Source organism: Dendrobates tinctorius, unplaced genomic scaffold (assembly GCF_039654945.1).
Source record: "Dendrobates tinctorius isolate UK_male_01 unplaced genomic scaffold, ASM3965494v1 ptg000301l, whole genome shotgun sequence".
NCBI classification, from domain to species: domain Eukaryota; kingdom Metazoa; phylum Chordata; class Amphibia; order Anura; family Dendrobatidae; genus Dendrobates; species Dendrobates tinctorius.
The window spans coordinates 72613-126292 of record NW_027361968.1 but is presented as its reverse complement, the minus strand read 5'-3'; the positions used below and the strand labels follow the sequence as shown (position 1 = coordinate 126292).

Sequence of the window (53680 nt, the reverse complement as noted above, 5' to 3'; positions counted from 1 at the left end):
ACCTGAACCTATCAACACAACTAGCAGTAGCCGTGGGGGGTTCCTACGATGCCCTAGACCCTCGATCACAGCCGGAGAATTAAATAGGCCTAAAGAAAGAAAGGGGAAATCTGAACTGCCCCAGAGCAGACCCCAAAGCCATAGGCAGCCCCCAACATATAATGACGGTTAAGCAAGATGAAAATACTAACACAGACAGAAAGATAGACTGAGCAAAGACGGGGCCCAAGCTAACTAGATAGAAAAGGACAGGAAGGCTGCTGTCTGCAATCCGTGAAAAACCCTATGAAAATAAGAGCCAACAGACTGACAGTGAAAAAGGCCCTGAAGACGCTAGGCTTCAAAAAAGCTATGTCAGTACTCAGGAATATTCTGAAGACAGAGCTACAGGCAAAAGGAGATTCAGCTCACCCCAGCAGGGAATGGCAGAATACAGAAAAGCAAGGAAAACAAAAAAACAAAACAAAAATGCAAACAGGCAAAACAGAAAACTTAGCTTTAGAGGAGCAGGAATCAGACTGGTGTCCTAGAAGTCCACAGAGAAATCACCCGCAGGGCAGAAGGGCATCGGCAGCCTTATATCCAGTCCGTGACTCCACTCAGCCAGTCATCCTCAATAGGCTCAGGTGCCTGATAATCAGGCTCATTACCTTCCTTTACCAGAATAGGGAGTTCACCAGACCTCAGTGACGAAGGGGAAAATGAACTCACAACAGTACCTCCCCCTTGAGGAGGGGTCACCGAACCCTCAACCACGCCACCCGGGCGATCAGGGTGAGCCCGATGAAATGCACGCACCAATCTTTTGGCATGAATATCAGAGGCAGAGACCCAGGAATTATCCTCCTGACCATAACCCTTCCACTTAACCAAATACTGGAGTTTCCGTCTAGCCAGACGGGAATCCAGTATTTTCTCTACCTCATATTCCATGTTACCTTCAACCAATACAGGGTCTGGAGGTGCCACCCCAGGAACAACTGGTTCAACAAACCTCTTCAACAAGGACTTATGGAACACATTATGGATTTTAAATGTGACAGGAAGAGCCAAACGAAAAGAGACCAGATTAATAATCTCCAAAATCTTGTAAGGTCCAATAAATCTAGGCTTAAATTTAGGAGAAGCCACCTTCATAGCAATATTTTTTGATGATAACCACACCATATCACCAATCTTAAACTGGGGACCAATGGTCCTATGTCGATTGGAAAACCGCTGGGCCTTTTCCTGGGAGAGAGATAACTTATCCACCACTTGGTCCCACATCTGGTGCATTCTCTCCACCACAGTGTCAACACCTGGGCAGGCAGAAGGCTCCACCTGCCCTGAAGAAAATCGAGGATGAAACCCAAAGTTACAAAAAAAGGTGACATCAAAGTGGCAGAACTAGCTCTATTATTTAAAGCAAATTCGGTCAAGGGCAAAAATGAAACCCAATCATCCTGATTAGTGGAAATAAAACATCTCAAATACGACTCCAAGGTCTGGTTTGTTCTCTCTGTCTGCCCATTGGTCTGAGGGTGAAAAGCAGAGGAGAAGGACAACTGAATTCCCAGCTTGGAACAGAAAGTCCTCCAAAATCTAGACACAAACTGAACTCCTCTGTCAGATACAATGTTCTCAGGAATCCCGTGTAAGCGAACCACCTGTTGCAAAAACAGGGGCACCAACTCAGAGGAAGATTGCAACTTAGGGAGTGGTACAAGATGAACCATCTTAGAGAACCTATCACAAATCACATAAATAACAGTCATTCTTTGAGAGACCGGCATATCAGAGATGAAATCCATTGAAATATGGGTCCATGGCCTCCTGGGGACCGGCAAAGGCATCAACAACCCATTAGAGCGAGAACAAGATTTAGACCGGGAGCAAGTCCCACAGGACTGCACAAAATTCCTGACATCATGAGACAAGGTGGGCCACCAAAAAGAGCGACTCACCAGATCTCTAGTACCAAAAATACCTGGATGACCAACCAATGCAGAGCAATGAACTTCAGACATCACTCTCTTCTTCCATTGGTCAGGAACATACAACTTTCCACTGTGACAATGCTCAGGTTTGTCCTCCTGGAACTCTTGCAGAGCAAGTCTCAAATCGGGCGAGATGGCAGAAAGAACTACCCCTTCGCCTAAGATGGTAGCAGGCTTGGTCACCACAGGAGAATCAGCAAAGAAACTCCTAGAGAGGGCGTCTGCCTTGACATTCTTAGTTCCAGGAAGAAAAGAGACCACAAAATCAAAACGTGTAAAAAACAAGGCCCACCTAGCCTGTCTAGGGTTCAAGCGTTTAGCCGACTCTAGGTAAATCAAATTCTTGTGGTCAGTGAGGACCACAACTTGATGTTTAGCTCCCTCCAACCAATGTCTCCACTCCTCAAATGCCCATTTCATGGCCAACAGTTCCCGATTCCCCACATCATAGTTACGTTCAGATGGAGAGAACTTTTGGGAAAAGAAAGCACAGGGATTCATTTTAGATGTTACAGGATCCTTTTGGGACAAAACAGCTCCTGCACCAATCTCAGAAGCATCCACCTCTACCTGGAACGGGAGTGAGACATCAGGTTGCCGCAAAACCGGGGCGGAGGTAAATCTTCGCTTCAGCTCCTGAAAGGAAGCAACAGCCTCAGGAGACCAATTCAACACATCAGCACCCTTCTTAGTCAGATCAGTCAATGGCTTGGCAATACTAGAAAATTTTGCTATAAATTTCCGATAAAAATTAGCAAAACCCAAAAACTTCTGGAGGGCCTTCAAAGAAGTGGGCTGAACCCAATCATAAATGGCCTGTACCTTGGCCGGGTCCATTTCAATAGTTGACGGAGACAAAACAAATCCCAAAAATGAAATCCTCTGTACTCCAAAAAGGCATTTCGATCCTTTGACATACAGGGAATTCTCCCTCAAGATCTGGAACACAGTCCGAATATGTTCCACATGAGAATCCCAATCCTTGGAGAAGATCAAAATATCATCCAGATAGATAATCAAAAATTTATCGACAAAGTCTCGGAAAATATCGTTCATGAAGCACTGGAAGACAGAAGGGGCATTAGTGAGCCCAAAAGGCATCACCAGGTACTCAAAATGTCCCTCCGGAGTATTAAACGCCGTCTTCCATTCATCCCCCTGCTTAATGCGGATAAGATTATACGCCCCCCTGAGGTCAAGCTTGGTAAACCAGCAAGCACCTCTAACTCTAGAGAATAGATCCGAAATCAGGGGTAACGGATACTGATATTTAATAGTAATTTTATTGAGGGCACGATAATCAATACAAGGCCTTAAAGAACCATCCTTTTTGGCCAAAAAAAAAAAAAAACGGCACCTAAGGGTGAAGAGGATGGTCTAATATGACCCTTCTCCAACGCCTCCTTAATATAGGACCGCATAGCCTCGTGCTCGGGTACAGATAAATTGAAGAGCCGACCCTTGGGAAATTTACACCCCGGGCTTAGTTCAATTGCACAGTCATAACTCCTATGAGGAGGCAAGGACGCAGACTCATTCTCACTAAATACATCATAAAAGTCCGCCAAATAGTCAGGAACATCATGCGACTGAGGAGAGGTGGAAAAAACCGGAGCCTCACTAAAGGCACACCGACAACCCCAACTCACCACAGACACAGATTTCCAATCCAAAACTGGATTATGAATTTGCAACCAGGGAAACCCCAGAACAACGGCATCATGCAGACCATGCAATACCAAAAATCTGCAATTTTCTTGATGGTCTGGGGCGACCCGCATGACCACCTGGGTCCAAAACTGAGGTTTATTTTTCGCCAAAGGAGTAGCATCAATCCCCCTCAAAGGGATAGGCGTCTGCAGAGGTGTCATCGGAAATCCACAACGTTTAGCAAAATCCAAGTCCATTAGGTTTAGCGCTGCTCCCGAATCCACAAAAGCCTTGGCGGAAAATGTGGACAGGGAGCAGATCAGAGTAATTGCCAGAAGAAACTTAGGTTGAACACCACCAACAGAAAACGTGTGTGCAAAGCGTTTCTCTCGTTTAGGACAAACAGAAATAATATGCGAGGCATCTCCACAGAAAAAACACAGCTTATTACGCCTTCTGAACTCCTGACATTGCGCCTTAGACAAAACTCTATCACATTGCATAGGTTCAGACGTCTGTTCAACCGGTGGCAACACCTCTCGTGCAATCCTGCGTTCACGTAAACGCCGATCAACCTGAATGGCTAATGACATAGAATCGTCCAGACCAGAGGGAACAGGAAATCCCACCATAGTATCTTTTACGGCTTCTGACAAACCCTTCCGAAAGAGAGCAGCCAAGGCATTATCATTCCAGGTAGTAAGGACCGCCCACTTTCGGAACTTTTGACAGTACAACTCTTCAGAATCTCGACCCTGGTTCAATGCCAACAGGGTCTTTTCAGCCTGATCAATAGCATTAGGTTCGTCATACAACAACCCCAAAGCTTGAAAGAATGCGTTCACATTAGTCAGAATAGGATCATCTGGTTTCAAAGAAAACGCCCAATCCTGGGGATCGCCACGCAGCAAAGAGATGACAATTTTAACCTGCTGCGCGGAGCTCCCTGACGAGTTAGGCTTCAAGGCAAAAAATAATTTACAATTATTTTTGAAACTCAAAAATTTAGATCGATCCCCAAAAAATACATCAGGTGTAGGGATCTTTGGTTCAACCGCATGCGAACGAGCAAGGTAGGCGGAAATTCCCCGCACTTCCGCAGTGAGCTGCTCCACACGATCAGACAATTGCTTTATCTCCATTGAGAGAGAAAAAAAATTCCCCCTACGGCCTCAGAGATATAGAGGAAAGAATATACACACACCTTTTTTTTTTTTTTTTTTTAAACACAATTCTTTCCTGCTATTGAGTACCCTAGGATCTGCGGTATGGCGGGTGATTCTGTTAAGATTGAGTCACCGTAGGAGGCAAAAACAGAAATGCTAGCTAAGTCCAGAAAACCAGAGAAGTTGGCAGCTATCGGATTCCAGACACCTGAACCTATCAACACAACTAGCAGTAGCCGTGGGGGGTTCCTACGATGCCCTAGACCCCTCGATCACAGCCGGAGAATTAAATAGGCCTAAAGAAAGAAAGGGGAAATCTGAACTGCCCCAGAGCAGACCCCAAAGCAATAGGCAGCCCCCAACATATAATGACGGTGAAGCAAAATGAAAATACTAACACAGACAGAAAGATAGACTGAGCAAAGACGGGGCCCAAGCTAACTAGATAGAAAAGGACAGGAAGGCTGCTGTCTGCAATCCGTGAAAAACCCTATGAAAATAAGAGCCAACAGACTGACAGTGAAAAAAGCCCTGAAGACGCTAGGCTTCAAAAAAGCTATGTCAGTACTCAGGAATATTCTGAAGACAGAGCTACAGGCAAAAGGAGATTCAGCTCACCCCAGCAGGGAATGGCAGAATATAGAAAAGCAAGGAAAACAAAAAACAAAACAAAAATGCAAACAGGCAAAACAGAAAACTTAGCTTTAGAGGAGCAGGAATCAGACTGGTGTCCTAGAAGTCCAGAGAGAAATCACCTGCAGGGCAGAAGGGCGTCGGCAGCCTTATATCCAGTTCGTGACTCCACTCAGCCAGTCATTCTCAATAGGCTCAGGTGCCTGATAATCAGGCTCATTACCTTCCTTTACCAGAATAGGGAGTTCACCAGACCTCAGTGACGAAGGGGAAAATGAACTCACAACAGGAGTCCCAGAGATAGGCTACAGCTGTCTGCCGTGCAAGTGAGGTTCTTGAGAACATTTGACAGGAGGAACTTCAAAGTACTTAGTACTGGAGTACTTCACACTGAAGGCGCTAGGAAAGAAGACTGCACAGCCCATCTGCTGAGAGAGAATCCTGTTATGAATGAGTCACCGAGGAGGAAAAACAAAAAGCAAGCTAAGCCCAGAAAACCGGAGAGGTTGGTAACTAGCGCATTGCAGACCCCTGATCTTATCCACAACAACTAGCAGTAGCCGTGGAGCGTGCCTACGGTGGTCCTAGACACATCATCACGGCCGGAGAACTAAATAAGCCTAAAGAAAGAAAAGGGAAAATCTAAACTGCCCCAGAGCAGACCCCAAAGCAATAGACAACCCCCAACATGTATTGTCGGTGAAACAAGATGAAAACACAAACACAGATAGAAAGATAGGCTGAGCAAACGGTGGGGCCCACACTAACTAGAAAGGATAGGAAAGGAAAGCTGCTGTCACCAATCACCAGCAAGAAAATAGGGAGTCGGCTGCCTTAAATCCAATCAAAGACTCCTGATGTCCAATCGCAGTCCTCTTCCTCAGGTGGCCGGTCTCTGCCATTTAGATCAGCTTCATTACCTCCTTTCACCAACAGAGGGAGTCCAGATAGAGAACTCACTACTCCTCTGTCAACACAGCTCCATCACCCTCACCAGAAGCCAGAGGTGAACCAGAAAATGCATTCACAACAGAATCCCTGAGTGGCTTCCAGGCTAGCCTGCTCCATTACCATCTGTAATCAGGACCCTGGACTGCAGTTGTCAAGTAAAGGTACAGAAATTGCACCCGCTGTGTCTTGCCTGCTTCCTACCCTTCCGGCACTGCTACATCCCCGTGCCAACCACATCTATACTGCCCTGGGACCACAGCTCCGCCTGTGGGGAGCTTCACCATCTTAGCTGCACCACATCACCAGTCCCAGCGGATCTGCATGCAGCGTCGGCCTAACATCTATCTTGCCGAACACCACAGGTGGCTTCACGAACTATTAATATACTATCTACACCAACCCGCCATTTTACATGGGCACCCAGGGCCACAGTCCGGGTCACCGCTGCTGTGACACATCCCACTGATACCGGCCCGGCACCGAGTACCCCACAGCCCTGGAAGGGCGACCCAATCACCTCTTGTGAGGGAGGCTATGCCACTGTGGCAACCGGACTCCTGGGGTGCCACATTTTCTGTACATCACATTAGGCCTCTTTCACACTTCAGCTTTTTTTCCATCAGTTGCAATCCGTCATTTTTTAACAAAAACGGATCCTGAGACTCATGCCGCTGGATCCGACCTTTTCTCATGGACTTGTATTAGCGACGGTTTGCGACAGATGGCCTCACGTTTTGTCCGTCGTTCACTGGATCCGTCGGAAATTTTATCTCCATCGGCCGGAGACGACGGACAAAGTAACGTTTTTTGTCTACGTAGAAAAGTCGGACAGCGACAGATCCAGCGCCATCCGTCGTTGGCTATAAAGGAAGTCTATGGGCTCCAGATCCGTCGCTGTCCGTCAAATGCCAGAATCCAGTGACGGATTCCGTTTTTTTAAACTGAGCATGCTCCAAATATTAATACCAGGTAGGGCAGTTGGATACAGCGAAAAAACGGATCCGTCACATCAGTTTTTCACAAACTGCGACGGATCTGTCAATCCGTCGAGACGACGGATTTTGACTGATGGAAAAAAACCTGTAGTGTGAAAGAGACCTTACATGTGTTGGTTTCTGTGTTGCAGATTGTGTTGTGCTGGTTTATGAATGTTGCTTTTTATTCTGCTGATTTATGTGCATTGTGTTTGTTGCTTTGTGCTTTATGTGCATTGTGTTACATTGTGTTTGTTGCTTTATGTGCATTGTGTTACATTTGTGACTTTGTTTTACATTTTGTCCAATTTCTGATGTCAATCATTGATCAATATATAAAGTTAGAATATTTTCTTTTGATTCTTTTTTATTCTTTGTAGAATAACTAATAACCAGATCCAGATCTTGTCCATCAGGATATGAAGTCGCTGAATCTACACTTTACCCGTCCTTTGTGTTGGGTTAAAGAGAGGAACACATTGACGCCATCTTCTCATCGTGACTTTGATCGCCTTGATCGTCGGTGTTCTTTTCCTTAATTTCAGGCTGATCTTTATGTGAATTGCTTGTGCCTGTAGAACAGAAAACATGAGTCAGGAGTGTGACGCCGATGACGAGCCTCCTCTGACAGATACTGACCCCCAGATGTAGGGAAGAGTCTGCAGGGATGTAGACGTGGTGGGTCGTGGATGTACGGCGGCCTCTATCAGGAATCTGCCTCATTATTTATACTGCAGTATAAAAGGGGACAAGTTTGGGGACTGAACCCCGGCCAGGTGCCCCCTGCTCCAGCATGATGGTCGGTGTCCATGATAGAGGGTCACAGTTATGACCTGGACGTCATCCGTAGGACAACTGTTCTTACATTGGTTGTAGGTTAATAATAATAATAATAATAATAATTTTATTTCTATAGCGCCGACATATTCCGCAGCACTTTACATTTCAGAGGGGACTTGTACAGACAATAGACATTACAGCATAACAATAATCACATACAGTAGATTATAACAAATACCAAGAGGAGTGAGGGCCCTGCTCGCAAGCTTACAGTCTATGAGGAAAGAGGAGACACGAGAGGTGGGTGGTAACAGTTGCCCTGATTGTGTGGACCAGCCATAGTGTAAGAATCAGGTGTCCATGTAATGCCGCATGAACCAGTTATAAGCCTAAGTTTGTAACTGTAATAAACGTGCAGGTGCTGGTATGTCACCACGGAACCGAGACAGATCAAAGGGTTTTATTTACAGGGATATGATACTCCTTGCAGGGAGAAAGCAGTGAGGGTTAAACTGGTTTTAAAGCAGAATATCAAACAGTCAAAAAGAATAACAGTAGAAACGGGTGTTCTTGGAACTTATCAGTCTGCTGAGTACTTGCTTGTAGGGTCGTCTTCTCCCACGTCGGCGCCGTCAGCAGCGGCACTTGTCGTCTCTCTTGTCGCTGTAGGCTCTACAGTCTCTAAGGACCCACAACAGGGGTCTCGGGGGTTAATGTAGAAAGGCAGGGGGAACACAAGGCATTCCGGGTCCCCCTGCTCTGAGTCTATGCTTCAAAACTAGCAGTCGCTCTGGAGGTATGGTGCTCTGTGTCTCTATAAGCCTCTCAACAGGAGTCAGGGGCTCTGCACCAAGACCCCATGTACTGGGGCTATGCACGGGGGTCACTGTCTCTGCACGGGGGTCAGCGTGCGCCTCTCCAGTCACTGCAGGCTCTGGTCTCACGTACTCACAAGATGCCATCTCTCCGCACAGTCCCCCTCGATTTGTCCTCTGAACGGGAGTTCTCTCTTCTCCCCTGCGTGCAGCTGTGACCTGCCCTGTCCCCTGCACATGCTACTCTGAGCTTCCCGCGCTCTCAGGCTGCCCTCCTTCCTGTTCCTCTCTCCTCCCAGCAGTCACATGACCCAGCACGTCCAGGGCAGAAAGTCTTACCCCTAGCAAGCTTGCTGTCTGGCCAAGTGGTTCCAGATCCGGAGCGGAGAAGGTAACCCCCTCTGAGTCTTCTTGTGCTTCACCCCCTGACATAACAGCAGAGACACAGAGGGCTATAAAATGCATAAAGCATGTGAGAACATGATGCGAGGAACCTGGTTATGGCAAAAAATTTTAATGTTCAACACAGATAGTTAGGTTAATGCCTTGAGGCGGTAGGCCAGTCTGAACAAATACGTTTTTAGGGCACGCTTGAAACTGTGGGTATTGGGGATTAATCGAATTAACCTGGGTAGTGCATTCCAAAAAATTGGTGCAGCACGTGAAAAGTCTTGGAAACGGGAGTGGGAGGTTCTTATTATTGAGGATCTTAACCTCAGGTCATCAGCAGAATAGAAGGCACGAGTAGGGTGGTAGGCTGAGACAAGGGAGGAGATGTAGGGTGGTGCTGAGCCATGGAGAGCTTTGTGGGTGAGGGTAATAAGTTTATACTGAATTCTGGAGTGGATGGGTAGCCAGTGTAATGACTGGCACAAGGTAGAGGCATCGGTGTAACGATTGGTGAGGAATATGACCCTGGCTGCAGCATTCAGGACAGAGTGGAGAATTTGGTAAGAAGGAGGCCGATTAGTAGAGAATTACAATAGTCCAGATGAGAATGAATAAGAGAAACAGTAAGAGGTTTTGCAGCATCGAAAGTAAGAAAAGGTTGAATTCTAGAAATGTTTTTTAGGTGCAGATAACAAGAGCGAGCCAGTGATCGAATGTGGGGGGCAAAGGAAAGCTCGGAGTCAAGTATGACCCCAAGACAGCGGGCATGTTGCTGGGGAGTAATAGTGGAACCACACAATGAAATGGCAGTGTCGGGCATAGGTAGGTTAGCAGAGGGAGGAAACACAAGGAGTTCAGTTTTGACAGGTTCAGTTTCAGATAGAGGGAGGCATGATGTTAGAGACAGTGGTAAGACAATCACTGGTGTTTTCGAAAAAGGCAGGCACGCTGACCCTTTGAAAACAGGGGAGCATGCACTCGCACTAGGTGCAACGCGGGGAAGTCTTGTGGCATGCACAGGACCAGGAAGCAGAAGGTGGGAAGCTCACTGCACAGCTTGTCGGTGAGTATGTTGGCATCCCTGCATGGAGGAGAAAGGAGAACCATACAGGGGCGCCGGCATTCGTGTTAGTCAATACTTATGCCATAGCTTCACACTTATACATATAACTTACACCTACATTATAGCGTAACTACTATTACTATAAAGAATCCTTCCCTGGCTGATGGAGCAGTCTCCACACATACATAATACCACATGGCAATTTCTACAGTTGCAGGTCTTGTCAATTATTTTTGGGTTTCCAGGATTTCTTGCACCTTAGCATTGCTTTTGCTTTTGCAGTCGCTGCTTGGCATTGAGTGCAGTAGGTAACATGTGCAGGATATATAATGTGCAATAAACATACTTTTTTCTGGTTCTTGTGGATGTCTGACATAGAAACAAGCTTCACATGGATCTTCTGTTTTCCCTTTAAAGTTATCTCCTTCTGGTAATCTGGAAATTAGAGAAAGTGAGAGAGGAACGTCGGCCATGTATAAGATGGGACATGAACAGCGTCAAATAACGGTCAATGAGAAGAAAGAAAAGTGAGAAATATAGGATATCATCATTCCCAGGTCTGAGCTTCATGGCTAGGACTCCCCACTGCAGTTACCATCACATCACAATGGGAAAAGGAAGCCAACAACAGGGCCTCTCCATTTCTCCCCATACAGTGATGTCCTTCACTCACCTCTAAGTACAATTTCCCTGATGTCTCGTATCTTCTTCTACGTCTCCTGCAGCCGGGGGTCTTGGAGAATCCACTGCTGCTCTGTCTTTGTGAACAAGTGCAGTTCCCACTGAGGACAGCGTCCACCATCTCACTCTGATCTCACCTCATTCTCTGATGTCCGGATGTCGCCCATCACCACAATTGCTTTCTCATATCCTAGACAAGATGAACGGCAGAAAGAGAGAAAAGATGCACAGAATTATCGATCAATCTATATCTTTCACTTCCTTCTGTCCTAGTAACAACCTTTCCAGTGATCCATGTACTCTCCCATCTTCTCTTTGAATCTTTCATAAGAGGATGAAGTGGTGTAGACTATGTGTAAGGTACACCTGGGGTGGACCCGCTAGACCGTGGCAACGAACCTCCCGGGGGCGAGCTGACCAGGTGGACCACCCCCTATACAGGGAGCGTTTGGGGCAAGCCCGCGGGTAACTATTACCACGGCAGCTGGTACCCTGGAGAGTAACGACAGACAGACTACTAGAGCCGGGTTGGGGGTACAGGACTGACGGTACCGGCTTGGAGACACAGGACAGGCGGCACGGCTGGGAGACACAGGACAGGCGGGCACGGCTGGGAGACACAGGACAGGCGGGCACGGCTGGGAGACACAGGACAGGCGGGCACGGCTGGGAGACACAGGACAGGCGGGCACGGCTGGGAGACACAGGACAGGCGGGCACGGCTGGGAGACACAGGACAGGCGGGCACGGCTGGGAGACACAGGACCTAGGAAAGAGGAAAAAGGAGAGGTGAACGAGCCACGGATGGACAGGACGCGATAGCGAGCATAGAGGGCGGCCAAAATCACTAGGGAAAAGCAGTGATACTCAGGCACCGCTGGCAGGAAGAGGCGGCCAGATATAGGGGCTAGTAGGAGGACTTCCGGGTCGTGACCTAAGGAGGAGCAGGCGCGCGTCCTCAGGAGGAGGAGGAGGAGCGCGCGTGCCCAGGCACAGTATGTGCGCGCGCCCGCCGAGCAGGAGGGGCGGGAGCGCGCACCCGGCGCGGTCCGGAAGACCGGACGAAGGGGACCGCCGGACAGAGAAGAGGAGCCGGGGAGGACCGAGGACGGCGGCGCAGAGGGAAGCAGGATGCCGGAGGAAGGGTAAGCTGCGGCCGGGAGGAGGCAGAGAGAGGAGCGCGCGGCAGCCGCCGCGTGACAGTACCCCCCTCCTTACGCGCCCCCCTCCGCAGTCCGGAAAAGAATTTGGCCAAGATTCGAGGGGCCTGGATGTTCTCTTGGGGCTCCCAGGACCTCTCCTCGGGACCAAAGCCCTTCCAATCAACCAAGAAAAAGGTTCTCCCCTTTTGCTTTCTCATGGCCAAAATATCTTTAACCTCAAATACATCGTCTGCGGAGACAGGCGGAGGTGAGTGAGGGGCTTTAGAAAGGAAACGATTGAAGACGACTGGTTTTAGCAAGGACACATGAAAGGCATTAGGGATACGGAGAGAGGCAGGAAGCCGTAGTTTATAGGAGACATCGTTAATACGGGACAAGATCTCAAAAGGTCCAATATAACGGGGACCCAGTTTATGGGAAGGGACCTTGAGGCGAATAAACTTGGAGGCCAGCCAAACTTTATCACCAGGGTGATATGGCGGAGCATCCAGGCGTCTTTTGTCGGCGTGTCTCTTAACTCTGTTACGTACCAACTCGAGAGCGGCCTTGGTCTCCTGCCAGATCCTGGAGAATTCCCCGGTCAGAAGGTCAGCCGCCGGTACACCCGAGACAGGAGGGACCGGTAGAGGTACACCAGGATGTTGCCCATAGACGATAAAGAAAGGGGACTTGCCTGAAGACTCGCTGGCGTGGTTATTATAGGCGAACTCAGCCCACGGGAGAAGTTCAGCCCAGTCGTTCTGGTGGACATTGGAAAAATGCCGGAGGTAGTTCACCAAGCACTGATTTGTCCGTTCAGCCTGACCGTTGGACTGGGGGTGGTAAGATGAGGAGAAGTCGAGAGTGACATCCATTGATCTGCATAGGGCTCTCCAGAAGCGAGAGGTAAATTGGACTCCTCTGTCAGAAACAATATGTTGGGGCAGTCCATGAAGACGGAAGATGTCGTTCACGAATTCTTGAAAAACTGCGGGAGCGTTGCACAACCCGAAGGGCATGACGAGGTACTCGTAGTGTCCATCCCTGGTGTTGAAGGCGGTCTTCCATTCATCTCCGGAGCGAATACGGACGAGATTATAGGCTCCTCGGAGATCCAATTTAGAGAAGATTCGCGCACCTCGCAGCCGGTCGAACAGCTCGGGGATGAGAGGCAGAGGATATCTGTTCTTGATGGTAATCTGGTTAAGACCTCGATAGTCAATACAGGGGCGGAGAGACCCGTCCTTTTTCTTAACAAAAAAGAAGCCAGCCCCAGCGGGAGAAGAAGACTTTCGGATGAAGCCTTTGGCCAAATTCTCTTGTACATATTCAGACATGGCCTGGGACTCGAGTGGACTCAAGGGATAGATTCGCCCCCGGGGCGGAGTCGAGCCGGGAACAAGCTCGATGGGGCAATCATATTGCCGATGCGGTGGAAGAGCCTCTGCCTCTTTCTTATCAAAGACATCTGAAAAAGCCCAATAGACCGAGGGCAAATCCGCAGGACCCGAGACAGGAGACGAGCATTTGAGGGGTTGTACTGGACGAAGACATCTAGTCTGGCAAACGCAGCCCCAGCGAAGGATGTCTCCGGTCCGCCAATCTAGGACAGGTTCATGCATCCTCAACCACGGAAGGCCCAGGAGCAAGGTGTGGGATAGAGATGGCAGCACGAAGAAGGTTATTCTCTCACGGTGCAGGACCCCGATCTGTAATTCCAGCTCTTCAGTGACCAACGTTACGGTCTCGCGCAAGGGAATCCCGTCGACTGAGGCTAACTGCCGGGGAACCTCCAAGGACCTAACAGGTATCCCCAATCTCTTCACCGCCTCGAGTTGGATGAAATTACCAGCAGCCCCTGAGTCAATATAGGCTAGCTCCGAGAAACGTTTGGATCCCTGGATAAACAAAACAGGAAGGGTCAAAGGTAGAGAGGTGTCGCAGGCACCTAGGGAGGCCTCTCTTACCTGTCCTAGGCGGAGGAGTTTCCCGGCCTCACAGGGCAGGAACGTAGAAGGTGGGAGGCACTGCCACAATAGAGACAGAGACCATGAGTGAGTCTCTCCTGGCGGCGTAGCTCTGCGGGCCTGAGTCGGTCAACCTGCATGGGTTCAGGGGCTGACGCCGAGGTGGAAGGCCGGGCGCGGGGAGGACTGCGCATCGGGGGAGAGAACCGAGTGGGTCTTCTCTCCCTGACGGCCTCGCGGGAACGCAAGTCAATTCGCGTTGCCAGCGAGATGAGATCTTCCAAAGAAGTAGGTGTATCCCTGCCTGCCAACTCATCCTTGATTCGGGGCGACAAGCCACGCCAAAAAGCCCCTACTAAAGCCTCATTGTTCCATCCTAGTTCAGAAGACAACGTACGGAACTGGATGGCGTACTGTCCCACAGAGAGAGCACCCTGGCGAAGGCAGAATAAGGACTCGGTAGCGGAGACCAGACGCCCGGGCTCATCAAAGACCTTGCGGAATGTCTCCAAGAAGGTTGCGAGCTGGGAGACTATCGGGTCATCTCGCTCCCACAAAGGATTCACCCAAGCCAATGCCTCACCCTCTAAGTGGGAAATCATAAAGGCCACCTTGGCCCGGTCGGAGGGATACTGCAGGGGTGCCAGCTCGAAGTGCAACTGACACTGGTTAATGAACCCCCGACAGAGCTTGGGATCCCCACTATAGCGTGGGGGTTTAGCCAAGCGGGGCGAGGACTGGGAAGCTGCCGCAGGCACAGGGACAGCGGCCGCCGTCTGTAGAGCTAGAAGGCGGTTATCTACAGAAGCTATGTAGTTTAAAATATGGGCCTGGGTGTCGCGCTGCTGAGCAAGCTCCTGCTGTAAGCCGGAGATCTGGGAGGCAATCCCCGGATCGGAGGTTTGCAGAGATGAAAGTCTGGACTCCATCGACTTGAGGAACGACATGATCCTCGCCTGATTCTCACGAAGGAACAAAAGTTCCTTTTGGGTCGGGGTCGGGGTACCAGCGGAATCCATGGCCTGAGTATTCTGTAAGGTACACCTGGGGTGGACCCGCTAGACCGTGGCAACGAACCTCCCGGGGGCGAGCTGACCAGGTGGACCACCCCCTATACAGGGTGCGTTTGGGGCAAGCCCGCGGGTAACTATTACCACGGCAGCTGGTACCCTGGAGAGTAACGACAGACAGACTACTAGAGCCGGGTTGGGGGTACAGGACTGACGGTACCGGCTTGGAGACACAGGACAGGCGGCACGGCTGGGAGACACAGGACAGGCGGGCACGGCTGGGAGACACAGGACAGGCGGGCACGGCTGGGAGACACAGGACAGGCGGGCACGGCTGGGAGACACAGGACAGGCGGGCACGGCTGGGAGACACAGGACAGGCGGGCACGGCTGGGAGACACAGGACCTAGGAAAGAGGAAAAAGGAGAGGTGAACGAGCCACGGATGGACAGGACGCGATAGCGAGCATAGAGGGCGGCCAAAATCACTAGGGAAAAGCAGTGATACTCAGGCACCGCTGGCAGGAAGAGGCGGCCAGATATAGGGGCTAGTAGGAGGACTTCCGGGTCGTGACCTAAGGAGGAGCAGGCGCGCGTCCTCAGGAGGAGGAGGAGGAGCGCGCGTGCCCAGGCACAGTATGTGCGCGCGCCCGCCGAGCAGGAGGGGCGGGAGCGCGCACCCGGCGCGGTCCGGAAGACCGGACGAAGGGGACCGCCGGACAGAGAAGAGGAGCCGGGGAGGACCGAGGACGGCGGCGCAGAGGGAAGCAGGATGCCGGAGGAAGGGTAAGCTGCGGCCGGGAGGAGGCAGAGAGAGGAGCGCGCGGCAGCCGCCGCGTGACACTATGACTATGGCGGAGTCCTCCACCACCGATTTCCAGTCTTCGATGGCAGTTGGATTGATGAGTTGGCAGTCAGGGATGATGTTTCGCATCCAGTTCACCAGACTCTTCATATCATCGTCCTCCTCCACTGAGAACATCACCGCTCTAAGAGTGAAGCCATCATGGAGAAATTAGATCCTGTGAGCAGCGCCATCACTCTCACACTTATAAAAGGGTTGAAAGTGGTTCCCCACCCTCTAACCAAGATAAAGGACTGATGCCACCTAAACCCTAGGACTGAGATACCTACTGGTTAGGATGTGTACTATGGGTCAGCTTTGAATTACGGTAGTCACTGGTGTTGCCTTATTGGCATGCCACTGTTATACTGTGCCATTACATACTATGAGACCCACTACGTTGCGTTCTTCTGGGAATGTTTTGCTCAATGAAGGTGGCAACAAATGTTCCACAGATCTAGTAAAGCACCACTGGAGTGATATCAGTGATTGGTGGTTTATGGTCCCGTGCATCACATAGGACAAACACCTGAGGTCTAATAATGTCTAGGCAGTATGTCACTGTCCGTTAATGCAGAATCGAGACGTCTGGATCCGCTATACTGGGACAATTTACTTCTGTGTGTTTAGAATTGAAGCAGGGAATTTGTGCCTTCTTGAGCCCCTGGTCATATGTGAAACAACCTCATTTATTTATTAGTTTTTGTGTCCCCATAGATTTTGATAACCCCTCAATACAATGCCACCACCAGTCAGAGGTCCTCTCGGGATGGGAAGGTCCTTAGATGCCAATTACTTCCTAATCTAAAAATAATGGCTGCAGCCACTCCCGGCACAAGCTATCACATTAGACGTCTGTTTCTGGGGGTAACTACTCCTTCCAAATACCCCGGTGCATTAAGCAATTAATTAATATTGAGGGGGGTCAACTTTGAGGAGATAAAACAATGGCGGCCGACGCTAAGCTCCAGCAATGATAAGCTCCAGCAGGTGTCTGTCAGATACCTCCATTACTAACGCTGCAATAAAGGGTTACAAAAACTAAAATACTTCATTAAAAAATAAAACAGCTCTGGCCCGCACCGTCCTCTTTCACCATTTTATTAACCTTTTCGCACCACAGCCTGTTTTCACCTAAGTGTCCGGGCCAATTTTTACCATTCTAACCACTGTCCCTTTATAAGGTCATAACTCTGGAACACTTCAACGGATCCCAGTGATTCTGAGAATGTTTTTTTCGGGACAAATTGTGCTTCATGATTGTGGTAACACTTGTTTGCTATGACTCAGCTGTGCGCTAAGTCTAACAGGCCACCATACCTGGCAGACACGGAGGTCAACATGACAACCATCGGCTATGGAGCGCCCCGCGGGGCCTGGGGGTACTCGGTATCGGGCCCATCGACTTCAATGGGGGACGGTGTCACGGCGGCGGTGACCCGGTCCGTTGCCCAGAGGCGTCCAGTAATAAAATAGGGGAAAGTTGTGTGGTATTTATGTGGTAAAAATGAAGATAAAGTTTATAGATGGTTAAATACGTGACGCCACCTGTGGTATTCTGGTCAGAGGTGACCAGCGCTGCGGGGTTGTTCCCCTGAGACTGTTGGTGTGTCGCAGCTGAGGTGAAAATAGCTCTCCGCAGGTAGAGCAATAGTCCCAGGGCAAAGATGTTAAATTAATAGTTAAAATGGCTGTGAACGTTGGGGTGCAGAGAAATGAGAGGAGGACGCAGAGAGGTGCAGTTTCTTTACCTTTTACTGGTAATAGGTTGTAGTCCGGAGCACCACATACAGGTGATGGGATGAGTCCGGCTCGCCTGGAGGCATTCAGGGGATCCACCTCGCCAGGTGGGGGTTTAGGACCTTCCTTTCTGCGCTTTGTGTGTGGGTCTCTGCTGTATATAACTATGCTGCGACCCTCTATTCGTGATGGTCACTAACCTGTACGGCTGTCAGCGTGAGCCTATTCCACGGGTACCGTTCTCTTCACCGTCGGCCCCGGGCTCCTTATCTGCTGCCGCGCCCTCAGGTGTTCAATGTCGCACAGGAATTTACAATCCCCTGAACTTTCAGATTCGGCGGCAAGACATACAGCTCCTGTCCGCCAAGGACTGCCACGTCCCTTTTCTCCCTATTAGCGCTTCGCTCTGGGGTCTGCTATGTGCAGTATTTTAGCTTCCCCAGAGCCTCTCCGTTCCCAACTACTCTCAGATCAGCTCCCTCCTGAACTGACAGGACCTTCCAGAAAGATCTTTTTTACCTCACGTTTTAACTGCCTTGTAATTTCTCCTCACAGCTGCTCTTGTTTCCATGACAACTCCCTCAGCTCCCTCTAGCTGACTCACCAACCCCATCTGCTGGCCAGAATTTATAAGGCAGCTCCCTTTTCTCACCTGCAGCAGGAATTTGTGATTTAATCTATTACCTAGCATGGGGGTCCCTTTTCTGCCTCCAAGCATGACTTCACCTCTTAGAGGGAGGCGACGTCACTGTGACAACCGGACTCTGGGGTGTCACAGCTACCCCATGATCACATCACAGGTGGCACCGGAGAGGTAAGTGAAGGAGCTCGCTCTCTCATTATCTTCATAATGTCGCGATCACTATTGATCTCGGCATCTGGAAGATAGCAAAGGGTTGACATCATTAGGACCTGATCTGATGTCACCTGTCATTTCTATGGCTCAGCGCTTGCAGGACTATGAGGGCCTTGAGCGCTGTAAGACCGCTGTCCATAGGCAAACATCAGCACTGAATAGAGCCCTGCAAGTGCTGACGTCTGTCTACAGTGGGCGGCCGGGAAGAGTTTACCCAACAACGTCTCTTGTTGTTCCAACGTCGTCCATGAAATCTAATGCAGTCCATATAGTGATAAGAAAAAGGAAATAAATCTCTGATATTTAGTATCACATGCTTCATCGTAATGTGCTCAGCGCTGCCCTCCTCCTTATCCTCCTCCTTCTGCTCCTCCTCCTCGTCTTCCTCTTTTTCCTCCTGCTCCTCCTCGCAGACTTTGTCATGTCTTATTTCTATATTACTGGTCACCAAATATGATGTTCTCCGCTGGACCCTGTGCTCCTCAGTCCGACACCCTACATACCATATCTGGCTAATACCAACTGTAACACTTAAGAGCGATCATTGGTGACGGGAGGATGAGGCACAAAGACTGAGGAGGTTACAGCCCCGGCGGCTCTAGAGCTGACACCGGACTGGGCAGATGATGACCGAGGACTGGAAGTAACAACTAAAACATCTGCTACACCGGGAACTTCTATGGCCCCATGACCGGACGGCAGCTCTCTGTGGCTCTATCATTACCACCACCTTGTAATGTCCGCTACACGTGGATGTGACCGTATACACAGGGCTGCCACTAGGAATTTCGAGGCCCCATACTGGCAAAATTTTCGGGGCCCCTTGAAACTCCGCCCAGGCTCCACCCAGCCCCGTCTCCACCCCTCGAACCTTCCAAAGTCCCACCACTCTCTTGGAACAACTCCACTTCTGCACCATGTCCTCACAAATCACACATTAACAGTTCCCATCACCACATACATAGTCAGCAGCTTTTGTTTTAGCCAAAAGATTTTTTAATCCACCGCCACGACAAAGTAGACTCTTTTGGCCGGGCCCTACTCTACTGTAACTTACTAAACATTTGCTAAAATATCCAATACAATTTATGTATATTTTTATTCATTTTTCCATTTTTAAAATTACCAATAATGCCACATACAAGGGACAAATACCACCGGACCATGACCAGCCACCATATTACCACCACATGGTGAACTAAAATCCCATATACAAGGAACAAATACCATCACGCCATGACCAGACCACATTTTACCACCACATAGTGACCGGGGCCCCACTCCGGTCATTGGACCCTATCCAGTAAGGGCAGTAATGCCCTGATAGTGCCCCTGCTTAGGTCAGTGGGTTTGGGAAGGATACTTATATTATAAAGTTTTTGGTAATATTAGGAATTATTAAGGTATATAAAATAATTGTCCAGCTGAAAAAAGTGTATGGCCGGGGTCACACGAGTGATGATTCTCTCATGTGAGAGAATCAGCTTAATTATGCTACTGACACTCAGCTCAAACTCTCATCCAAGTGTCATCGGATTCTCTTGCATGAAATAATCGGAGCACATTGAGAAGACAGGGACCTTAATTTCTCCATCTTCTCCATTGTCTGAGGTCGTGGATTCAGACTGCACTCAGCTGACAGCTGCACGGCGTGCTGCAGATTATTTTTCCACAGACGAATTCGGTCTGTAGAAAAAATCTCAGATCTGCGATGCCCCATAGTATAACACTGTGCTGAGTGTTATGCAGTAAAACATCGCATAGCGCTCAGCCGTGTTATACGCTTGTGTGAGCGAGGACTGAGAGCCTTCATTCCCCCTGCAGATCTTCTCATCAGCCTCTCATGCTGGAGTCCGGCCTCAGTTACTGTTCTGTTAGGCTGGTTTCACATTTGCGTTAAAACAACGCTGCGCCCTGCGTCGTTAAGCCCCGCCCCGAGCCGGCTCCCTGCCCGCCCCATCCGGGATCACCGCCTACTTTCGCTTTTGCACGCATGCGATCGGCGCACCCTATCTTTAGCATAGGGTGCGCAGATCATGCGCTCCCAGTGTGAAAGTAGCGTGCTGCGCACTTTTAAATGCAGCATGTTGCCGAAAGTAGGCGGTGATCCCGGATGGGGCGGGCAGGGAGCCGGCTCGGGGCGGGGCTTAACGACGCAGGGCGCAGCGTTGGTTTAACGCAAATGTGAAACCAGCCTAATACTGTGGAATTTTTGCAGACTTTTAGGGTGTGTGCACACGTTGCGGATTCTGCTGCGGATTTTTCCACACAAATTTCACTGAATCCGCCAGTAAAATGACCTGCGTTTTACCTGAGAATTTTCTGCAGATTTTGTGCAGATTTCCACAGCGTTTTTACACTTGTGGATTCTTATAATAAAAGAGGTGTAAAAATGCTGTGGATCCGCACAAATAATTGACATGCTGCAGATTTAAAGCCGCAACATGTGCACAACAGTTTTGGTTTTAGATAGACTTTTGGGCTATGCGCACACGTAGTGAAACGTGCTGCGGATTTTTCTGTGTGGATTTGGAAAAATCCACAGGTCAAAAGACTTGCGGTTTACCTGCGGATTAGCCCTGCGGTTTCACACCTCACAATGGAGAAGGTGTGAAACCGCTGCGGATTCCGCACAAAGAGTTGACATGCTGCGGATTGTAATCCACGGAAAAATCCACAGTATGTGCACTGCGTTTTTCATTTTCCATTGAAAACAATGGTACTGTACACCGCAGCTCAGCTGCTGTTCCACAGAGCCAAAACCGCTGCGGATCCGCAGCAGAATCCGCAACCTGTGCACATGGCCTAAGGGTACAACGCAGCAGAATCTGCAATGTGTGCATATGCCCTAACTTATACTGTGTTTGTGATTATATATATATACACTCACTGGCCACTTTATTAGGTACACCTGTCCAACTGTGTGTTAAGACTTAATTTCTAATCAGCCAATCACATGGCGGCAACTCAGTGCATTTAGGCATGTAGACATGGTCATGACAATCTCCTGCAGTTCAAACCGAGCATCAGTATGGGGAAGAAAGGTGATTTGAGTGCCTTTGAACGTGGCATGATTGTTGGTGCCAGAAGGGCTGGTCTGAGAATTTCAGAAACTGCTGATCTACTGGGATTTTCACGCACAACCATCTCTAGGGTTTACAGAGAATGGTCCGAAAAAGAAAAAAAATCCAGTGAGCGGCAGTTCTGTGGCCGGAAATGCCTTGTTGATGCCAGAGGTCAGAGGAGAATGGGCAGACTGGTTCGAGCTGATAGAAAGGCAACAGTGACTCAAATTGCCACCCGTTACAACCAAGGTAGGCAGAAGAGCATCTCTGAACGCACAGTGCGTCGAACTTTGAGGCAGATGGGCTACAGCAGCAGAAGACCACACTGGGTACCACTCCTCTCAGCTAAGAACAGGAAACTGAGGCTACAATTTGCACAAGCTCATCAAAATTGGACAGTAGAAGATTGGAAAAACGTTGCCTGGTCTGATGAGTCTCGATTTCTGCTGCGACATTCGGATGGTAGGGTCAGAATTTGGCGTAAACAACATGAAAGCATGGATCCATCCTGCCTTGTATCAACGGTTCAGGCTGGTGGTGGTGGTGTCATGGTGTGGGGAATTTTTTCTGGGCACTCTTTGGGCCCCTTGGTACCAATTGAGCATCGTTGCAACGCCACAGCCTACCTGAGTATTGTTGCTGACCATGTCCATCCCTTTATGACCACAATGTACCCAACATCTGATGGCTACTTTCAGCAGGATAATGCGCCATGTCATAAAGCTCGAATCATCTCAGATTGGTTTCTTGAACATGACAATGAGTTCACTGTACTCAAATGGCCTCCTCAGTCACCAGATCTCAATCCAATAGAGCATCTTTGGGATGTGGTGGAACGGGAGATTCACATCAGGGATGTGCAGCCGACAAATCTGCGCCAACTGTGTGATGCCATCATGTCAATATGGTCCAAAATCTCTGAGGAATGCTTCCAGCACCTTGTTGAATCTCTGCCACGAAGAATTGAGGCAGTTCTGAAGGCAAAAGGGGGTCCAACCCCTTACTAGCATGGTGTACCTAATAAAGTGGCCAGTGAGTGTAGTGTGTGGTTGTGTTACATAACATCTCTGGGAGATGCTATAAATCCTGATGAGCAGTGTCCTGGCCCCCTGTCCCCTCCAGAGAAGGATAAGGCTGCTGTGCCCCCTCTGCTCCTGACAGGACACCACAGCTCCATTCTGAAGACTGAAGTTTTTTTACATAAGTTTGGAGAGTAAATGCAGGGAATCCTAAGGCTGAGTTCACACGTTGCATTTTTTTCGCGTTTCTGCGGCGGTTTTAACCGCGCGATTTTGCTGCGAAAACGCGAAAAATAAGCATCCCATGCATTCCTATGGGATTCCGCAATGCTGTGCTAATGCTGCAGTTTTTACCGCGGCGGAATCGCTTCGCGGTAAAAACCGCAGCATGCTCAATTTGCGGAATCGCGGCGATCCCGCACCCATAGGAATGCATTGTTCCGCTTGCTTCCCGCATGTGGCTGTGCACACCATGCGGAAAGTAAGCAGAACAATTGCGGATGGTACCCACGGCCTGGAGGAGAGGAGACTGTCCTCCGGGCTCTGGGTACCATATCCCTGTAAAAAATAGAATTTAAAATAAAAAATATTGTTATTCTCACCCTCCGACGTCCCGCGCAGCCTTCCCGCCTCTCTCCACGCTCCGGTCCCAGTAGTCCTTTGCGAAAATGCTCGCAATGACGTCCAATCTTGCGGGATCGTGAAGTCTCGCGGTCATTCGCGCGACGTCATCGCGAATTACCGCGAGACGTCACGATCCCGCGAGAATTGACGTCATCGTGGGCATTTTCGCAAAGGACTACTGGGACCGGATGCGCGGGACGTCGGAGGGTAAGAATAACACCGTTTTTTATTTTTTCTTTACATTCTATATTTTACTACTGATGCTGCATAGGCGGCCTCAGTAGTAAAAAGTTGGTCACACTCGTCAAACACTATGTCTGACGAGTGTGACCAACCTGTCAATCAGTTCTCCAAGCGATGCTCCAGATCGCTTGGAAAACGCTAGTATTCTGCAAGCTAAATACGCCTGCAAAATGCTAGTTTTTCCGCGGGAAAATCGCGGGAATTTAAAATGCGATTTTCCCGCGGACTGGAATTCCGGAATTCTCGCGGTAATTTCCGTGAGAATTCCGGTACGTGTGAACTTAGCCTAAGAGGGGGCTGCTGTCCTGTCAGGGGGCAGGTTGTGCTCAGCGGTCTTATGCTTCTCTGTAGGAGGTGAGGGGGCACTCAGCTCTGCTGTTATCTTGGTCTATAGCTGATACAGGCAGGGGTCAGACTCAGGACATAGCAGCGTCCTTCCTCGGTGAGCGGCTGCTGTGCTGATAGTGTGACTGACGCTGTCACTGAGCACACGGCCCACTCGCTGAGGATCCATCTGCTGCAGGGGCTGGACTACAGTAGATCCTGGCAAGACACTGGCCATACACTTAAACAACACAGGCTCAGACACTCACCGGGGGACTGAGGGCTGCACTGCTGCTCAGCGACTCGCTCCAGACTGTGTGGCGGGAGAATACTGCACTGCACTAAGCCCGCGCTCAGCCAGGATTGGTTGCCGGAAAGTCCCGCCCTCCTGTTGCTCAGCACTGGCTGCCTCTCCCAGCTGTCTGTCACAATGACTCCTGCTCCCTCCTCACACTCAGCGCTCCGGTTTATGAAAATTCTGAGCATGGGGCCCCTCCAGCTCCCGGGGCCCCTTACACCAGTAAGGCTAGTAATACCCTGATGGCGGCCCTGCGTATACATAAACCCCCTAATATACAGGAGAACGACCTGAACGTGGCCTCAGTATCTCTCATATGTGACATTCCAGCACTCACATAAACCAATTCATCCTGGACTGTACTTTGTACTGGGAGCGTTAAGGAAGTGTCCAACCTGAGAATTACCCAACAGGATAACGAGCAAGTAACTCAGAAAACTCCAATAACTTCATTATACACTTCATTTTGATACAGGAAAGATGTATATCTTTGTACCGTGTTAGCCAGTAGATAGAAAAATATTCAGAATTGAGAGTCCTCAGTGGTTGATACCTTTTAATGGCGAACTGAAAAGATGGTGACACATTGCAGCTTTCGAGACTACTCAGGTCTCTTCATCAGGCATTGACTAATACAAAATCTGAAGTCACATATTTATACACAACACAGCCTAGAAAAAATGCAATAGATAAGACAAGTGACATGAAGCAGAACTATCAATATGGGAGAGGGAGAAACATAAATATTGGACCAGTACATAGATAACGAGTCCGGATGTTTTATAGTCCTCTGATTGGGGTCTCCTAATGTGTTGTGATGCCTCCACAAGGTCTTACAAGCAAATTCCTTAATTGATGTAAAAAGACATAAATCCATGCGACACATTCATTCCAGCACTGAGAGTGTCAAAGGTCGTCATAAATTTATACTCCCAAATTCTTCTCTCTTTCTGGGACTTGAAGTTACCTTTCAATACCAGTAATTTCATATCCATGCTGCTGTGATCAGGGATACAGAAATGTTTTGCCACAGGTAGATCCATTCTTTTTTCTCTTATTGTGTGACGATGAGCATTCATCCTTGTTCTAAGCTATTGCCCGGTCTCCCCTACATACAGACCCCCAGTTGGATATTTAGTACAAATAATTAAGTACACCCCATTAGATGTAATGCAGGTGAGAGTACCTGGGATCTTGTAGTCCTGATGTGAGTTGGGGATCTTTATCTTGTCCGTGGTCATTATAAATGGACAGGTTTTACATTTTTTCTGGTTGCAAGGAAAGGTTCCTGCAGCTGTTGGAGAGGACAGGGAGCTTCTGACAATGATGCTTCTTAAATTTGGGGGCCGCCTAAAACACAGCAGTGGGGGGTCTGGAAAAATGGATTGTAATCGGGCATCTTTTTGTAGTAAAGGTTGTAATTTCCGTGCAGCTCCCCTTAGCACCTCCAGATTTGGGTTGTAGGTGACTACTAGAGGCACCTGGTTATTTTCTTCTTTAGCTTTGTAATGTAGCAGGTGATTCCTTGACATTCTGGTGGCTCTGGTAATTTGGTTTTCAATTGTTCTTGGATGGTAGCCCTGATTCAAAAAGGTCTTTTTGAGGCGACCAAGGTGTTTGTCTCTATCCATGGGGTTGGAACATATACGATTGTATCTGATGGCTTGGCTATAGATAATAGAGTCCTTTATGTGTTTTGGATGGAAACTGTCCCATTTAAGGTATGTTGGACGGTCGATTGGCCTCTGATACAGGGATGTCTCCATTTCATTGTTTTTTAGCTTAATGATGGTGTCCAAAAAGTTAATCTCAGTGCTGGAGTAGTTGAGTGTTAAATTGATGGTGGGATGAAATTGATTAAACTGTTCGTGGAACGTCTTTAGCTGTTGCTCAGACTCCGTCCAGCTTCTGCACATCTTGTGACTTTGATGATAGAGGTGTTGTTATCGGTGATTCCGTCTCAGTTTGTTGCTCTGATGGTGTATTGGGGTCTGTCTGTGGCTTCTGGCCATCTTGTGACTTTGATGATAGAGGTGTTGTTATCGGTGCTTCCGTCCCAGTTTGTTGCTCTGATGGTGTATTGGTGTCTGTCTGTGGCTTCTGCACATCTTGTGACTTTGATGATAGAGGTGTTGTTATCGGTGCTTCCGTCCCAGTTTGTTGCTCTGATGGTGTATTGGGGTCTGTCTGTGGCTTCTGCACATCTTGTGACTTTGATGATAGAGGTGTTGTTATCGGTGCTTCCGTCCCAGTTTGTTGCTCTGATGGTGTATTGGGGTCTGTCTGTGGCTTCTGCACATCTTGTGACTTTGATGATAGAGGTGTTGTTATCGGTGCTTCCGTCTCAGTTTGTTGCTCTGATGGTGTATTCGGTTCTGTCTGTGGCTTCTGCACATCTTGTGACTTTGATGATAGAGGTGTTGTTATCGGTGCTTCCGTCTCAGTTTGTTGCTCTGATGGTGTATTGGGGTCTGTCTGTGGCTTCTGGCCATCTTGTGACTTTGATGATAGAGGTGTTGTTATCGGTGCTTCCGTCTCAGTTTGTTGCTCTGATGGTGTATTGGGGTCTGTCTGTGGCTTCTGCACATCTTGTGACTTTGATGATACAGGTGATGCTATCGGTGCTTCCGTCTCAGTTTGTTGCTCTGATGGTGTATTGGGGTCTGTCTGTGGCTTCTGCACATCTTGTGACTTTGATGATAGAGGTGTTGTTATCGGTGCTTCCGTCTCAGTTTGTAGCTCTGATGGTGTATTGGTGTTTGTCTGTGGCTTCTGCACATCTTGTGACTTTGATGATAGAGGTGTTGTTATCGGTGCTTCCGTCTCAGTTTGTTGCTCTGATGGTGTATTGGGGTCTGTCTGTGGCTTCTGCACATCTTGTGACTTTGATGATACAGGTGATGCTATTGGCGCTTCCATCTCAGTTTGTTGCTCTGATGGTGCATCGGGGTCAGTCTGTGACTTCTGGCCATCTTGTGACTTTGATGATACAGGTGATGCTATTGGCGCTTCCATCTCAGTTTGTTGCTCTGATGGTGTATCGGGGTCTGTCTGTGGCTTCTGCACATCTTGTGACTTTGATGATACAGGTGATGCTATCGGTGCTTCCGTCTCAGTTTGTAGCTCTGATGGTGTGTTCGGTTCTGTCTGTGGCTTCTGCACATCTTGTGACTTTGATGATAGAGGTGTTGTTATCGGTGCTTCCGTCTCAGTTTGTTGCTCTGATGGTGTATTGGGGTCTGTCTGTGGCTTCTGCACATCTTGTGACTTTAGTGGTTGCGGTGGTCTTGTTGGCGCCTTCTTCCCAGTTTGTTTCTCTGACTGTTGAGTTTGTTCACCTTTTTCCTCATTCTTTGCATTTGGTTGTTCTTTTGGATTAGATGGTGAGCTTTTCTTTTTGCCTTTACTTGCATTGCTCCCCATTTTCCTCCCTGATCGTCTGTGAGGTCTGTGATGTTCCGCTTTCCTTTTTTAGGTCATTAATTCTGGTGGTCACTGACCTTTATGGACTTTATGTCTCTCTCGGTGGTCAGAGTGAGGACTCAGGAGTTGTCCTTTTTTGCTGTATTTGCAGCCAGATCTTCTGTGGTTGTCAGTAACGTCTTTCTTGAAGATCCTGCACTGCAGGAAATGTGAAGAAAATAAGAAATTTCCAAGTCCAATAAAACTTCTGTCCAAGGTACAAAGGGGAAGAATGCAGAGATCTTATTGCACCTGAGATACCATTAACCCTACTCTGCCTGGGCAATAATATATATCCTTCTCAGCACAATCCAGAGGCGGAGTGATAGGAGCCTAACAAATATGTCCAGATATCGGTCACCTGTTATAATCACACGAGAGGTCCAGAATGCTTCCTGCCGGTGCAGTGCCCTCTACATAGTGATGACCGCCTCCTCCTCCATAGAGGCTGGGATGAATATGATATCATGTGATACTATTGATAAAGGTGTTTTCCCAGCCCAAGCTGCACATCACACCCACCTCTGCACTTCTGCCCTCGCTAACCCCTCATGAGGGTCTGAGACCATCTGTGAAATGAACACTTTCCCCCAATGTCCGGTGTGAAGCAAAACGGAGAGAAATCCACCAGATATCAATATACGTATGAGCTGATATGAGGGACCCCTCTATGTGCGTGGGCTGTGACCCACCACATCAGATGCTGGTGAGTGCTCTTTGTTTCCTATAGACATCCCCCTCAGCTCAGCTGTAAGACCATGAGGGAGATCTGCTGTTTCTTACAGCCACTTATCTCCCAGTTAATGTCACGCACAGTGTAGAATAGAGTAAGTGCAACACGAAGGGATAAGGGGAAGGAAACCCAACACTAGGGAAGGGGGGAGTGGAGACCCCTAGGCAGATCTAACATCATCCTGTCTGGCCTAACATCCCTATATAGGTTCCTCACCTATCGCCGAGCAGGAACTTAATCCCTGCCTGACCCTGACGATAAGCCCTGCATAGAGAAGGACAGGATGAGCTCTAATCGATCCCCACTACTACTAAATGCAGATGGGATGTACAAACAAGGGGAACACTTACCTTGAGCAGACTCAGAGAGAAACACAGACGTCTTCCAAACACCACAGAGGAAGACAACCGACTGCTATAGCTCCAAGCCTCAACAGGGAACTGGAAATAGAAATATCACTGGCATCTCCCAGCAGCTAGCTGGGAGTTATATACAACCCGGTCCAGGTGTGTCAACTAGAGCCGAGGGAAGGTTGCCACAGGGTCATAGAGTCAGAAGGCCCAGGTAGAAGTCTGCAAAGCAAACTGCTGAGACTTTCTACAGCTTGATGCAGTGTGGCGGTCTGCAGCCTGTGACACACCCACGAGAGCTAAACAGTGGATCCTGTGTACCCACATCCACCAAGATCACTAATGCAATGTTTGTACATAGCATTATCTGGGCCAAACACACAAGATAACAGCACCTGAGGATTTGGTCTGAGACTACGTTCACCAGTTTGCAGCATTGACCTGGGCTCGTAATGAGCTGAGTATTGGGTTGTGTGTATGCCGCAGGTTCACAGCCTAGGGTGCTCGGGCGATCAGCAGAATTGGGTCTACACCCACATAAACCCGCAAAGACGCGGCACAACATCTCATGCACTTAGGAGAAAGTCTCATTTTCATGGTCCTGTTGGAGTTTTGCATGGTCTTTCGTATATACATGGATGATTCAGTAAATTGTCATGAACATTTGGAAAAGAAAAATGTTTCCTGTTTAACCACAAAATTACTAATAGCAAAAAACTGACTGTCACTTCTAAATCAGAAAACTGGTGAGTACAGGTGCGAACTAAGAGCAGCCACCTCCATATACAGGAAACAAATAAAGCTGCACTCTGTCGTGCTAAAGCTGTAAGAATATAATATAGGAAATATGGAGAACAATGCTGCTCTAGATAATAAAACTGAGACGCTTAGCACATAATTTGGCCAATTCATGTATGCCCAGGAGCCAACGACAAGGCGGTCTCAGATCTGCTGGGAACCTTCAACCTACGTGTCTAGTGTGAATACCTCTCCTAGGCTGACGCCTGAATTTCCGGGTAGGGGGGATCCTGCTGCAATTCTTTTTTATTATTTGTATATCCTCTGACCTCTGACCTCCAGCCTGTGGTGGATTTAAATGCAGCAGGATCTTACTTACCATGAAATTCAGTCTTCATCCTCAGAGATGTATTCACACTGGACACGTAGGTTCCCAGCAGACAAAGAGCGCTTGACGCTCGAAACGCGTCAAAAGATGCCTGCACTTTCCTTTTTGTGAACACACAATTTTAATCTTTGCTTCATGTACCTTGGAGAATAAAATGCACAGATTTGGACTTCATCTGTGATCTGGATTTTTCTGCTTTCTCTATAAACCATGAGTGTCGGTTGATAATTTCTGGTAGTTGGGTGATGACCGGGTAATAACCGTGGTAAAGGACGTAGTCACAAGGATCTCCTGGAAGCTGTTGGCTCCTTTGGAAATTGTGATATTTTTTGTGGGATAGATGGGGTACATACAGATGGATGGGAATGTTATGGTGTAGGGACCGTTTGAGTTGGTAAAAGGGGTCTTGTGTCAGGGACAGAGCGTAATGACAAAGTATTAGATGAATATTTCTGTAATTTTATTGAGACCCGGGGTTTTATTGTATTCAGACGATACAGCCAATAAATGTATTTTTTCCTGAGGGCTCCGATCCTATCGGGAGGTCAGTTGGATGATTTGTCAGGTATGTCGCTAACACTCTCGTGCATCACCCTTACTCTGGAACTCTTTACCACAACATATCAGACTCTCACCTACCATCAAAACCTTCAAAAAGAGCCTGAAGACCGACCTCTTCCGACAAGCCTATATCCTGCAATAACCACCGACCGAGAAAACCGCTGCACGACCAGTTCTACCCTCGTCTACTGTATCCTCACCCATCCCTTGTAGATTGTGAGCCCTCGCGGGCAGCGTCCTCTCTCCTCCTGTACCAGTTATGACTTGTATTGTTTAACATTATTGTACTTGTTTTTATGTATACCCCTCCTTACATGTAAAGCGCCATGGAATAAATGGCGCTATAACAATAAATAATAATAATAATAATAACACTGTGTATCTTCCCATGGATTAGGATGCAGTGCCTTGATGACCAGTGTTGTGAGAATCCCATGGTGATATTGGCTCTGTGTGCGCTGGGTGGCCGGTGTAGTGGTTGGGTTGTCCTGCCGACGTGTTCCAGCTGCCGCCTACATCCTATCAAATAAATGACAAATGGAGTGAAATGTCAGGAAGGTCTCACCTGTGGCACTGCATGTAACGTGGGTAGTAACATGATTTATGCCGAAACGTGTAGCTCTGATGTCCTATGTGGATTACAACGTTTTTTATACTGAAGTATGTTTTTAGCAAAGTTTAATAAATATGAAGTTTTAACATTATTTTCGCTCATGGCTGGATCTTCTGTTTTCTCTGGATCTTCCTGCAGAGCCCTGACTCGGCGTTTCCGTGTGAGGACACCTCGCCTTGACTGCAGTGTTCCGGTGATCTGTGAGCCGTCTCTCCCCCTTTCCCTTCCTATGCCGTTTTTGCATTGAAGTGCGCAGTGTTGAGTTCTATCGTCTTTCACCAGAGACATTTTCTACCATTTAATACAGCCAAGTTTGGTGGATATGAAGGTGTTTGATGGAATTAATCTGCCCGGCGTCTCCTTGCCTGCCCCGTCCAAATTCTATACCTTGTGACTTCTGCCTCGGCCATTGCAGAGCCACACCACTGATTTATCATACTAGACCTCCCTTTTTGCATCCCCATGATGCTTTGCAGTTATCACGTCACATGGTATGGTACAGCCGATTAAGAGGAACTATTATAGACTGTATAAAAGCAGAGGAAAGGAATGCAGCAGCTGTTTTGTGCCAAATATGAATAGTGAGGAAACATCCACGCACACAGCTTAGCCATAGAAATAGGGAGAGAAAGCCATATAACACTGAATAAACTGTACGGATAGTGTGTGACAGCACAGCTGGGAAGAATGGTAACCATCTCTTCCCCCAGAGCCATATATGTCCTCTCATTAAAGAACTTGAAAGGGGTTGATGCAGTTCTAGGAGACCACAGAGCATTATTATTATTATTTTTTATTAATATTTATTTATATAGCGCCATTAATTCCATGGTGCTGTACATGAGAAGGGGTCACATACAAATTACAGATATCACTTACAGTAAACTAACAATCACAGACTGATACAGAGGGGAGAGGACCCTGCCCTTTCAGGCTTACATTCTACAGGATGGTGGGGAAGGAGACAGTAGGTTGGAGGGTTACAGCGGTTCCAGTGATGGTGAGGCGGTAGCTCCAGTAGTGGTGAGGAGGCAGTGGGGATCCTTGCAGGCTGTAGGCTTTCCTGAAGAGGTGGGTTTTCAGGGTCCGTCTGAAGGATCCGAGTGTGGTTGATAGCCGGACGTGTTGGGGCAAAGAATTCCAGAGAATAGGGGCTATTCGGGAGAAGTCTTGGAGGCGGTTGGGTGAGGAGCGAATAAGGGTGGAGGAGAGAAGGAGGTCTTGGGAGGACCGGAGATTTCATGAGGGAAGATATCGGGAGATTAGTTCAGAGACATATGGGGGAGACAGGTTATAGATGGCCTTGTAGGTCAGTATTAGTAATGTGAACTGGATACGCTGAGGGAATGGGAGCCAGTGAAGAGATTTGCAGAGGGGAGAAGCGGAGGAGTAGCGAGGAGAGAGATTATTTAGTCGGGCAGCAGAGTTAAGGATGGACTGGAGAGGTGCGAGGGTGTTAGCAGGGAGGCCACAGAAAAGGATGTTGCAGTAGTCGAGGCGGGAGATGATGAGGAAATGCACAAGCATTTTAGTAGATTGAAGGTTGAAGAAAGGACGGATTCTGGAAATATTTTTGAGCTGGAGGCGACAGGAGGTGGAGAGAGCTTGGATGTGCTGTTTGAAGGACAGGGCAGAGTCAAGGGTTACTCTGAGGCAGCGGACTTCCAGTGCTGGGGAAAGCATGATGTCATTAATTGTTATAGATAGGTCAGGTAAGGAGGATCTGTGAAATGGGGGAAAGATGATGAGTTCAGATTTGTCCACATTCAGTTTGAGGAAGCAAGAGGAGAAGAAGGAGGATATGGCTGATAGACACTCTGGGATTCTGGATAGCAGAGAGATGACGTCTGGGCCAGAGAGGTAGATCTGGGTATCATCGGCATAAAGGTGGTAGTGGAATCCGTGGGACTTTATGAGTTGCCCAGGCCAAGTGTATAGATTGAGAAGAGTAGGGGTCCTAAAACAGAGCCTTGGGGGACTCCAACAGAGAGAGGGTGGGATGAGGAGGTGGTGTGGGAGTGGGAGTCACTGAATGTACGGTTTGAAAGGTTTGAGGAGATCCAGGATAGGGCAAGGTCCTTGATGCCAAAGGAAGAGAGGATCTGTAGTAGGAGGCAGTGGTCAACTGTGTCGAAGGCAGAGGACAGGTCTAGAAGCAGGAGTATAGAGTATTGTCCATTTGCTTTGGCTGTAAGTAGGTCGTTAGTAATTTTGGTCAGGGCTGTCTCAATGGAGTGATGGGGGCGGAAACCAGATTGTCGATTCTCAAAGTGCAGGTTAGATGAGAGATGGTAGGAAAGTTCAGCGTGGATGTGCAGCTCCAGGAGTTTGGAAGCGAATGGGAGCAGCGATATACATACATTATACATGCATTATACATACATTATACATATTTCAGGGTAATTGGGGGCTTTGCAGTCTTTCTATTCACAGCAAATCAATTAGCTGCAAATTCAATTTCAGCATAACTTGATTCATTCATCTCTAAAATTAATATTAGCCTAAAGAAATACTGTACAAGCAGAAACAATTATCTATTTATTAATCAGGACAGGAGAATAAGAAAACTCTAATTTACAGGCATTATTATCCAATTAGGTAATAGCAGCTGGTACAGACGGCACAACCCCCATCCAGATAAAGAGGTCATCGATGTAACGTCCACACGGACCAGTAATGCACAAAAATGGATCATTGGTTGTATTAATATATTTCTCCTCCTATGCAGCTATATTCCATACAAGAGACTAATGACGTTAAGTCACAGATGAAAAAACTTCCAGAGTTGTGTTTTTTCTGATGAAGCCATTCTGTGGCATTAGAAATATCAGTGTTCTTGTTTTCTTCCTGTACAAGAAATGAAAAGACGGGAGTTATAACTTCTCCAATATTCTTCACTTTGGTGTCTGATAGGTGGTAACCCTACACATTATGTGCTCTGGCCTCACGCCCGCTTACTCAGCTGTGCCACTGGTTCCCCGTCCGGATCCTCCTTGCTATGCTATAAATACCCAGTGCTGTGTCCTCCACTTTCTACATTGACAACTATAAGGACAATGGTATCCAGATCACTTATATACATAGTCATCTCTGGACTCTATAGCTGATTGTATACATTTTGCAAGCATTATACATCAAAAGACTAACCCTTTAATGACCAAGGCATTTTTCCTTTTTGCAATTTTATTTTTTCCTTTCCTTCTTACAAGAGCCATAATCTTTTTATATTTTGTCAACATAAATATATGCGGGATTGCTTTTTTTTGCAGGAAAGGTTGTAGTTTTTTTTTTTTTAGTTGACACCATTTATTACCATGCAATGTATTGAAAAACTGGAAAAATATTTCAAGTGGACTGAAATGGTGAAAAAAGCAATTCCATTATCATTTTTTGAGTTATGCTTTTACGGAATTCACGTTGTGATGCAAATTATCTGGAAACATGCTTCTCCAGTTCAGTATGATTACGGCGATACCAAACTTACATCCTTTTTTTTCTATTTAATTGCTGACAAAAAAAATGTAGAATTTAACCCCAAAAAATGTTTTTGCTTTGTGTCGCCATTTACTAAGACTTGTAATGGAACTGTCCTCCTCTAAAGAACAATAATGTCCACCACAAATCAAACCTATAAATGGATCCATTTTCTGAAATCACTAGTGGCAACAAATTTATTTTCGGAATCTGAAAAAGTTATTTTCAATACTCTGGGGTTGTACGGGACCCCATTGCAGTCCCCCAGAAGCTGCAAGTACAAGTAATGCCTTAAATAAGTAACAAGTAGGCGGGATAAAAGGGAGATTCGTCCAATCACCAGAACTCCCTACTCACTAATATGTACAGATTCAGCAAAAAGTGAGGCTAATAGGCCCAAATATCTATTGTAATGTTATTATTAAAATAAAGAATTATATACAATCACCTGGTTGGGCAATAAGACACTCACAAACCATATGTATCAGTAGTAGTCATTATAAACCAGAGACATCACAAGAGTGTTACTGACTAAGGTTCAGTTCATACTCAGGTACATAGTGATAGCGACTATAATACTAATCTCACTCTGGGTTCTATAGAGTGTAGTGGGGCTGACAATGGTTCAGCTTTTACTATGAACCCCAACAAGACTGACAGAGATCAAGTACTGGTATATACTGTCTACAAACTCTATAAAAATATAGTGGGGCTGTCATCGGTTCAGCTTACACTGACAAATCTGAATGAGACCTTGATATAGATAAGTAGGACTGACAATATATCCCTACTAGGGGTGCTGCAGGTCAGACCATAGCTGGTTCAATTTTCACTATAATTGTAAACACTAAAAGCAGAAGCACCGGCGTTCACATTATCAGCCACTGAGTTTATATATAACATAAGAATCTAACAGATGATTATAGCATACACGCCTCGTAGGTCGAAATTCATGTGTCTAAATAAAGCGCAGGCTCACACGTATGTAACCCACTAATAAGACATGCTTTGCATCTACAATATAGCCCCAATAGTGGACCTGGAATCATTTAGTTACTATATTTAAGGTGAGATTAATAGTGCATCAGCGCACTTATATATCAGGTCCAGATATCAATGTGCTGTGTATAGAGTCATCGTTCATAAATATCTTTCTAACATTTAGAAAGATAGATCAGAAACAGTCTCATGCTGGTCTTGATTCAAAGGGAATATTCAATACCCCAGACATCCATCTCATATATCTCTTAGCCAGGTGAGCCAATAGGAGGCCTTAGATGTTCATCAAATATCTCAGTAAGCCCTGGCCCCCAAATCTCCCACCCTGACTAGGGCAATCCAAAGCATCATACCGCTCAGGAAGAAGATGGGTTCTGTGTCCCAGAGATGAATGTGCTTTGGTCCGACATGTGCAAATCAACCAAAAGACAAAAGCAAAAGACCTTGTGAAGATGATGGTGAAAGCTGGTAAGATTGTGTCAATATCGACAGTGAATGAGTACTGTATAAACATGGACTGAAAGCACTCTCTGCCAGGAAGAAGCCATTACTCCAAAAGAAACATAAAAAAGCCAGACTAATGTTTGCAAATGCACATAGGAACAGTGACCTTAATTTTTGGAGATGTCCTGTAGTCTGATGAAACCAAAATTTAACTCTTTGAGCATAATGACCATCATTACATTTGGAGGATAACGGGAGAAGCTTGGAAGCCTAAGAACACCGTCCCCACTGTGAAACTTGGTGGTGGCAGCATCATGTTGTGGAGTTGTTTTGCTGCTGGAGGGTCTGGTGCACTTCACAAAATAGATGGCATCATGAGAAAAGAAGATTATGTGGCAACACTGAAGCAATATCTCAAGATATCAGACAGGAAGTTACAGCTTGGGAGGAAAGGGGTCTTCCAAATGGACAATGACCCGAAGCATACTGCCAAAATGGTAACAAAGTGGCTTCAGGATAACAAAGTCAATGTTTCAGAGCGGCCATCACAAAGCCCTGATCTCAATCCAATCGAAAATTTATGGATAAAGCTGAAAAGGCTGGTGCGAGCAAGGCGACCTACAAACCCAGATCAATTGCACCAGCATTGTCAGGAGGAATGTGCCCAAATTCCAACCAACTATTGTGAGAAGTTTGTGGAAGGAGATCCCAAATGTGTGACCCAAGTCATTCAGTGTAAGGGCAATGGTACCAAATACTAATGAAATGGATGGCTCAAGACTCAAGATTCAGACAGACCAATCTCAGCACAGCCTGGATTGACTACAGGAAAGCCTATGACTCAATGCCGCACACACAGGCTTGGACTGGCCCACAGAACAGGAGAATCCTCTGGGCCACCACCCTCTTATATGAGCAGCACTTAGCACAATATACTTGAATCACTATGTACAGACAAAGATTTAACAATCTACCCAGCTCATTGTTAAATCAATTTGTGATTGAGGATAAAGTCACATTTGCATGTAGCTGATTAGTGGGCCCATGGAGTTGGTTTCTGGTGGGCCCCTGGAACCCCAGTCCGACACTATACACACACATGGCTCTGTGAATGCTTGGCTCTCTACAATGTCAACAGGAAATTAAGAACCTTCCTCAGAAACTCAATGGGGCTATGGAGAACAACATTGGAAGTCAACTCAAGACAACTAGAACAGGATTTCCCAACTCCAGTCCTCAAGGCACACCAACAGATCATGTTTTCAGGATTTCCTTTGTATTGCACAGGTGAAGCAATTATCACCTGAGCAATACTAAGGAAATCCTGAAAACATGATCTGTTGGTGTGCCTTGAGGACTGGAGTTGGGAAACCCTGAACTAGAACAAGTGACCATCAAATGCGGCAAATACCAAGGTGATGCGCTGTCTCCATTTCTGTTCTGCATAGGCTTGAACCCCGTCATTCAGATAATTACAGAGTCTGGCTATGGATACAAGTTCAAGAGTGGAAGCATCATCAGCCACCTGCTCTACATGGATGATATCAAGCTGTATGCGAAAAACGAACGAAACATCAATTCACTAACAAGGATCTACAGTGAAGACATCGGGATGTCCTTCAGACTGGAGAAGTGCGGCCGGTTGGTAATAAAGAGAGGCAAGGCAGTAAAGACTGACGGAGTGGAATTACCAGCAAGGTACTAGCAGATGTACAGGCATGCTACAAGTACCTCAGCATCCCACAGGGATACGGTAACCATGATGAGGAGGCAAGGAAAGCAGCAACATCCAAATACCATCAAAGGGTAAGACAGGTCCTGAAGAGCCAGCTCAATGGGAAGAATAAAATCCATGCCATCAGTACATATGCCCTGCCAGTTATCAGATACCCTGCTGGCATAGTGTGCTGGCGAAAAGAAGAGATGGAAGCTGCAGGTGTGAAGGCACGAAAGTTCCTCACAATGCATGGAGGTCTCCACCCTAAGTCTAGCACCCAAAGATTGTATACCAACAGAAAGGAGGGTGGTCGAGGCTTGATAAGCATCCAAGCCACCATCACGGATGAATCAAGGACTATCCAGGAATACATGAGATGAATGGCGCCAATAGATGAGATGCTGAAAGAAAGCATAAGGCCGCAACAACAACAGATCTGGAAGGAAGAACAGGAACATGAAGCGCCATGGCAAGACAAGCCGCTGCATGGCATGTACCATCGACAGATAATGGAGGTGGCTGACATGGAGAAATCCTACCAATGGCTGGAGAAAGCTGGACTCCGAGACAGCACAGAGGGACTAATCATAGCAGCACAAGAGCAAGCACTAAGTACCAGATCCATAGAAGCAGGAATCTACCACACTAGACAAGACCCAAGGTGCAGACTATGCAAAGAAACCTCAGAAACCATCCAACGCATAGTGGCAAGATGCAAGAACAGCGTATACTGAACACCACAACCACGTTGCAGGAATTGTGTACAGGAACATCTGCAGAGCATATGGGCTAAGTCCCCCTAAGTCGAGGTGGGAGAGCCCCGAAAAAGCGGTGGAGAATGAAAGGGCTAAAATCCTGTGGGACTTCAAGATCCAGATGGATAAGCAGGTGTTGACTAACCAACCAGACTTTGTGATAGTAGACAAGGATCAGAAGACAGCAATGATAATAGATGTGGCAGTGCCAAGTGACAACAACATCAGAAAGAAGGAATATGAGAAGCTGGAGAAATACCAGGGCTTCAAAGGAGAACTGGAGAAGATGTGGAAGGTGAAGGCAACAGTGATTCCAGTGGTGATAGGAGCACCTGGAGCAGTGACTCCTAACATGGGAAAATGGCTGCAACAGATCCCAGGAGCAACATCTGAGCTCTCTGTCCAGAAAAGCGCAATGCTGAGAACAACTAAGATCCTGCGCAGAACGCTCAAACTCCCAGGCCTCTGGTAGAGGACCCGAGAATGAGAAAGGACAACCAAGACCACCCCCAGTGGGAGGGGTGAGAAGGAAGTTTATATATATATATTATACACAGCATATACTGTATATAGATTATATACACTGCATGCATAATATATATATATAGATCATGTATATTATACAGTATCTAGAGTATGTAGATATTCTGTATATATAGATCATACACATTGGGGTATATATACAGTTTGTATGGAAAGGATTCAGATGCCTTTAAATTTTTCACTCTTTGTTTCATTGCAGCCATTTGGTAAATTCAAAAAAGTTCATTTTTTTCTCATTAATGTGCACTCTGCACCCCATCTTGAATGAAGAAAAACAGAAATGTAGAAATTTTTGCAAATTTATTATAAAATAACTAAAATCTCACATGGTCATAAGTATTCAGCCCCTTTGCTCAGTATTGAGTAGACACACCTTTTGAGTTAGTACAGCCATGAGCCTTCTTGGGAATGACGCCACAAGTTTTTCACCCCTGGATTTGGGGATCCTCGGCCATTCTTCCTTGCAGATCCTCTCCAGTTCCGTCAGGTTGGATGGTGAACGTTGGTGGACAGCCATTTTCAGGTCTCTCCAGAGATGCTCAATTGGGTTTAGGTCAGGGCTGTGGCTGGGCCAGTCAAGAATGGTCACATAGTTGTTCTGAAGCCACTCATTTGTTATTTTAGATGTGTGCTTAGGGTCATTGTCTTGTTGGAAGGTGAACCTTTGGCCAAGTCTGAGGTCCAGAGCACTCTGGAAGAGGTTTTCATCCAGGATATCTCTGTACTTGGCAGCATTCATGTTTCCTTCAATGGAACCAGTCGTCCTGTCCCTGCAGCTGAAAACACCCCCATAGCATGATGCTGCCACCACCATGTTTCACTGTTGCTATTGTATTGGGCAGGTGATGAGCAGTGCCTGGTTTTCTCCACACATACAGCTTAGAATTATCACTAAAAAATTCTATCTTCATCTCCTCAGACCAGAGAATCTTATTTCTCATACAGTAGTCTGGGAGTCCTTCATGTGTTTTTAGCAAACTCTATGCGGGCTTTCATATGTCTGGCACTGAGGAGAGGCTTCCGTCAGGCCACTCTGCCATAAAGGCCTGACTGGTGGAGGGCTGCAGTGATAGGCGACTTTGTGGAACTTTCTCCCATCTCCCTACTGCATCTCTGGAGCTCAGCCACAGTGATCGTGGGGTTCTTCTTTACCTCTCTCACCAAGGCTCTTCTCCCACGATTGCTCAGTTTGGCTGGACGGCCAGGTCTAGGAAGACTTCTGGTGGTCCCAAACTTCTTCCATTTAAGGGTTATGGAGGCCACTGTGCTCTTAGGAACCTTGAGTACTGCAGGAATTCTTTTGTAACCTTGGCCAGATCTGTGCCTTGCCACAATTCTGTCTCTGAGCTCCTTGGCCAGTTCCTTTGGCCTCATGATTCTCATTTGGTGTGATATGCACTGTGAGCTGTGATGTCTTATATAGACAGGTGTGCACCTTTACAAATCAAGTCCTATCAGTGTAATTACACACAGCTGGACTCCAATGAAGGAGTAGAACCATCTCAAGGAGGATCACAAGGAAATGGACAGCATGTGACTTACATATGAGTGTTACGGTTGCTGTTGCGGAGAGGAACGTAGGACAACCCGGAAGTGGACCCTCTGGGTCACAGCTCCAGAGCCCCCGAGGGCGAGCGCCCAGGTGAAACCACCCCCTATACAGGGAGTGTTAGGGGCAGACCCCCAGGGGATAGAACCGCGACAGCCGGAACCAAAGGGGCGACTAGGCTATTGACAGGAGAGGAGGGACTGACGTATTAGTACAGTTAAGCACAGGGGAACACGGAGGCCGTGGAGAATGGACAGGGCACAGGACTGGAGCGCAGAGGGTGGCCATGGCTGGAGGCTGCAATAAAAGGAAGCCCAAATAACACAGTTGAGAAGCAAGGCGGACAAAACAGGGATGATAAGAGGAAAGGACGGGTGGACAGACGGAGCAGGACAGGGAAGATATAAGGACCCAAGGGGGCAAGGTAAGGCAGGAGCACAGGAGGAGAGTTATCAGAGGCAGCACTGGCAGAGGCAAAGGCAGAGGACCAGAGACACAGAGGACAGCACAGAAAGAGGCATTAGGATGAGGGGCCTGAGACACAGAGACAGCTGCCAAGAGACAGCGTCACCGCATTCGTAGACAGGCGTCTTACCTGTCCAGATGCCGGGCATAAGTAGCGATGGGCGCCGCCGTGTTGGAGGTGGGGCCAGCGCATCACTCTACCCAGGAGGCTGCGCGCCAGGAGGACGGCAGTGCGTAGGTGCCTGACGCCGAGGGAGCCAGAGGCCGGGCACGGGGACACGCCGTAGAGCGGGAGCGCGCCGGGAGGTGCGCGCAGAGAGACAGGTAGGGGCCGGGGCCGTGACAATGAGTGTCTGAGCAAAGGGTCTGAATACTTATGACCATGTGATATTTCAGTTTTACTTTTTTTAATTAATTTGCAAAAATTTCTACATCTGTGTTTTTTTAAGTCAAGATGGGGTGCAGAGTGCACATTAATGAGAAAAAATGAACTTTTTTGAATTTACCAAATGGCTGCAATGAAGCAAAGAGTGAAAAATGTAAAGGGGTCTGAATACTTTCTGTACCCACTGTATATACACACAATGTAGAGCAAACCTTGTATCTCATCCACACACTGTATCTGGTCCGTGTACATGAGTTTTGCAGCCCCGATATCGCGCCGTCGTCTGCAGCATTTCCGCGTCTTTCTGGACATTTGCTCACATGAATCTGAGAACAGAGATGAGACAGAAGATCCCTGATGTGATCCGCTCACCGTGTGATCTCTTCTCTGGTTTCTCATTTTTTGCTTTTCTTTGCGCTTTTCTTCTTTCTTCTTTCTAGATATTTGGCTGAAATAAAAATAAGAGAGAAATCAGCTGAATTACACAGGACAGATATTGGTGACGTTTCCTGAGATCTTTCGCTGTTATACTGCCGCATGACGTTTGATAAATCTGAAGATGTGGTCCCATCTGACCACACGGGAGCCCAGTGCTTGGAGGCGGCCAGGATGTGTCTAAGGAACAGGAAGCGTTAACCTTCTACCCCTGGTGTAACCTCCAGACCTGTCCTCTGGGGGGCGCCCTGCCGGGGAGCGCAGAAGAGGCTTTATACCTTGTGTTGTTCTCTTATCTCACCTTCTTTTAACGTCTTATACAATGTGTTCATTCTCCTCTGCAGCTCGGGGGGAGCAGATTTCTCATCTCGTAAATTATTTTTATCATCTTCGGAGAAAAGGAAGAGACCGCCGGAATATTTCCCAATAGATGATTGACTGCGGATAATTCTGTCCTTTTCACTGTCAGTGCTGTCCTCCAAATCATCAATCACCACAATCACATTGTCCTTCCCTGGAATAAAAAGACAAGATGACAGATAGATAGCTAGATAGCTAGATAGATAGCTAGATAGAAAGATAATAGATAAATAGATAGATGATAGATAACTGGTGTTGGGATTCCCCTGGTTACAGTTGCATGATCCTGTTATTGACTAGGAATCTTGGGACATTGTGAAATTTGGTCCTAATTGTTCTAATGGTTGTCTTTCTGCTGTTCTGGTGTCTTCTGTTAATCTGGAGGGTATTCCGGAGTACCTGAAAGATTTTGAAGATGTGTTTTCCAAAAAAGAGGCCAAGCTCTTACCACCACACCGCCCCTATGATTGTACTATTAATCTGATTCCCGGTGCTAAATCGCCCAAGGCTCGTTTGTATAATCTTTCTGGCCCGGAACGAACCGCTATGAAAGAGTATATCTCAGAAAGTTTACACAAAGGTCACATCCGTTCTGTCTCTCCTGTGACTGCTGGATTCTTTTTTGTTAAAACGAAAGATGGTGGTTTACGCCCTTGCCTCGATTTTTGGGAACTAAATAAAATTACGGTGGGAAATACCTACCCTCTGCTGCTTATTCCAGATCTGTACAACCAATTATCTGGGGCTAAGTGGTTTTCCAAGTTGGATCTCAGGGGAGTGTGTAATCTTATCCATATTCAGGAGGGGGATGAGTGGAAAACGGCATTTCTCACCTCTGAGGGGTTGTTTCAAAATTTAGTCATGCCCTTTGGTCTCATGAACACGCCTGCGGTATTTCAAAATTTCATTAATGATGTATTTTCTGATTTCATTGGGCGCTTTATGGTGGTATATCTGGACGTCATTCTTGTTTTTCCACCTGATAAAGAATCTCACATAGATCATTTACGTGTGGTTCTTCAGAGGTTACAGGAGAACTCTCTGTTCGCTAAACCTGAGAAGTGTTCATTTTGTGTCCAAGAGCTTTCCTTTTTGGCATCCTCTTTGCCAATCGGTTTTGTATGGATCCCGGAAAGGTACAGGCCATTGTTAATTGGGTGAAACCCAGAGACCTCAAGGGTCTTCAGCAGTTTTTGGGTTTCGCCAATTACTATCACAAATTTATCAAGGGGTTTTTCTATCACCTTTCTGCCCAGTTCCAAGAATGTGAAGGCCAATGCCTTATCTCGCAGCTTGGATCAAATATCACCTCCTGAACCTCCTTCCTCCATTCTTCAGCATGGGATGGTCGTGGCTTGGGTATCCTCTGAATTGGAGCTTGATATTCGTGAGGCTCAGTCTCTTGCTCCTCCATCATTGCCCAATAAAAAGCTCTTTGTCCCAGTTCAGTATCGGTTGAGGGTCCTCCAGGAGTTCCACAACTCTGCTCTCAGTGGGCACCCAAGAGTCTCGGCCACTCAGAGAGCCATTTGTTTTGGTGGCCCTCCATGTCTTCTGATATCGCCGTTATTGTGTCTGCTTGTGATACGCGTGCTCGTGCTAAAGTCTCCCATAACTGGCCAGGGAATTGGTGCCATTGCCAATTCCGGATAGACCCTGGACTCAATTGTCCATGGATTTTATCACTGATCTCACTCTTTCCAATAGCAAAACAGTGGTCTGGGTTGTGGTTGACAGATTTAGCAAACAGGTGCATTTTGTTCCCTTGGCTGGACTAGCTAATGCTGAAACACTATCTAAATTGTTTATTGAGCATTGTATGGTTGCATGGTGTGCCTTTGAACGTGGTGTCTGACAGAGGGGTGCAATTCATGTCTAAGTTTTGGACGATGTTTTGCAAGAGACTAGGCATATGCTTGACATTCTCCTCTGCCTATCACCCTGAGACTAACGGTCAGACGGAGAGGACCAATCAGTCACTGGAGCTGATTTTGCCGTGTCTTGCCACGTCTCAGGAGGATGATTGGTGTTCCTCATTGCCTGGGTTGATCAGTCCATGGGCACCTCTCCGTTTTTCTGTAACTATGGTTTTCATCCCCATTTTGGTGAATTTTTTGGTGAATTTTCCAGGCTGGATTCAGGGTGTCCAGTGGCCGATGCGGCGGTTCAACTGTTGAGGATGTGTGAAGGGAGGTTCAGAAGAACATTAGGGTGGCCCAGGGCACACAAAAACATTTTGATGATAAGCGACAATATGTAGGACTTAAGTTTCTGGTGGGAGATAAGGTGTGGTTGTCTACCAAGAACATATGTCTGAAACTTCCCTCCATCAAGCTGGGTCCCAAGTTTATTGGTCCGTACGAGATCATTGAGGTTGTCAACCCAGTTGCTCGCTTACACGTGCCTCCGTCACTTCGTATCCCCAATGTATTTCATAAGTCCCTTTGTAAATCGTTTGTACCTTCCTCTACTAGGTCTTCACCTCCTCCACCTCCTGTTTCAGTGGATGGACAAACAGAATATGAAGTTGAACGTATTGTCGACTTTCAAATGGTTCGCAGCTCACTTCACTACTTGGTACATTGGAGGGGTTACAGTCTGGAGGATTGATCTTGGGGCTCGGCGCGATCTGTTCATGCTGATGGTTGGTTCATGATTTTCATATACTGTATGTTTTCCTGGGAAACCTGGGGGTCCGGTCGGTAGCCCACCCTTGAGAGGAGGGTACTGTCATGATCCAGGAGGGGTTTTTGTCTTGTCTCTCCTTTCCTGGCCTGGTCATGTCAGGGGTTAATTTTCCCTGTCTCGTTCCTGTGTCCGGTCTGCTATATCTCTGTGCTGCAACCTGTGTGCAGTGCCAGTTATACTGCTTACCTTCGGCATGTTTAGCTGGCTCTGGTGAGTTCTTGATCTGTCTTGCTGCGTTCATCTGTTTGCTGACCTTTGGACCATGTTCAGACTACCCGTTTTTGAATGCTCCTCTGCTTATCCGCTGTTTCTCTGGCATTCTGATCCTGGCATGTGACCAGACTTGCGACTTTTGATTTCCCCTTGGTACTGCGCTACTCTCTGGTATAGACTTGGCTCTCTGACTATTCCACTGCCACCTAGTGGTTGCTTTGCTGTTACTGTTGGTTTGCTTCATTGCAGGATTCAGTTCATTCTCCACTCTGCTGCCATCTAGTGGAGTTTGTGTTACCCTGCAGTAACCCTCAGTAGTACAGCGTGACATAATAGATAGATAATGGATAGATAATAGACATAAGATAGGTAATAGATTATCATCCCTCACCAAGCTCATCATGGAGAAACCTCAGCTCCTCGTCGTACAGAGAGTCTGTGACATCAGTGATGTTTATTCGTCCTCGTTTCCGCGTGTGATATAAGACAGCGAATGTGAATTGTGACATCTCCTGCGAGAAGCGTGAGGAGTCATTGGTCACAGTCACGGTGTCTACACTTTTCACTTTATTGGTTCCTCTCATCAGGTCCTTCAGCCATTGGAAGTTGGCCTCATTATCCCTGGAGCAGATGGCCACATGGAAATGTTTCTTACCAAAGGTTTTTATCTGAAATCAATAATTAAAACCAATTAGAGGCTCAGTGATTTTGTCCAGAGGAAAGTCACTACCACCACCACAATACTTCATAACAGCAGAAGTCCTGGTGTCTGGGGTTCGTCATGTCACCTGCTGAATATTTCGCATAGTAATTAACTGGTATCCAAGAAGTATCATTTCTCCTTGCGGAGAATGACATGCAAAGCATGTAATTAGAAGTCGTTCAGCACCAATGTACTTGTTCACATTTTGCTGTTTTGTTGTGCATGTATCATGGCCCCTAAGTGTCATCATGTTAGGAGCCTTTGCAGCAGCCGCCTGACTTTCATTTTTGCTGTTTTGGTGACTGTAGCTACCACTGTCCCATATGCTTTGATCTGGTAACGGGACCTTAATTTGCTCATCTACTTTATACAATAAATGGATTCACATCCAGTGGCTGTGTTTCCTGCTGTATGGCTGTTGTGTTGGTGTGGATTGTTGAGATGTCTGGTGTGTTTTTGATGTATGGTCGTTGCTTTGGTGTTGATTGTTTTGTCGGCAAGTATGTGTTTCCTGTTTTATGGCTGCTGTGTCAGTGCTGGACGATGTGCTGTTATATGCTTTTTCTATTGTATGGCTGTTGTGTTGGTTGTAGTGTTGGTTGTGTAGGATGGTATGTATGTTTCCTGTTGTTGGCAGTAGTGTTGGTTGTTGTGTAGGATGTGTGATAAAACACTCCGGGATCGCCTTTGCTGGGGTCAAAGATCACGTGCGCTCAGCATGAAACTCAGGCGCAGAGCTGGGATTCGGGTATAACTGACACTGGGTCAGGTTTATTAATGGTGAAAGCAATGCAAAAGGAAATAAAACATAAAACAAATCCTTGCCTGTCCGGCACTAACTAAACAAGATCCGACCTAACTACCAACTGGCGGGCTTCTCCCGTCCAGCCACACCACAGTTGCAGTGGGCTCTGCTTTCACTAACGTGTGTCTCTCACACAGACAGGCTCTCTGTGTTCCCAGGCTGAGACACTCACACAACCACCTGGCATCCTTTTATATCCGCCTCCCATTATTCATTAGTCACCAGGTGAGATACTGACCAGACTAGGCCACATAGGAAAGGAATCTGGGCGAGATATACCTGCCCTCATCCACTATTCCCACATGATTCTCACATATCCCCCCCTCTGCTCAGACCACTCCGGTCGAGCAATGACACCCGCTAAACAATGCACTCGGGACAGGGCATCTGCATTCCCCATCTGTACCCCTGGGCGGTGCTCCACCGTAAAAGTGTAGGCCTGCAGGGCAAGGAACCACCGGGTCCCCCGGCTATTCCGTTCCTTGTGCAAGTGCATCCACTTGAGAGGGGCATGGTCAGTGATCAGCCTGAACTTTCGGCCCACCAGGTAATATTTGAGGGCCTCTAGAGCCCACTTAATGGCGAGGCACTCTTTTTCTACGACTGCATACCTTTGCTCGTATTTATTCAGCTTCCTGCTGAGATAGAGGACTGGGTGTTCCACTCCGTCCCTCACTTGTGACAGTACGGCCCCGATACCGGTATCAGAGGCATCCGTTTGTACCACAAACTCGCTGCAGAAGTCCGGAGTCACCAGTACGGGTTGAGAGCAAAGGGCCCGTTTTGGGCTATGGAAGGCTTCTTCAGCCGCTAAACTCCATTTAATCATGACGGAGTCTTTCCCTTTTGTAAGATCCGTCAGGGGGGTAGCGATGGCTGCAAAATTGGGTATGAACCGGCGATAATAGCCGGCGATCCCCAGAAAGGCTTGCACCTGCTTCTTGTTGACAGGTTGTGGCCAGTCCTGAACCGCCTGAATCTTATCAACCTGGGGTTTAACAACACCCCTCCCAATTACATACCCCAAATACCGGGCTTCTTCTAGCCCGATGTGACATTTCTTGGGGTTCGCGGTTAGACCTGCCTCCCACAGGTCGTCAATCACAGCTTGTACTTTCTGGAGATGAGTCTCCCAGTCCAAGCTGTAAATGACAATGTCGTCCAAATAGGCCGAAGCGTACTGCCTATGTGGCCTCAGGACTCGATCATCAGACTCTGGAAGGTCGCCGGTGCTCCGTGCACTCCAAACGGCATATACACATACTGAAATATACCTTTCCGGCGTAGCAAATGCTGTCTTTTCTCTGGCAGCCTCCGCCAGAGGGATCTGCCAATACCCTTTTGTTAGGTCTAGGGTCGTAATATACTGGGCTTTTCCTAACCGATCTATTAACTCGTCGACCCGGGGCATAGGGTAGGCATCAAATTTTGAGACCGCATTCAGTTTCCTGAAGTCATTGCAGAACCGGATGGTGCCGTCCGGTTTAGGAATTAACACAATCGGGCTGGACCAAGCACTGTGCGATTCCTCAATGACTCCTAACTCTAACATTGCCTTGACTTCTCGGGAAATGGCTTCACGGCGCGCTTCTGGAATTCTGTAGGGTTTCACGTGAACTGTGACACCAGGTTCCGTTATGATGTCATGATTCATTAGCGTAGTCTGGTGTGGATCGCTTGAGTCCATGAGTTCGAGGCTGCCCGCATTCTCCACCACAATGTGATAAAACACTCCGGGATTGCCTTTGCTGGGGTCAAAGGTCACGTGCGTTCAGCATGAAACTCAGGCGCACAGCTGGGATTCGGGTATCACTGACACTGGGTCAGGTTTATTAATGGTGAAAGCAATGCATAACAAAAAAAAACATAAAACAAATCCTTGCCTGTCCGGCACTAACTAAACAAGATCCGACCTAACTACCAACTGGCGGGCTTCGCCCGTCCAGCCAAACCACAGTTGCAGTGGGCACTGCTTTCACTCACGTGTGTCTCTCACACAGACAGGCTCTCTGTGTCCCCAGTCTGAGACACTCACACAACCACCTGGCATCCTTTTATATCCGCCTCCCATTATTCATTAGTCACCAGGTGAGATACTGACCAGACTAGGCCACATAGGAAAGGTATCTGGGCGAGATATACCTGCCCTCATCCACTATTCCCACATGATTCTCACAGATGGTAGTATGTTTCCTGATGTACGGCTGTAGTGTTGGTTGTTGTGTAGGGTGGTATGTATGTTTCCTGATGTTTGGCTCTAGTGATGGTTGCTGTGTAGGATGGTATATATGTTTCCTGTTGTACAGCTGTAGTGTTGGTTGCTGTGCAGGATGGTATATATGTTTCCTGTTGTATGGCTGTAGTGATGGTTGTTGTGTAGGATGGTATATATGTTTCCTGTTGTATGGCTGTAGTGTTGGTTGTTGTGTAGGGTGGTATGTATGTTTCCTGATGTATGGCTCTAGTGATGGTTGTTGTGTAGGATGGTATATATGTTTCCTGTTGTACGGCTGTAGTGTTGGTTGCTGGGCAGGATGGTATATATGTTTCCTGTTGTACAGCTGTAGTGTTGGTTGTTGTGTAGGATGGTATATATGTTTCCTGTTGTGAGGGCTGTAGTGTTGGTTGTTGTGTAGGATGGTATGTATGTTTCCTGATGTACGGCTGTAGTGCTGGTTGTTGTGTAGGATGGTATATATGTTACCTGATGTACAGCTGTAGTGTTGGTTGTTGTGTAGGATGGTATGTTTCCTGATGTATGGCTGTAGTGTTGGTTGTTGTGTAGGATGGTATATATGTTTCCTGTTGTAAGGGCTGTAGTGTTGGTTGTTTTGTAGGATAGTATGTATGATTCCTGATGTACGGCTGTAGTGTTGGTTGTTGTGTAGGATGGTATATATGTTTTCTGATGTACGGCTGTAGTGTTGGTTATTTTGTAGGATGGTATGTATGTTTTCTGATGTACGGCTGTAGTGTTGGTTGTTGTGTAGGATGGTATGCATGTTTCCTGATGTATGACTGTAGTGTTGGTTGTTGTGTAGGATGGTATATATGTTTCCTGTTGTAAGGGCTGTAGTGTTGGTTGTTGTGTAGGATGGTATGTATGTTTCCTGATGTATGGCTGTAGTGTTGGTTGTTGTGTAGGATGGTATATATGTTTCCTGTTGTAAGGGCTGTAGTGTTCGTTGTTTTGTAGGATGGTATGTATGTTTCCTGATGTATGGCTGTTGTGATGGTTGTTGTGTACGATGGTATATATGTTTCCTGATGTATGGTTGTAGTGTTGGTTGTTGTGTAGGATGGTATGTATGTTTCCTGATGTATGACTGTAGTGTTGGTTGTTGTGTAGGATGGTATATATGTTTCCTGTTGTAAGGGCTGTAGTGTTGGTTGTTTTGTAGGATGGTATGTATGTTTCCTGATGTACGGCTGTAGTGTTGGTTGTTGTGTAGGATGTTATATGTTTTCTGATGTACGACTGTATTGTTTGTTGTTGTGTAGGATGGTATATGTGTTTCCTGATGTACAACTGTAGTATTGGTTGTTGTGTAGGATGGTATGTATGTTTCCTAATGTAAGGCTGTAGTGTTGGTTGTTGTGTTGGATGTTATATGTTTTCTGATGTATGGCTGTCGTGTTGGTTGTTGTGAAGGATGATATGCATGTTTCCTGATGTATGGCTGTAGTGTTGGTTGTTGTGAAGGATGATATGTATGTTTCCTGATGTACGGTGGTGGGGTTGGTTGTTGTGTAGGATGGTATGTATGTTTTCTGATGTAAAGCTGTAGTGTTGGCTGTTGTGTTGGATGTTATATGTTTTCTGATATACGGCTGTAGTGTTGGTTGTTGTGTAAAATGGTATGTATGTTTCCTAATGTAAGGCTGTAGTGTTGGTTGTTGTGTAGGATGGTATGTATGTTTCCTGATGTATCGCTGTAGTGCTGGTTGTTGTGTAGAATGGTATGTGTTTCCTAATGTAAGGCTGTAGTGTTGGTTGTTGTGTAGGATGGTATGTATGTTTCCTAATGTAAGGCTGTAGTGTTGGTTGTTGTGTAGGATGGTATGTATGTTTCCTGATGTATCGCTGTAGTGTTGGTTGTTGTGTAGGATGGTATGTATGTTTCCTAATGTAAGGCTGTAGTGTTGGTGGTTGTGTAGGATGGTATGTATGTTTCCTGATGTATGGTTGTAGTGTTGGTTGTTGTGTAGAATGGTATGTATGTTTCCTGATGTATGGCTGTAGTGTTGGTTGTTATGTAGAATGGTATGTATGTTTCCTAATGTAAGGCTGTAGTGTTGGTTGTTGTGTAGGATCGTATGTATGTTTCCTAATGTAAGGCTGTAGTGTTGGTTGTTGTGTAGGATGGTATGTATGTTTCCTGTTGTACAGTTGTAGTGTTGGTTGTTGTGTAGGATGGTATATATGTTTCCTGTTGTAAGGGCTGTAATGTTGGTTGTTTTGTAGGATGGTATGTATGTTTTCTTATGTATGGCTGTCGTGTTGGTTGTTGTGAAGGATGATATGTATGTTTCCTGATGCATGGCTGTAGTGTTGGTTGTTGTTTAGGATGGTATGTATGTTTCCTGATGTATGACTGTAGTGTTGGTTTTTGTGTAGGATGGTATATATGTTTCCTGTTGTAAGGGCTGTAGTGTTCGTTGTTTTGTAGGATGGTATGTATGTTTCCTGATGTATGGCTGTTGTGTTGGTTGTTGTGTAGGATGGTATATATGTTTCCTGATGTATGGTTGTAGTGTTGATTGTTGTGTAGGATAGTATGTATGATTCCTGATGTATGGCTGTAGTGTTGGTTGTTTTGTAGGATGGTATGTATGTTTCCTGATGTACGGCTGTTGTGTTGGTTGTTGTGTAGGATGGTATGTATGTTTCCTGATGTATGACTGTAGTGTTGGTTGTTGTGTAGGATGGTATATATGTTTCCTGTTGTAAGGGCTGTAGTGTTGGTTTTTTTGTAGGATGTTATATGTTTTCTGATGTACGACTGTATTGTTGGTTGTTGTGTAGGATGGTATATATGTTTCCTGATGTACAACTGTAGTATTGGTTGTTGTGTAGGATGGTATGTATGTTTCCTAATGTAAGGCTGTAGTGTTGGTTGTTGTGTTGGATGTTATATGTTTTCTGATGTATGGATGTCGTGTTGGCTGTTGTGAAGGATGATATGCATGTTTCCTGATGTATGGCTGTAGTGTTGGTTGTTGTGAAGGATGATATGTATGTTTCCTGATGTACGGCTGTTGTGTTGGTTGTTGTGTAGGATGGTATGTATGTTTTCTGATGTAAAGCTGTAGTGTTGGCTGTTGTGTTGGATGTTATATGTTTTCTGATATACGGCTGTAGTGTTGGTTGTTGTGTAAAATGGTATGTATGTTTCCTAATGTAAGGCTGTAGTGTTGGTTGTTGTGTAGGATGGTATGTATGTTTCCTGATGTATCGCTGTAGTGCTGGTTGTTGTGTAGAATGGTATGTGTTTCCTAATGTAAGGCTGTAGTGTTGGTTGTTGTGTAGGATGGTATGTATGTTTCCTAATGTAAGGCTGTAGTGTTGGTTGTTGTGTAGGATGGTATGTATGTTTCCTGATGTATCGCTGTAGTGTTGGTTGTTGTGTAGGATGGTATGTATGTTTCCTAATGTAAGGCTGTAGTGTTGGTGGTTGTGTAGGATGGTATGTATGTTTCCTGATGTATGGTTGTAGTGTTGGTTGTTGTGTAGAATGGTATGTATGTTTCCTGATGTATGGCTGTAGTGTTGGTTGTTATGTAGAATGGTATGTATGTTTCCTAATGTAAGGCTGTAGTGTTGGTTGTTGTGTAGGATCGTATGTATGTTTCCTAATGTAAGGCTGTAGTGTTGGTTGTTGTGTAGGATGGTATGTATGTTTCCTGTTGTACAGTTGTAGTGTTGGTTGTTGTGTAGGATGGTATATATGTTTCCTGTTGTAAGGGCTGTAATGTTGGTTGTTTTGTAGGATGGTATGTATGTTTTCTTATGTATGGCTGTCGTGTTGGTTGTTGTGAAGGATGATATGTATGTTTCCTGATGCATGGCTGTAGTGTTGGTTGTTGTTTAGGATGGTATGTATGTTTCCTGATGTATGACTGTAGTGTTGGTTTTTGTGTAGGATGGTATATATGTTTCCTGTTGTAAGGGCTGTAGTGTTCGTTGTTTTGTAGGATGGTATGTATGTTTCCTGATGTATGGCTGTTGTGTTGGTTGTTGTGTAGGATGGTATATATGTTTCCTGATGTATGGTTGTAGTGTTGATTGTTGTGTAGGATAGTATGTATGATTCCTGATGTATGGCTGTAGTGTTGGTTGTTTTGTAGGATGGTATGTATGTTTCCTGATGTACGGCTGTTGTGTTGGTTGTTGTGTAGGATGGTATGTATGTTTCCTGATGTATGACTGTAGTGTTGGTTGTTGTGTAGGATGGTATATATGTTTCCTGTTGTAAGGGCTGTAGTGTTGGTTTTTTTGTAGGATGTTATATGTTTTCTGATGTACGACTGTATTGTTGGTTGTTGTGTAGGATGGTATATATGTTTCCTGATGTACAACTGTAGTATTGGTTGTTGTGTAGGATGGTATGTATGTTTCCTAATGTAAGGCTGTAGTGTTGGTTGTTGTGTTGGATGTTATATGTTTTCTGATGTATGGATGTCGTGTTGGCTGTTGTGAAGGATGATATGCATGTTTCCTGATGTATGGCTGTAGTGTTGGTTGTTGTGAAGGATGATATGTATGTTTCCTGATGTACGGCTGTTGTGTTGGTTGTTGTGTAGGATGGTATGTATGTTTTCTGATGTAAAGCTGTAGTGTTGGCTGTTGTGTTGGATGTTATATGTTTTCTGATATACGGCTGTAGTGTTGGTTGTTGTGTAAAATGGTATGTATGTTTCCTAATGTAAGGCTGTAGTGTTGGTTGTTGTGTAGGATGGTATGTATGTTTCCTGATGTATCGCTGTAGTGCTGGTTGTTGTGTAGAATGGTATGTGTTTCCTAATGTAAGGCTGTAGTGTTGGTTGTTGTGTAGGATGGTATGTATGTTTCCTAATGTAAGGCTGT

General features: G+C 46.7%; 1 protein-coding gene and 1 long non-coding RNA gene across 2 annotated transcripts; both read right to left on the bottom strand.

Annotated features, from left to right (window-relative positions):
* Positions 1–7639: 7639 nt before the first annotated feature.
* LOC141073431 (uncharacterized) lies at positions 7640–24239 on the bottom strand. The gene is made up of 4 exons (XR_012226961.1): positions 24185–24239; positions 11075–11272; positions 10748–10836; positions 7640–7925 (listed from the first exon to the last, which is right to left on the bottom strand). It is a non-coding gene; the product is annotated as an uncharacterized lncRNA (long non-coding RNA).
* A 515-nt stretch (positions 24240–24754) lies between these two features.
* LOC141073430 (uncharacterized) lies at positions 24755–28064 on the bottom strand. The gene has a single exon (XM_073560625.1). The coding sequence runs from the start codon at positions 27634–27636 to the stop codon at positions 26104–26106; it is 1533 nt and encodes a 510-aa protein (XP_073416726.1). The 5' UTR covers positions 27637–28064; the 3' UTR covers positions 24755–26103.
* Positions 28065–53680: the final 25616 nt, after the last annotated feature.

What these genes read in the sequence shown, in the direction of transcription:
- LOC141073430 (XM_073560625.1), bottom strand. Translation starts at nt 27,636, where the DNA reads ATGGGGAGCAATGCAAGTAAAGGCAAAAAGAAAAGCTCACCATCTAAT.